The sequence below is a fragment of the Benincasa hispida genome, chromosome 10, assembly GCF_009727055.1.
Source record: "Benincasa hispida cultivar B227 chromosome 10, ASM972705v1, whole genome shotgun sequence".
In the NCBI taxonomy this organism is placed as follows: Eukaryota; Viridiplantae; Streptophyta; class Magnoliopsida; order Cucurbitales; family Cucurbitaceae; genus Benincasa; species Benincasa hispida.
In genome coordinates, this window is record NC_052358.1 from 2,331,699 (window position 1) to 2,403,787 (window position 72,089).

The following is a 72,089-nucleotide window of genomic DNA, read 5'->3' on the forward strand; positions in this document are numbered from 1 at the left end:
AAAAAATCAATTTCATTTACAAAAACAACACTAGATACCCCAACTCAACTCAACTCTACCCTCAAATACAGACAATAATTACCAACTCAACTCAACTTTGCACACCAAACACAGACAATGTAATTCTCTAAATAATTTAACTCTCCAGATAATAATTACCAACTCAACTCAACTTTGCACACCAAACACAGACAATGTAATTCTCTAAATAATTTAACTCTCCAGATAATAATTACCAACTCAACTCAACTTTGCACACCAAACACAGACAATGTAATTCTCTAAATAATTTAACTCTCCAGATAATAATTACCAACTCAACTCAATTCAACTCTCTACTTTTATCGCATGTCAAACGCCCCCTAATAAAGAATATTACAACTCAATAAGCTTTTATGATCTGACATTTTCATTTAACCGTGTGAAGGCTTTTATAAGTTGTATTGGTAGGCAGATAAAAAAACGAACTTCTATTTTGTTAATAATGAAGAAGAACAATGGGAAAATAGAAAGAAAAAAAGGGGGGAAAATCAATTAGTCAATATATTTTATTATTATTTTTGTTGATGTCAAAAAATAGATCAACCGTATATTTGTATTTTGAAAAAAAAAAAGGTCCAAGTGCCTTGTAAGACAGAGAAAATTGGCATTGACATGGTGTCAAGCCACACACACTCCAACACTCAAGTCAGACTTGGGTTTTTGAGTTACTTGACAGTAGAGAATAGTAAGAGATTTTCGATGTACCTTTAACCAATGACTTTAAGGTCATTTGTATAAGCTAGTAATGCGTAACTTACACTCGAGCTCATGACTATCCCTCTTAAATTTTTGAAGTTATTGAGCCATTACTCGTAGGCCGGTTACACTATCATACACTATGCTTAAATGTATCGCTCATTCAACTCCTCAACATTGCCTTTATGGACCATTCGTTAAGATTCTAGACGGTTTGACGGTTTCAAACTCAGTTACTTTGAGGTCCTCCTTGAGTCCTCTGACGTCTTTCATGGGTCCTGCAAAAGGTCATTCATGGGCTCTCCAAGGTCTTCCATGAGACTGTTAAGTCCTCTGTAGATCCTGTAGAAGTCTTTCATGTGATTTCTAGATTTTCCATGTTACTACTAGGACCTCCATGGTACCACTATGTGAAGGAACACTGAAGTTCTATTGCGGAAGCAGGGATCATCCTAATTTTTAATTTTTCACATAATCAAGAATTTTACAGAGCTAAAATATGATTATGCATTAACACAAAAATTTATAGCATGTTTGAGAAGGGAAAAAATAGAATTAGGGTTAGAGAAGACTTACCCTTGAAGAAACTAATTTCTTCACGAAATCCCCTCTCCAAAAACGATAATCCAAGGAGGGCACCACCATTAGTGAGATCTATGTATTATCTATAGGGTCTGAGAATCATAGGAGGTGTGGGCTCTATGATTTTGGAAGAGGGAGAGAGATTGGGAGGAGAAGAGAAGTCTTTAGGAAATTACAGAGAGATCGTAAAAATCACAGAAAAATGCCTGTCTCTTTTACTATTCTTCTGTGAAGAAGAATATCTCTAAAAAAAACTCCCCCATTCTCCACAATCAACCAAGAGAAAATTAAGGGGAGGGAAGTTATTTCCCTTCCTTTAAAATTAAAATTAAACTTAAATTATATATATATATAACTTGTAGTTTTAATTATCTCGTTAATACATGGTATTTAATATTAATCTCATTTATATTGAATTTAATTATATGAATCCAATTCACATAATTAATATTTGAATCATATTCAGATATTTATTTCCTCTCAAATAAACTTTATATTATTTATCAAATACATTATATTAATTACATCATATACAATTAAGTTAAATTAATTATATTACATATAATTAATTCTCTCATTTAATTTGAACAATTCAAATTAATCCAAAATTGATTCTCATGAATCCCTATTGAGCCATAGAGGGGACCTTATGAACTTGTAGCTAGAAGCTTCAATGCTACTTGAATAATTAATTAAACTCCTTTAATTAAATTATTCAACATCCATTAACTATCGGTCACTCCATTAAAGACCGACAGATGCACTCTTCGCACTATAGATATATTTCTGTGTCCATTGGATATAACTAGTCAACAATGTGATGACCCTTCACAAATTGCTCGTAGGTACAGTTGGGCCAAAATTGCTATCTTGTCTCTATAGTTATATCTAACTCCTTAAGTACCACTGATCCCTCTAATGAACAATAAGTCATAGTCCAACTATGATCAAACCTCTCTCGGTCTAAGAGAGAGTGTGACACCACATTATTTAAGCCCTAGAATCAGCCCTTAAGGAAATAATTTATCTACTTTCCAAAACGTTAGGGAATAAGTGAATTCCGTCTTTTGTATCTATGTTCGCAGCTCCTCAATCAGAGAAATCCCCAAAATGGTAGGCTTATTGAGTCAGCGATCTGGCAACTCTTACCCATACAAATCAAAGGACCGCCTTCATAGGCAGGAGTTCACAACTCACTCAAGATTCAGGTCATGTCACCCATGGTCATCCTGGTGAAATGTAAGTCTCTATTATCAATGGTATTATATAAAGAGACTAATCATTTCTTGGTCCGATTTTATACAAACTTCTTTGTATAGAATATCCCTACTGATATGTCTCTACATGAATGATCAAGATAAGATCATTTATAGCACTTTACAGCAATTGTAACATCTACAAAATGGGTTGTATTCGTAATGTCACCAGGATAAGGTATTCAGCCTTATCCATCTACTATAGACCATTTAGGTTATCACTTAAACATGATCCACATGTATGTCTCTACATACATGTTTAAGTTACAGATGATAACCTTGGATGTTAGTTTATTGGGTTTGTGGGTTATTGCTACTAAATATCGAATAAAATATCCCATATTTTATTGAATAAATAAAATTGTTGGTACATTACAATTACAAACTATATGACCTACGAGATTTAGGACATTAGACCCAATACTAGGTACTACTATTACATGGGTCATACTAAAGTCTTTAAAGGTACTCGATGTGATTCATAGGTCCTCTATGGATCCTATTGAGATTTTCCATGAACCCTCCAAGGTCCTCTATGGGTCTTATTAAGACTTTCCAAGGTCCCCATGGGTTATATTGGAGATCTCCCATGAATCCTCTGAGCTACCACTAACCCCACTCATGGCACCTGTTAGCTACCTTTAAGTTCTTTCATGGGTCATTGAGCTACCACTAAGCTCTCTCATGGCTCCTCCGAGCTACCTCTAAGTTCTCAATGGGTTCTCTGAACAACCACTAGACTCTCTCATGAGTCATTTGAGCTATCATCAGACTACTTTGTGGGTCCTCTAAGTTATCTATAAGCTCCCCATAGGTTCTTTTAACTACCTCTAGACTCCCTTATGGGTCATTTGTGAAGGAACTCTAACTAGAGAGAACCGTGAGCGAAAGCAAGATTGACCAAAATTCCATTTTTGATTGAATGTAAGTTTTACAATTAAACAAGAACAAGATATGCATTTACATAAATTATAGCATGCTTTAAATAAAGAAAAACTTAGGGGTTCAGAAACGCTTACCTTTTAAGAATAATTTCTTCAAGAATCCCTCGAACAAAACACGAACAGATCTCCTTCTCTACGTAGAGCTCCTTCTTCAAAAGGGACACCACCACTTGAGAACTCTCTGTATTCTCTTGAGACAAAGGATTCAAGTAAGAGTTATGAGCTTTGCTTGAATCTTTGGAAGAAGGAAGGGAAATGGAGAGGAAAAGAGGGAGGAGAAGAACTTTTCTTCTCTGTAAATTTGTTTCCAGTGAGAACTCTTCTCAGAGATAATTACGGAAGAAGATGAATCTCCAACCACATCAATTTTTCACAACGCACGTAAATTAACTGAGAGAATGGAGGAGGGAGTTGTAACTCCTTCGCTTTTAAAATATAATAACTACTTTATTATATATATACATTGTATGTTATATTAAATATAACATATAACATATAGTTTTATATTGCATCAAATACAACATAACCTATAGATTTTATTTTCTCTCAACAATACATGACATTTAATCTAAATCATATTTATATTAAATTCACTTAATGAATCTCATCCATATAATTGATATTTGGATCATATCCAAATATTTAATTCCTCTCAATATAAATTATTTTTATATTAAATTTAATTACATGAATCTCATTCATATAATTAGTATTTAAATCATATTCAAATTCCTCTCATATTACCTTAAATTATAATGTATCAAATACATTATATTAATTATATCTCATATATAATTAATTTAATTATATCATATATAGTTAATTTAATTATATCATATATAATTAATTCTCTCAATTAATTTGAACACTTCAAATTAATCAAAAAATAATTCTCAATTAAATCCTTGTTGAGCTACAGATGAGACCTTATGAACCTGTAGATTGAAGCTCTAACGGTACTCAGATAATTAATTAAACTCTTTAATTAAATTACCCAACATCCATTAACTGTCAGTCACTCCACTAAAAACTGATAACTGCACTCTTTACACTACAGATAAATTTATGTGTCAATTGGAAATAACCAATCAACAGTGCGATGACCCTTCACAAATTACTCGTAAGCACAACTGGACCAAAACTACAGTTTTGCCCCTGTAGTTACATCTAACTCCTTAAGTACCACTGATTCCTCTAATGAACAGTAAGTCATAGTCTAACTATGACCAAGTCCCTCTCGAGCCAGGAGAGAGTATGGCCACTATGTTCAAGACCTAAATCAGCTCTTAAGGGAGCAATTTATCTACTTACCCTTGCATCAGGGAAAGAGTGAATTTTTTCTTGTATAAATGTGTTATGAGCTCCCCAGTCAGATGAGTCCCCAAAATGGTAGACTTTTGAGTTGACAATCTGGCCACTTTCATCCATACAAATCAAAGGATCGCCTTCATGAGCAGGATTTCACAACTCACTCAGGATTCAGGTCATGTCACTTATGGTCTTCCTAGTGAAATGTAAGTCTATATTATTAACGGCGTTATATAAAAAGACTAATTATTTTGTGGTCTGGTCTTATACAAACTCTTTATATAGGATATTCCAACTCACATGTCTTCATATAAATGATCGAGATCAAATCATCTGTAGCATTTTACAATACTTGTAATACATACAAAGCAGGTTGTATCCGTAGTGTCACCAAGATAAGGTACTGTAAGAGTGTATTAAGATGCAGCGGAAGTAACAAGGATCAATAAGCATTCAATTTCATTAATTTTGGCAGAAACTAAAGCATGTTCATCTAAAATTAAAGGGTTTGTAGTCATACCTTTGTAGAACTCTTAAAGATCTCGATTAGCAGTAGTTGTCTTCTCTAAAGAATACCGTGAACCACCTTAAGATCCTTTTATTGATTATCCTCTTGGAGCTTTAGAACGAGTTGTGGGACTCAAGAACAGCTTGAAGCAACAGAAAACCAAAGGGAAGCTCACTGCACCAGCACACTCAAAGAACTTTTCTTCAGCCCAAAATTTTCTCTAAAATTTCTATTGATTTGCATGCCTCAAATTCACTCCAATCTTCTTTATTTATTGCAGATGAACATGCAAAGCAGAATGCTGCATGACTTGCAGCTCATGCTTGGAGTAAATGAAGATGAGGAAATGGGGTTTGTGTGAGCATGAAGAATATGGGTAATGGAAAATTTTAATTTTCCATTTTATGCATGAATTTCAACTTTCGATGGAAAAATATCAAAACCGATTTTAAAATTCAATTTTGATTTTAAAACTGAAAACATTATTAATTTTCTAATAAAATTAATAAATAATCATTTAAATAAGTATTTAAATAATTCTAATTAATTTAATATCAAATATTAAATTAATTTTTGCATAAATCCATCTTCATATATTTAAATCATATTTAAATATAAATTCTCCTATTCTGTTTAATTTTAATTTGAACATTTCAAATTAACTTCTCAAGCTACTCTAAACCTTATCTATTTAGAGCTAGTAGAGGGACCTCGCGGACCTACAGATCATGGGCTTCAACCATTCGAGATTAATTGGCTAAACTCATTAGACTAATTTAACCCTCATTCGTTAACTAATGGGTCACTCCACTATAGCCCATAGTTGAACTCACATCAGATATATTATGTCTACTTTATATAACCATAATCAGTAAGTCGATCCTTTACAGGTTGTTCGTAATCACAACTGGGTCAAGATAACCGTTTTACCCCTGTGAATACATCTCGTTCCTTAAGTTCCCACTGACCCTCTAATGAACAATTCTTATTCATAACAACTATGAATCAAGTTCTTTCTCTATCATGAGAAGGCGGGGCCCCGATTGTTCAAGACCTGGAATCAATACTTAAGAGAACAACCTATCTGCTAACCCTAAATCGGGTAGGAGTGAATTCCATCTTGCAAGGCTATGTCCCCAGCTATTCATCCGATCTTATCTCCAAAATGGGAGGCTTATTGAGCAGTGCTATTAGACTACTCTCATCGTTTACAAATCAAAGGATAATCCCAAACAAACAGGAGTTCATAGCTAGCTTAGGATTAAAATCGAGTTAACCTTTAAGGAACTCTAAATAATAGAGCCTATGAGTAGACGCGGATCTTTCTGATTTCATTGTGATAGAATTACCACACATACATTCTAACATATAGATATGCATTGTAAACACTAATTACCGACATGCTTTAACAAATAAAATACAAAAGACCGAGAGACTTACCATTTGAAGACAACTTTTAATCGAACTCGGTTCAAAGAAAGCGAACTTCTCACGCTCCTTATCGTCCAACAAACAGTCGTCTAACAGCACCACGGTCGTCTACACGATCAGCAGCGTAAACAGCAATCGAGGACGACACCACCACTCGAAGCCCTCAGTATTCTCGGAGTGAGAATCCAAAGGGTAGACTTTGATGGAATTGGTAGAGAGAAAAAGGAAAATCGATCGTGTAGAATGAACAAGCAAGTGGGAGAAAGGGATGACTATTATATAGTCGGGTGCTTGTCGTTTAGATCGGGGTACGATCGTGTAGGTTTGGCTAAGCGGTCGTCTATCAAATGGTAAGCCATCATTTAGTTCTGCTCGGCGTGCTAAGCGAACGTGTAGTAAACTTAATCAATCGTTTAGAAATCGCGGGCAATCGTTTAGTACACGGTTGTACGATCATTTAGGAAGACGGACGCGTATAGGCTCTCAACGCTAGGCGGATATGCTTTCACACTACGAACGATTTTTCTGATGCGTGTGTCTATAAAATGAAAACTATTTTCATTTTTATTCTTCAGTTACAAGAACTGAATCGAACTTCCCACTTTCGCACGAATCCGGAGAAAAACTCGGCCAATTATCACATAACCACCTAATTAATTAATTAATATAATCATATTATATTCTTAACCTATAGTTTAATATCATATATCAACTATAGTGTTTTCTCCTCTACTTGATATAAATCATATTTATATCTAATTTTCTCCAAAATAATGTATCTCATACATTTAGTCAATTATATCATATATAATTAATCAGTTCAATTATATCATATATAACCAAACACCCTCCCTCTTGTCAATTTGAACATTTCAAACTGACCCAAAAATTGATTCTCCACTTTATCCAAGCTACAAAGGGGATCTTATGGACTTATGGCTCGAAGCTCCAATGGTACGTGAATAGCTGGCTAAACTCTTTAGCCACGAGATCCACCATCCATTAACTGCCAGACATTCCACTAAAGACCGACATCTGAACTCTTTTTACTACAAATATATTTTTGTGTCCATCAGATATAACCAATCATGAGTACAATGACCTTTCACAGATGCTCGTAAGTACAGTTGGGCCAAATTACCGTTTTGCCCCTGTAGTTACATCTCACTTTTTAAGTACCACCGATCCCTCTAATAAACAATACAACATAGTCCAACTATGTGAAAATACCTCTTGGGCCAAGAGAAGGTGTGTAGCGCCACATCGTTCAAGCCCTAGAATCAAACCTTAAGAGAGCTATTTATCTACTTACCCTGCTTCGAGGAAGGAATGAATTCCATCTTGTGTAGCTGAGTTCCCAGCTCCCAAATCAAACAAATCCCCGAAGTAGTAGGTTTGAGTCGGCGGCCTGGCCACTCGCACCCATGCAAATCAAAGGACCGGCCTCAATGGCAGGAGTTCCCAACTCACTCAGGATTGAGGTCATGTTACCTACGTTCATCCTAATGAAGTGAAGTCTCTGTCATAAACAGTGTTATATAACGAAACGTTAACACTTCGTGGTGATGTCTTATATAAACTCTTTGTATAGGACGCCCCCGCTTGTATGTCCCCTACACGAATGGTCAGGATCAGAACATCTGTGACAAGTTACAATACTTGCAATTATTCCACAAAGCGGGCCGCATCCGTAGTGTTATGAGGATAAGGTTTCCCTCTTATATCCATGTACTACAGACCATTTTGGTTATCACTTAAGACATGATCCACTTGTATGTCACCACATACATGCTTAAGTTACATACAGATAACTAGGTATTTTAAGTTTATTGGTTTGTGGTAAAGCAAATAAAACATTCAACTGAGCAAAATCAAGAAGTGAAGTAAAATATCATATATTATACATCACAAGTGTTTGTACAAACTGTTTACAAACTACAGAAAACAAGACTTTAGGGCATCAATCCCAACAAACTTAGGTTATGTAATAAATAAAATAGTTAGTTTTAATAGTAAATAGTCGTTATAAAGAAAAGTGACTATTTTCGTGGTCCAGTCTATTTGCAAACTTATTGCACAGGATGCCTCCACTCACATGTCTCAACATGAGCGATTTGTGGATCACATCGTTTCTAGCACTTTACAACACTTTGTAACAACTACAAGGTAGGCCGTATCCAATAGTGTTACCAGGATGAGATACCCAACTTCATCCCTATACTTATTAAACCATTTAGGCTATATACTGTTAACTTGATCCTGTTTATGTCATTACATACAATTACAGTATTCAGACTATAGTCATGGATATGTTTATTGATTTTCATAATAGAATGCAAAATCAACAATTTCTTATTATTGATAAATAGAATGTTTAACACGAATTGCGAGTTCTAGGACATTCCCAACAATCTCCCATTTGGACTAAAACTCCAATAAGAACAAATATATGCAATATAATGTTGAGAAACATAAAGGGAAAATACAATAAACTAAGGCATCTCTAATACCATAGATATTCTCCTACTTGCCCTAGATTACACTACTCGGAGTCCCAGTCCAACTAGGTGGCCCTCGAACACTTTAGCCGAGAGGACATTTATGAATGGATTAGCAAGGTTGTCTTTAGAGGCAATCTTTGTGACGATCATATCTCCTCTGCGCACTATCTCCCGGATGAGATGGTACTTTCTTTCAATGTATTTTCCTAGTTTGTGACTCCTAGGTTCTTTTGAGTTGGCAACAACACCACTATTGTCACAATACAGTATGATAGATAGGTGCATATCTAGAACTACTTTCAAATCAACCAAGAATTTGTGTAGCTATACTGCTTCTTTAGCAGCTTTACATGCAACCACGTATTCTGCTTCCATTGTGGAGTCAGTGATACAACTTTGCTTAATGCTTCTCTAAACTATAACTCCTCTGTTAAGAGTGAAAACTGATCCTGAAGTAGATTTCCTAGAATCTACGTCAGTTTGGAAATCAGAATCAATGTATCCTGTAAGGATCAAATCCTCAGGTCCATACACAAACATATAGTGAACGTTCTCCTTAGATACTTGAGGATGTTTTTTATAGCAGTCCAATCACTGTGTCCTGGATTGGATTAGAACCTGCTGACGATTCCAATTGCATAGCATATGTCAGGGCATGCACACAACATGGCATACATTAAACTCCCAACTGCAGATACGTAGGGAATTCTTGTCATTTCCTCAACGTCTTGAGATGTTTTAGGACACTGTTCCTTCGATAAATGAATTCTATGCCTAAAAGGTAACATACCTTTCTTGAAATTTTTCATATTATATCTTGACAACATCTTGTCAATATAAGATGTCTGAGATAATGCTAATGTTATATTCTTTCGGTTCTGAAAGATTTGTATTCCTAGAACATACTAAGCATCACCCAAATCTTTCATTGGAACTGTGTTGCTAACCATCTCTTTACGTCAGGAAGGAAACTTGTCTCATTCCCAACGAGCAAGATATCATCATCATAAAGAACTAAGAATGCTACAGTTTTGTTGACTATCTTCTTGTATACACAAAGTTCGTCAACATTCTGTTCAAAGCAATAAGATTTGATCGCAGTGTCAAATCTTATATTCTAGGATCTGGATGCTTGTTTCAATCCATAAATGGATCGATTAAGCTTACAGACTTTCTGTTCCTGCCTTTTTCGAAGAACCCTTCTGGTTGAGACATAAAAATACTTTCATCAAGATAGCCATTCAAAAAAGTTGTCTTGACATCCTTTTGTCATATCTCATAGTCATAATATGTGGCAATGGAAAATAGTATTCTTATCGATTTTATCATGGCAATAGAAGAAAAATTTCTTCATAATCAACTCTTTCTCTTTGGGTAAAACCTTTTGTCATGAGTCTGGCTTTATAGGTCTGTACCTTGCTAATTTGGTCTTGTTTTCTCTTGTAGATCCATTTGCAACTTATAGGTGTAACCCCATGTGGTTGATCTATAAGCTCCTAGACAGAGTTGAAGTACATAGACTTCATTTCATCATCCATGGCTTTTATCCACTGTTCCCTATCAACATCTTCCATTGACTTCTTAAAGGTTAATGGATCCTCTAAGCCATCATCTTGTATGATGTTTTGAGTTTCTATTAAACCCATATAGTGTTCAGGTTGTTGAATAACCCCCCCACTACGTCGAAGCATCCTCAATTCTTGGGATGGATGTGACAGGACAACAATTGTTGTTGATGGTCCAGCTTGATCGACTACTTTTGTTGATGTTTTTGTAGCATTTTTAGTCAGTTCTTTCAATATTAGTTTACTGCGAGGTAGATGATTTTTTATATGATCATTTTCCAAGAATGTAGCGTTTGTCGATACAAATATCTCATCTTCTTGGGGATCATAAAACAATCCTCCTTTTGTTTCTTTGGGGTATCCTACAAATAGGCATAATTTCGAACGTGTTTCCAATTTCTTAGGATTATATACCAACACGTGTGTTGGACAACTCCAGATACGAAAATGACATAAACTAGTTTTGCGTCCTTTCCATAATTCACATGGTGTTTCTGAAACACTTTTTGAAGGAACAATGTTTAAAATAAATACTGCAGTCTGTACTGCATGCCCTGAAAAGAATTGAGGTAACTAAGCATAACTCATCATAGACCGAACCATGTCTAACAAGGTTCGACTTCTCCTTTTTGTAACACCGTTTTGTTATGGTGTTCCAGGTGCTGTGAGTTAGGATTGAATTCCATGATCTACTAGATAGCTCTAGAACTACAAAACCATATACTCACCACCTCCATATAACTCATCATAGACCGAACCATGTCCAACAGTGTTTTAATTATTTTACTTAACAGATTTTCAGTCTTAGCTTTAAATTCTTTGAACTTTTCAAGAGTTTCAGACTTATGACTGATTAAGTAAATGTAGCCATATCTAGAGTAATCATAAATAAAACTGACAAAGTACTAATAACCTTCTCGAGCTTTAACATTCATCGGACCACATAAGTCTGAATGTATAAGTTCGAGAGGCTCTTTGGCATACAGACCTATGTTAGAAAAAGATCTTTTAGTCATTTTTTCCTCAAGACATCATTCACATGGAGGTAAAGAACTATCGTCTAACTGATTTAGATGACCATTTTTTTATCAACCACTCAATTCTGTTGAGATTAATGTGACCAAGTATGAGGTGCGAAAGATAGGCGTTAGGAGAAATTTTCCGCTTCTTATTATGAGTCTCAGCCGTTTTAAACATCTCTATATTTAAAATGGCTTTCACTTCTGTTGGTTTTAATATGTACAAATTATTTTCAAGTCTTGCAGAACACATATGAACACCTCTTGAATAAACAAACACTTCATTACATTCAAAAGATACACTGTACATATTTTCTAGCAGACAGGAAATGGAGATTAGATTTCTTTTCATCTTAGGTACATAGAATACACTCTTAAGTAAGATAAAAGAATCTTCAAAAAACAACTTTACATCTCCCACTGCTTCAGCTAAAATGACTTCACCCGTTCCCACCTTAAAAGTCATCTCAAGTTCAGAAAGTCTTCTCCAAGAACTAGTTTCCTATAGAAAAATGCAAACATGATTAGCGACACCTGAATCCAATATCCAGGTGAGGTGAGAATTTTCCACTATACATGTTTCAATAACTAGTAAATCAGATTGACCTTGTTTTGCCTTTTCTGCTTTTTTCCCAGCCAAATATTTTGAGCAATTTCCTTTCCAATGCCCAACTTCTCCACAATGGAAACATTTTCCTTTGGGAGTTTTGTTTTTTTTTTTCTTTGCAGTGGCTTTCTTTTTCCCTTTTCCTTTCTTCTTCATTTGTACGGTTTTGTCTTTAGAAGAAGAAGAACCAGACTTCTTATCATCAGTGGGTTTTGTTCCTGATGTAAACCCCTTATAAAACTTCTTAGGTTTTGAAATAATGTTTATTTTTCCTTCAGTTTCATCGTTGATTGATACTCCTTCAACAGTGTCGTCAAATTATAAGTGATTTTGTTCAAACGTTTGTTCTGAACGACAGATAACTATCCGAGAGAGATTCCAGTATCATGCTCACTTGTCTCGTCTCATCTATCATCGCCCCATGAGCCTCCGCAACATTAAAATGAACCAGCATATCGAGAACGTGTTCTCTTACGTTGGTTCTAACTTTCATGCACGTAATATAGACATACTTGATGGCTTCATGTCTAACAGAAGATGACAGTTGCCCGAACATCTCCTGTAATGATGTCATTATCTCATGGGCGGTGGGCATGACCTCATGCTTCTTGTTGAGTACATCCGATATACTCGCTAAGATATAGGCTCGAACTTTCTCATTTGCTCTCACCCACCCATCATAGACATCCTGAACATTTCGGGTGGCTGTTGAACTGGGAACTGGAGGACATTACTCCATCAACACAAACTTCAGATTGTCTACAACTAATATCGTATTGATGTTTGACTTCCAATTCGAATATCCCTTTCCATTAAATTTATCATAAGCAAACAATTGTATGATTGAGTTCGATATTACTGAAACATTTTAAACAAACTCTATTAAATATGCATCTAAATCCATTTTTAGCAAAAACAATAAAGTACCTAATAAATCTTTATTTATTTGCAACAATACTTTAGTGATTTAGAACAAGCTACCGAGGGGCAGTCAAGAATTCCTTCACAAAAGCAAGATAGTTTTTTACCAAATACTATCTCCAGAATAACTCATATTCTGATAGTTCTTTTGGTTATCGTTTTCGGTTAAGATCTTTACTAATAATTAGTAATCTTGTAAGTATGACCCGCCATTTTCAGATCTTATAGAATGGTATGAATATGCCTTCGAAATAGAAGACAATACCCAAGACGGAACTATAAGACCCTATTCATTTTACTGAAGCCTGGGTTGTTCTAAATCCTATGTTACAACCCTCCGAGGGGATCGTTACGGTTAAAGCTTGTGCCGCCTAAAAACGACAGCAGGTGCAATATAAGAATCTCACGGTTCAAACTAATGGAGGAGGCCGTAGGACAATATTGACACATTTCCTTCACCCACTTACTATGAACTACCTCCCTCATTCACTTTGTTATTGACCCATGCAAACACTTTCCGAATGGAGCAGTCGCGATAAAAGCGACACGAAGCCGAGCATGGATCTCACAGTGTGAACTCTTGAGTACGTGAGAGCTAATAACTATATATCAAATATATTGTTAATCTCCCACTAAAGTGTTCTAAATGTTTGGGTATTTTACTTAGGTGTATCGGCTAATTTAAACAACCTAAGTCTAAGTGGTTTATCCAAGTATAATGCTTATAATTGGATTTAACCTACAATGTCTAGGTGATAAACCATTTTATTACCTCACATCGCTCACGCAAGCTCATAAAATCAGTTAACAACGCTCAATCTTTCAGTTATAATCCCCAGGTAGGAGATGTTCCGTAAACCATCAACTTAAGTACCCCCAACCTTAGACAGGTTTATGAACCGATATAAGTTTTAACCAAATTTATAAGGTAACAATCTATTTTAGCGTTTAAAACTAGTTGTTAACCTGAGTGAGCATGCAACTGTTCTTTGTTATGGATTTTAAACTTCTAACCCAATTTTATAACGACTTATAAAATTTTAGACATGCTAAACATCCACAATATTCAACAAAGGCATTCAATATTTAATATAACCATTATATTAAATATAACCGTAACATGCATACTATATATTATAACATTTATAACATACTTTCAATGCATGTAACATGCTTCCTACGGTAGGGTTTTAAATCTACATGGCATATTGTATGCACATACATGAATTATTTAATTATTACATACATCACATGCATAAACAATTAATACTAACTGATATGGTTTTAGTTTTGGCATAAACAAGCAAACAGAAGCCTAACTATTACAAACAACTTCAAAACCATCTTTGAACCGCTCGAACCGCTCCAAACCGAACCAAGCATCTTGAACCGGACTGGATGAGTCTACACTAAACCAACAAAGTCTGAACCAGACCAGCCAAAAATCCTTTGAGGCTGAATCGGATTGGACCTCGAGAAAATCGATTTAACCGACTGCTCTCTATCTAACCTCAAAATCTTGCTAAGGTTGTTCGTGTAACACTGAAGGCTATCGTCTAACACCATCGCCTTGAGTGTCGAGGCTACACAATCACTTAGTACCATCGCATAGAATGTCATCGTGTAGTTTCGCTCGCGCCGCAGCTACACGATTGTATAGTGCCATCGTATAGCACTCCTAATGCATCGTTTAGTTCCCACGCAAAGTTATACGATCGCGTAGTGTTATCGTATAGCATTTCGACACATCGTTTAGCTCCCGCAGGTACACGATTGTCTAGCGTCCAACATTACAACGACCAACAATCATAGCTATACGATTGTCTAGCTTTTCTTCACATCGTGTAACACCTGGAACTAGACGATCGTTTAGCAACTGAACCTCAAAGACGATTTTGAGCAGAAGCTAAAAAACTGGAACAACAACTCGGCCTTCTTCACTTGTTTGTTAAATTACATATTAATTTCAACTCTAATGACTCTAAATAAATTATAGACTCTTGATAACATATATAAGCTCATGAAATAAGAGCCAATTACAAATTTAATTGAGAAATTAAAAAGAAATAAAATGTCAAATCTCAAAAAACTATATTAGTGCATCAGTTTCATATATCTCATGAAAAACACTCACTACACCAAAATTAAACTGAATTGAATGCTTATATGATGCTCTGATACCAATTGTAAGAGTGTGTTAACATGTAGCGAAAGTAACAAGGATCAATAAGTATTCAAATTCATTAATTTTGACAGAAACTAAAGCATGCTCATCTAAAATAAGAGGGTTTGTAGTCATACTTTTGTAGAACTCTTCAAGATCTCGATCAGCAGCAGTTGTCTTCTCCAGAGAACACCGTGAACCACCTTAAAGTATTCTCCACTATCCTCTTGGAGTTTTAGAATGAGTTGTGGGTCTCAAGAACAACTTGAAGCAACAGAAAACCAGAGGGAAGCTCACTACACTAGCACACTCGAAAAACTCCTTTTTAGCCTGAAATTTTCTCTAAAATTTCAACTGATTTGCATGCCTCAAATTCACTCAAATCTTCTTTATTTATTGCAGGTGAACATGCAAAAAAGAATGTTGCATGACTTACAGCTCATGCTTGGAGTAAATGAAGATGAGAAAATGGAGTTTGTGTGAGCATGAAGAAGATGGGTAATGGAAAAACTTAATTTTCTATTTTTTGCATGAATTTTAACTTTCCAATTTTTCTAATATCAAAACAGATTTCAAAATTCAATTTTGATTTTAAAACTGAAAACATTATTAAATAATCATTTAAATAATTCTAATTAATTTAATATCAAATATTAAATTAATTTTTGCACAAATTCATCTTTATATATTTAAATATAAATTCTCATATTCCATTTAATTTTAATTTGAACATTTCAAAATAACTTCTCAAGCTACTCTAAAGCTTATCCATTCATGAGCTAGTAGGGAGACCTCGCGTACCTAAAGATCATGGGCTTCAACGATCCGAGATTAATCGGGTAAACTCATTAGACCAATCTAACCCCCATTTGTTAACTAATGGGTCACTCCACTATAGTCCATAGTTGAACTCCCCTCATTGTAGATATAATATGTCCACTTTATATAACCATAATCAGTAAGTCGATCATTCACAGGTTGTTTTTAATCACAGCTGGGTCAAGATAACCGTTTTACCCCTGTGAATACATCTTGTTCCTTAAGTTTCCACTGACCTTTTAATGAACAATTATGATTCATAACAACTATGAATCAAGTCCTTTCTCTATCATGAGAAGGCGAGGCCCCAATTGTTCAAGACCTGGAATAAGAACTTAAGAGAACAATCTATCTGCTAACCCTAAATCGGGTAGGAGTGAATTCCATCTTGCAAGGCTATGTTCCCAGTTATTCATCTGGTCTTATCCCCAAAACGGGAGGTTTATTGAGCAGTGTTGTTGGACTACTCTCACCACTTGCAGATCAAAGGATAATCCCGAACAAACAGGAGTTCATAGCTAGCTCGGGATTAAGATCGAGTAAACCTAGGTTATATAATAAATGAAATAGTCCGTTTTAACAATAAACGGTCGTTATAAAGAAAAGTGACTATTTTCGTGATCCAGTCTATATGCGAACTCATTGCACAGGCTGCCCCCACTCACATGTCTCAACATGAGCGATTTGTGAATCATATCGTTTGTAGAACTTTACAACTCTTTGTAACAACTATAAAGTGGGTCGCATCCAATAGTGTTACCAGGATGAGATACCCAATTTCATCCCTATACTTATTAAACCATTTAGGCTATATACTGTTTACTTGATCTTGTTTATGTCACTACATAAAGTTATAGTATTAGGACTATAACCATGGATATGTTTATTGGATTTTCATAATAGAATGCAAAAACAACAATTTATTATTATTGATAAATAGAGGTATATGAATGAATTGAGATCACATCTGAATGAGATGGATCCTGAAGACATGAAAGTATTATTGAGAAAGACTTAAAAGAAGTAAAAGTTACCATCTATACCAATAAGGTCCACTTTCCTTTTCAGTGGCTCAATTATAGAAATTCCAAAGTTAAGTTGTAATGACCCGAGTTTAGGAGGAGTACGTGAATGAACCGATATCACATCTGAATGAGAGGGATCCTGAGGACATGAAAGTATGGTTAAGAAATGCTTAAAAGAATTAAAAGTTACTCCCTATACTAATAAGGTGCACCTTCCTTTTCGGTGGCTCAATCATAGGAACTCCAAAGTTAAGCGTACTTAGCTTGGAGCAATCCTATGTTGAATAATCCAAATTGTTCGGGTTGTCATGTCATTTGAATACTCCAGATTTTTTTCTCTCTAGACTCTCAATTTTGACCTATCTTAATCAATCTATCGGTAACAATTTTTATAGTTTTAATCATTTAAGTTGGGATTAATATTGGAGTTGATTCTTATTTGGTAGGATACAAATAATTTTTTTTTTTTTTTTTTGCAACTTATTTTTAAAGTATATTCATAAATAACTCATTACATTGAATTTAATTCCACTAAAAGCAAAAATGTTTAGTAAGCTATATATATAAACACAACAATGTAAAGTTAGCGAAATAATTCAGAACTAAATTTTTTTTTTCCTTTTAAGTATAAATTTATTTATTCACTAAAAATTCAAACAAATATCATTTTTTACGGTATATAAATATCAATATTAAACTACAAATGCGATGGTGACTGCAGAAGGATGGGATTCGACTATTCGAATTATTGGCACGTGAATAAAGAAATTGCATTCACATTTTATAATATAAAATTGGAAAGCTCCATAAATTAAGAATAGATGATTTGTTATTTTTGTCTTCTATATCTTATTTTAAATAAATAAATAAAGAAAGAAAAATCGTATATTCTTCCTTCTCGAAGCAGAGTGATTTTGCACTATTTTAGTGGTAAAAACATTTAAATATTTACATGCCAGCGTTTGGGAAACATTAATAAATTTTCTATAAAATTATTATTATTATTATTTTAAAGCGGCAAGATCAGATTAGAATCGATAAATCCAATTAAATTAAGCTAAAAGAAATATTTATGAAAAATTAAACTATTAACTAATAATTGTATCAATCTAAATCTCGAATTTTTTTTTAGTATATCAATTTTTACCATTTATTATACTTCATTTAGATACCAATCCAACATTTAAAAAAGTTTACATATATATAATAATAGATCTAAATTGAGTACTTTATAAGTTGAATTATCAAATTAGTACTTAAATTTACAAGTTTATGTTTATTAAGTCACTAAATATTCATTAAATTTATAATTTTGTATTTAATATGTATTTCTGACTTTATAAATCAATTATATTCTTAAACTTTCAATTTTATATTTAATAAGTTCCTTAATTTTCAATTCAACGATAATGGATCATTGGCATATTTAACATTTTTAATATTAAAATTATTAGACACGAAATTGAAAATTTATTAAACCAATTAGACCATAAATTCACAATTTAGTATTTAATAGATTAGTTAATTTTTAAAATTCATGAATGTATCCTATACAATATATTCATAGCATTTATTGAAATAACATTGATAATTTTTATGATGACGGTCAATTATTTACATTTACTACATACAAGTTTTAGGGCACAAAATCCAGCACTAACAACTTTTTATAACAAAGTGCTGAAAAATAGATTAGAGAAAAACTAACAAAAAGACCTATTCTTAAGTTGCTTTAACAGATATGGAAGAAATTTTTTTTCCAATTATAACATATTATAATTCATTAAAGCCCCGTTCAGTAATTATTTCGGTCTCGTTTAGTAATCATTTGGTTTTTTTATTTTTTTTCTAAAATTAAGTCTATAGGCACTACTTCTACCTCAAAATTCATTTTTTTGTTATCTATCTTTTACCAATAATTTAAAAAATCAAGCCAAATTTTTGTTTTTGTTTTTTGAATTTAGCTAAGATTAACCATCGTACATAAGAAAGATGCAAATCATTGTAAGAAATGAGAAAGAAATAGACTTTAATTTCAAAAACAAAAAATAAAAAATGAAATGGTTACCAAATGAGACCTTCATTTTTTGTTTTTGGTTTTTCAAAGTTAAGTCTATTTTTCTCAATTTCTTAAAATGTTGCATCTTTCATAAGGACAAAAGTTGAATTCCTAGTTAAATTTCAAAAATAAAAACAAGTTTTTTAAAACTATTTTTTTTAGTTTTCAAATTTTAGCTTGTTTAGAAAATATTGGTAAAAAATAGATAATAAAATATGAAATTTAGAGGTGAAATGAATGTTTATAGACTTAATTAAAAACAAAAAAAAAAAAAAAAAAACAAAAAATGAAATGACTACGAGGCCATTTTTCTTGTTTACATTTGTGATTTTGATGCATGGTAAAGATTATTGATGTTTGTTAGAAATGACTATTATTATAAAATAAAATTATGTTTGTTTTTCCATATTACAAGTTTCAAAAATGTTGATCGTACAAGTAAAATTTATCCTCGTTTCAAACATGTCAAATTCACAAGCTAATCCAAGCTCCATACAATCCAACAACCATATATATATAATTAACAAATAAGGTTTAGGATAGGGGAAATGAAAAAACATCTTAACGGTAATAGTTGTTACAAACTACAATCACATTACTAAACTTCCAATTTCATCAATCACATTCGTAACTTATAAACTTTTACGACTATTAAACAAAAAATTGTTTCATATTGAAAAAATTTAAGAAAGTGATGAGCTTCATGCACTATAAAAGGAGTCTGTACATTTGATTTCAAATTGTGTCGATTAGAAATAAAGCTTGAGCATGCTATTTATAGTCAAAATTTCTTGTGTAATTTCTAGTCTGACAGTGAAAAAATGGTGTAAGTAGTACAAAAGTTTTGTAAGAGTGTTATTATAATTCAGAGTGAGGAGAGAATTGTTTTGTGATTGTAATAATCTTTCATATGATGATTTTTCTTTTTGGGAAAACCGTGGTTTTTCTCCGAATTGAGAGTTTTCTTCTTAAATTCTTGTGTTTCATATTTTTGTTTTTTTTTTTAATTTCTTTTTTATTTTTCTGTTCATTTATGCCATAGGAGTGAAAGATTCTTTTTTTTCCAACAAATTTGATTGTAACAATCTTGTAGTATGAGGATTTAATTAAAACAATCCTTATAGTTTAGAATTAACTTTTGCATGTTGTCATAATTAAGCGTTCAATTGCAATAAGATTGTTTAAAAAGGTGATTTGATCAATTGAAAGTTTCAAAAGTGTGTTCCAATCACTTCTATCAGTTTAATTTAATCTTTTTAGTTAAAGAATAATATTTGTGTAAATTCTATGCATCCTTTTTCATCATGAATAAAAAACATAAATATATTTAAATAAAAAAAGAAAAAAGAAATTTTTTTACCACGTGACACCTTGAGATTGAACAATTAACTAGGTAGCACAGAGAAAAAATGCAATATGAAATGCATCTAAAGAATTTACCGTCTTAAACAATGTTCAAAGAGCATTTTAAGTTTCATTTGGAAATTTTTAGATTTTTTTTTAATTATTATTATTTTACCCCATTTTTGGATGGGTTTCACCTTCTCTAACGGTGTATTTTATTATTTATCAAATTCTGAAAAAACAAAACAAAAATCAATTTTAAAGACTATTTTTTAAATTTTCGAATCATTATAAAAAACACTCATACAACCGTAGGTAATGAAAAAATAATAGTAGTGTTTACCAACTTCATTTCTAAATAAAAAATCAAATAATAATTAAATCTGACTTTAATTTTTTTATTTCGTGTATAATAAATATCTAAATTTATGAATTTGTGATATTTTAGTGTTATCATTATTGTTACCATTACTATTTGACCCTAAAGTTAATGGTAATAGTAAATGTAACAATAAATGTGACCGATTCATATTTTTCATAGTAACAATATATGTAATGATAACGATAATGGTAACAGTAAAGGAAATGAATCCTACTAATTGTCAACAACAATTAGATTAAACATCATTTGTTCTTCAATCAAATTACGCGCTTGATTACAGATTTGAAGATGGGCCCCACACTTTATTATGATTACAAAACACAAGTAAACAACAACAAATGTAATAGATGAAAATCTACTTTTCAGATTATCATTGATGAATTACATTTAACCTGAGGTAAACATAGCCTCAATTCCACCAATTTCAATAATGTTCACGATTGAAGTTTACATATCTATTAAAAAACTTCATTTTTTCTCTCTCTCTTGTACATTTAAAAATTTTTATCTTCATAATTTTATACCTCAACTACTTATTCCTTAATTTCAATATATTAATTCTAAACTTCATAACTCAAGGAACCATCTCCAACCCTTACTTAATATCGGTGCAATGGTTTGTCGTCACAATTTCTATTGTTAATGCTAAGAAGAAAAGGAAAAAGAAAAAATGTGGGGTCCACGGCAGCACTAACTTGCCCTGTCGCCGCTTGGGATCCAATTGCTCGGAGCACCGACAGACAGCTAAGAAATCTAGACTATGAGTCACGCGCCTACGGAGCGCGTTGAATAGGTAATCTCACGCGCATATGTCGGTTATCCCGTGCATTCTAAATTCATAATAATTTTTTCGTTCCTTTTTCTTTTCGTGTGGTTGTGGCCGTTCATTTCCAATGCGTTGCCAACTCTTTTTCGTCACAAATCCCTTTTTCTAATATCTTAAATTCTCAATTTTCTCCTACTAAAAATAATAATAATAAATTACCTTATTAAAAACAAAACAAAACAAAACAAACAAGAAAGCAAAATAAATAAATAAATAACGATAATAATAAAAAATAAAAAATACAAATTCTGTATCTATAGTTTGAAAAAAATAAATAAAATTTAACTTATATGGTTTAAAATTTATAATTCATCTATTTGGTTTGATAAAAATCTTAATAACTATTTATGCGAGGTTATCAAATTACAAAGATAAAATTGAAATTTCTAAATTCATAGAGGTTAAATTTTAAATTTCTCTAAATTATAAAGGCTTCACTAATAATTAGTTTAAATACTACTTTGATTTTTATACTTTTTATTTTTTTCATTTTGGTCTCTATTTTAAATTATGGTTTATGTTGGTCTCTATATTTTAAAAATGTTCAGTTTGATCATTGTACTTTCAACTTTAGTTTATTTTGGTCATTAAACTTTAAAAAAGTAACCATTTTTATCCTTTAAAAATGAAAATGAAATGACCAAAATGACAAATTTTTTAAAATATAGTAATCAAAATGAATCAAAATTAAAAGAACAATGACCAAAATGAACTAAAATTGAAAGTATAAAAACTAAAATGAACAATTTAAAAATATAAAGACTAAAATGAACTAAAACTAAAGTAGTATTTAACCTTTATAATTTAATAAAAAGATTGCAAAAGATGAGTTACAGAAGTGATTGGAACACACTTTTGAAACTTTCAATTGATCAAATCACCTTTTTAAACAATTTTAAATTGAACACTTAATTATGACAACATGCAAAAGCTAATTCTAAACTATAAGGATTGTTTTAATTAAATCCTCATGCTACAAGATTGTTACAATCAAATTTGTTGGGAAAAAAAAAATCTTTCACTCCTATGGCATAAATGAACAGAAAAATTAAAAAAAAAAAATAAAAAAAACAACAACAAAAATAGGAAACACAAGAATTTATGAAGAAAACTCCCAATTCGGAGAAAAACCACGGTTTTCCCAAAAAAAAATCATCATATGAAAAATTATTATAATCACAAAACAATTCTCTCCTCACTCTCAATTATAAGAACACTCTTACAAAACTTTTGTACTACTCAAACCATTTTTTCACTGTCAGACTAGAAAATATACAAGAAATTTTGACTATAATTAGCATGCTCAAGCTTTATTTCTAATTGACACAATTTGAAATCAAATGTACAGACTCCTTTTATAGTGCATGAAGCTTATCACTTTCTTAATTTTTTTCGATATGAAACAACTTTTTGTTTAATAGTCGTAAAAGTTTATAAGTTACGAATGTGATTGATGAAATTGAAAGTTTAGCATTGTGATTGTAGTTTGTAACAACTATTACCGTTAAGATGTTTTTTTTTTGTTTTTTCATTTTCCCTATCCTAAACCTTATTTGTTCATTATATATATGGTTGTTGGATTGTATGGAGCTTGGGTTAGCTTGTGAATTTGACATGTTTGAAACGAAGGTAAGTTTTACTTGTACGATTAACATTTTTGAAACTTGTAATATGGAAAAACAAACATAATTTTATTTTATAATAATAGTCATTTCTAACAAACATCAATAATCTTTACCATGCATCAAAATCACAAATGTAAACAAGAAAAATGGCCTAGTAGTCATTTCATTTTTTGTTTTTGTTTTTTTAAATTAAGCCTAAAATATTCATTCTACCTCTAAATTTCATGTTTTATTATCTATTTTTTATCAATATTTTCTAAACAAGCTAAAATTTGAAAACAAAAAAAAAATAGTTTTAAAAAACTTGTTTTTATTTTTGAAATTTAGCTAAGAATTCAACTCTTGTCCTTATGAAAGATGCAACATTTTAAGAAATTGAGAAAAATAGACTTAACTTTGAAAAACCAAAAATAGAAAATGAAGGTCCCGTTTGGTAACCATTTCATTTTTCATTTTTTTGTTTTTGAAAATTAAAGTTTATTTCTTCCTCATTTCTTACAATGATTTGCATCTTTCTTATATACGATGGTTAATCTTAGCTAAATTCAAAAAACAAAAACAAAAATTTGGCTTGATTTTTTAAACCATTGGTAAAAGGTAGATAACAAAGAAAGAAATTTTGAGGTGGAAGTAGTGCTTATAGACTTAATTTTAGAAAAAAAAAATAAAAAACCAAATGATTACTAAACGAGACCAAAATAATTACTGCACGGGGCGTTAATGAATTATAATATGTTATAATTGGAACAATTTTTTCTTCCATATCTGTTAAAACAACTTAAGACTAGGTATTTTTGTTAGTTTTTCTCTAATCTATTCTTCAACACTTTGTGATAAAAAGTTGTTAGTGCTAGATTTTGTGCCCTAAAACTTGTATATAGTAAATGTAAATAATTGACCGTCATCAATAAAGAGTTATCGATGTTATTTCAATAAATGTTATTGATTATGTTGTATTCTATTTTGTCTTATAACCTTAGATTCAATAAACTAACATCCTAGACTGTCTAATGAGTCTTGAACTGTATGTGGAGACATACAGAGATCAATGTTCAAGATACAACCTAAAGAGTCTATAGTACAGGGATAAGACTAGGTACCTTATCCTTGTGACATTGTGGAGGTGACCCACTTTGTATTTGATATAAACACAATAATCTAATGCATTTGTGTAGATGACATGCGAGTGGGGTATCCTATGCAATGAGTTTTCATAAGACTGAACTGCAAAATAGTAACCACTAGATGTAACATCCTTAACTAGTAAGGTTTCTATTTCAATAGGATGACTTAGACAACTTAGTCTTAATCTCGAGTGTATTATGAACTTCTGCTACAAGAGATTGTCCTTTGATTTGTATGGGTGAGAATGGCCAATTTTTCGACTCAATAAACCTACCATTGTGGGGAAAAGACCGAGTGGGGTACTGGAAATACAATAATACAAGATGGATTTCACTCATTCCTGACTTTAGGATAAGTAGATGAGTGTTCCTTTAAGTAGTGTCTCTGGACTTAAACAAAGGGCCCTACTCTCTCACTGGCCCAAGAGGGGTTTCTGTTTAATGGTTGGACCATAAATAGGTTTAAACAGGTTGTTCATTAGAGGAGAACTAGTACTTAAGGCTATAGAGATAACCCAATGGTTGGTAATTTGACCTAGCTGGTGTTACAAATACTCGTGAAGGACTAACTTGTTGTCATTGGTCTATATCCATGGACACAAAAATATATCTGCAGGGAGAAGAGTGCAGTTGTGAGTCTTTAGTGGAGTGTACCCATAGTTAATGAATATTTATTAATTTGGTTAATGAGTTTAGCTAATTAATTTCATATCATTGAAGCTTTTGATTTGTAGGTCCATGAGTTCCTTCCTAGCTCGTAAAGGGAATTGAGGTAATTATGTCTTGAATTGAATATGAAATGTTCAAACTCACTTAGGGAAATAATATAATATATAATGATACATTATAATATAAAATTTGTATTTCATTTAGACTTTATAATATGAATTTAATTTTGGATATAGTTCAAAATAATTTATGGGAGAATTAAATATTTGAAGAAGTTCAAATATTAATTAAATGTGAATTGGATTCATATTAAAACTATAGGTTAAAATTGATGTGTATTTGATGCACATAAAAACTATAGGTTATGAGAAAAAATAGACTGATAATTATTTCATTGGAGAGTTAACTAATTATTTAATTTAATTTAATTTAATTAATTGAATTAAAACTATAGGTTATGTGGGAGATGTTTCATTTAATATGATTTAAATGAAATAATTAATTAAATTAGATTTAATTAATGATTATTTAATTAATTTAATTAACTAATCAGATAACTTTCACGTAGGCGAGTTATCTGAAATGTGGTTGATCCCACGTTGCTCTATCTCTGTTGATCAAAAGTACTGTTTTTTATCATAAGAAAAGATAGTTTACACAGAAGAGTTATGCAGTGTTTTTTTTCCCTTCATATTCTCCGTCTCCAATCTTTATTAGTTTTTCCTGGTTCCCACAAACCAAAACCCTCAAATCTCAGAGAATAAGATTGTAGCCTTGTGGTAGAATTCAATCCAATTGGCGAATTGACAAATTCAATCAAGGTTTCTACAAAGTAAGTATTGTTAACCTTTTCTCTATAGTTTTATTTTATAAAACATGCTTAGCCTATGATCTACTTTTAAAGTAGGCTGAATTTTGTTTTGGTCTCTGTATTATTTCTGAATTGTCCAATGTATGGACATTTTAGAAATCTCATATTAATAACGAGTTTTGGTTATGTGATTTCTGCTGCGTTTAAGGCTTTTACTCCTATAGTTAGGTGGTTAGCATATTTTATGTGATATTTTGTTAGTCTCTCTCATATAAACTTTTGGGTATTTGAACCCTTTGTGATTATACAGAAAGTGTAGATTTACAGTAAGCATTTTTCATTCATTTGCTCTGAATTATTTTAACTTGATCCTTGATTTTTAAGTTGGTATCAGAGCATCAGGCTATCCAAAACCATGTCAAAAAATTCTGCCTCCACTCAAACACAAAATACCCTGCTGGCAGTGGAACAACATCCACAACTTCTACTCCCATTCTGGCATTTGAACAATGGGTGACTATAGATCAGGCTCTCCTTGGGTGGTTGTTTGGATCAATGATATCGATCATTACATCCGAAGTTGTTGGACTCTCAACATCAAGAGAAGTTTGACAAGCTCTATATGGTCTATTTGGTGCAACAAGCAGGGTACACATCAACTAACTGAGAGCAATTCTTCAAACCACAAGAAAGAGAAATATGGGAATGGCAGAATACTTGTCTCTGATGAAACAGACAAGTGAAAACATGAAGTTGGTTGGCTCACTAGTATCTCTTGACAATCTGATCTCTTATGCTATAATAGGTCTTGATGTTAAGTACCTTTCCATTACTTGTACTATTGAAGGTAAAGCCATTTTATCATGGCTAGATTTCTATTCATCTCTAACCACATTTGAGAGTAATCTGATTCGTCTCAATGTTGTGAGTACTACTAATGTTGTCTTTGTAGATGGTCGTGTTAATGTTGTCTACAATAACCATGGAAATGCTCCTCGAGATGGTCAAAATAGATCATCAACCAACAATAATTCTAGCAGTTTAAATCAACCGAATAGAAGGAATGGTAACTATCAAGGTAATTATAATTCCAAGCCTATTTGTCAAATTTATGGAATAGGCATATGACACATATTTGTTATCGCTGGAAAGTGGAAGAGTTTAATAATTCAAGAGGACATGGTGGCCAAGGTTCCTCCAATGCATCAACCTTTGTTGCTACCCCAGAAATTTTAAATGACTCAAATTGGTTAGCTGACAGTGGAGCTACAGACCACATTACTAAAAATGCGGGTAATTTGAATTCACAAATTAAATATTGTGGTACTGAATCTTTATTTGTTGGCGATGGAACAGAACTAAACATTTACAGTGTTGGTGATTCAACTATATATTCTAAAAGCTCTAATCAGATGCCCATCACCTTGAAAAAAGTGTTGCATGTTCCCAATATTAAATGAAATCTGATTAGTATTGCCAAATTGACTATGGACAATAATGCATTTGTTGAATTTCACTCGAATTGTTGAAGGACAAGGAGATAAAGAAGGTGATGCTACAAGGAACACTTAAGAATGGGCTCTACCAAATTACCTTTCCAACTCTGTCCACTACAAAAAGGCCTAATGTTCTTAGTTCTAGGAATAAATTTGAAAGCTATGTTACCTCTTCCATTAACAAGTCCACGTCTAGTTTTGCAAAAAATAATGTGTCTAATGAAACATGGCACTAGCGATTAGGCCATGCTTCAAACTGGGTCTTTCTTATGTTTTTTGTAGTTGTAATTTGAAATTTTCAAATAAAATAACTCATTTTTGCATTGCATGCCAATATGGAAAATCCCACACCTTGCCCATTCCTTCCTCAAATTCTTATACTACAAAACTACTTGAGTTTGTGCATTGTGACCTTTGGGGCCTACTCCTGTGTGCTCCACCAATGGTTATCGTTACTATATAAGTTTTGTTGACAATTTTAATCGCTTCACACACATTTTTCCTCTTAAGCTCAAAAGTCAGGCCCTGTCCATGTTCATTCAATATAAAACTCTAGTAAAAAGCAAATTTGAAACCAAATTTAAAATTCTTCAAAGTGATTGGGGAGGGGAATGTCGATCCTTTTCTTTCTATTTAAAAGGCAAGGGTATTGAATTTCTTCATTCTTGTCCTCACAGAAGTCACCAAAATAGTATTGTTGAACGTAAACATCGACATATCTTTGAGATAGGTCTTACACTTCTTGCTCAAGCCTTCATGCCTTTACGTTTCTTGTGGGATTTTTTTGTCTCTGCTGTCTTTATTATTAATAGGTTACCAACTCCAGTCCTTGATAACATTTCACCTTGGAAAAAGGTTTTTATAAAAAACTAAATTACTCATTTTTTAAAGTATTTGGGTGTGCTTGCTTTCCATGTCTTCATCCCAACCAAAAACATAAATTTCAATTTCATAGTTCACAGTGTATTTTTCTTGGTTATAGTGAAACCCACAAAGGTTATAAATACCAAAGCTCAAATGGTCGTCTCTACATATCTCGTAGTGTGATTTTTAATGAAGTTGTTTTTCCCTTTAAAAATGGTTTTCTCACCTCTACTAAAAATCTAACTCCTTGTCCTGTTTCAACTGTTGGGTTTTATGTCCTAAAACTCGCAGTTTGTAAAATGATAAACATTTTTTATAATCAATATACTTATTATTGATTTCATAAATTGTATAAAAGTCTAAATCCAATAAACTAAGACCCATGACTATTATATGAGTACTTGAACTTTATGTAGAGACATAAGAGTGGATTAAGTTCGAGTAAATAGTCAAAATGATCTGTGGTACATGAATAAGGTTGGGTACCTTATTCTGGTAACACCATGGGATGCGGCCTACACTATAGTTGTTACAAAGAGTTGTAAAGTGCTACATACGATGTGATCCTAATTCGTACATGTTATGACATGAGGAGTGAGGACGTCCTATGCAATGAGTTTGCATAAGATCAAGACCAAGAAATAAGCCACTCTTACTTTATAACATTGTTTACTATTTAAGACTGACTATTTCACCTAGATGACCTAGGTTACTCGATCTTAATCCTGGGCTAACTATGAACTCTTGTTTATTCGGGATTGCCCTTAGATTTACATAGGTGAGGGCTCAACAGCACCGGCTCAATAAGACTCCCATTTCAGGGTAAGACCGGATAGATAGCTGGGGATATAGGGTGCAAGACGGAGTTCACGCCTACCCGATTTAGGGATAGGAGAAAGGTTGTTCTCTCAAGTACTGAATTCAAGTCTTGAACGAGGGGCCCCACCCTCTCACTGGGCTGAGAGAGTTTGGTTTAGTGATTGGATCACAAACCTGTTGTTCATTAGAGGATCAGTAGGGACTTGAGGAATAAGACGTAATCTCGGGGGTAAAACAGATAATTGACCTAGCCGTTATTACAAACAACCTGTTAAGGGTCGATTTGCTGATCATAGTTAAATTATGTGGACATAATATATCTACAGTGAAGGGAGTGCAACTATGAGTTTTAGTAGAGTGACCCATTAATTAACGAATGAGGATTAATTTGGTCTAATGAGTTTAGCCAGTTAATCTCGGATCGTTGGAGCCCATGATCTGTAGGTCCACGAGGTCCGCGAGGTCCCCCTACTAGCTCGGACTAGCTCTAGCGTGATAAGTTAATTTGAATCGTTCAAATTAGAATTAAGGAAATTAGTAATTATATGAGATATAATTACATGTTTAATTTGAGAATTAAACGGAATAGGAGAATTTATACATTTAAATATGATTTAAATATATAACGACGGATATGTGTTTAAATTAATTTAATATTTGATATTAAATTAATTAAGTTTTATTTAAATAATTAATTTATGAAATTAATTAAAATTTTCATTTTCTAAAATCAAAATTTGATTTTATGATAAAATTGAAAAGAAGAAAGAAAAAACAAAACACTTAAATGGAAAATGTTGATTTTCCATTATCCATTTCTTCACTAGCTCACACAAGAATACATTCACTTTGCCTTGTCTTCTCCAAGCATGAGCTGCAACTCATGTAAGTCTCTCTTTTGCATATTGATCTGCAATATAATGAAGAGATTGGAGTGATAATTGGGCATGCAATCTATAGAGAATTTGAGAGAAAAGTTCAGTTTGAGGAAAGAGTTCTTCAACAAGATTACTGTCGTGAGCATTTCTCCTACATCCCTTGATTCAAGTTTGTTTTGAGTCCCACAACTCAATCTAGAGCACCAAGAGAATAGTGGAGAAGATCTTGAGGTGGTCTGCAACAAGATTTGGAGAAGATAGCAACTGGAGAAGAAGCTTTGAAGAAGTTCTTCAAGAGGTATGTCTTGAAACTCACTTGTTTTTCTGCAAGAGCATGCTTTATATTTTGCCAAAATTAGTAAATTTGAGTGCTTAAATGATTCTTGTGCTTCCGTTGTTGCTGATACAATGCTACATCAACAAGCTCCTCAAACTTTCCCGATCCATTACCCATTAATATCACTAGTCCAGTAGGACAAAATTTTCCCATGAACCCACCACAATTGCCCAACACTCTTCCCTTAATTTGCAATCAAACGTGTCCTCCTATAAAAAGTCCACTGCCTTGCGATAACCCACTGCCACACGTAAACTCTAATAACACATTTGCCTCACCAAATTACCAACCGCCTGGATTCACTTCCACAAATGTGCTCGCTTCCGCCATTTCTCCTCAAACCACCCATTTAAGTCCTTGCAGCATCTCCTCCGACGTCTTCTTTACCCGAACAAGCGAAAAATTCAGTTTCTGGTGAGGCAGATGATGGTGTTTACCTGGATAATGACACTTCTGATGTGTTCGAGTCTGCTCAATTCGATGCTCTTAACAATATTTTTCTTGTTTCAGAATTGATGTTTGTACATCTGATGCAAACTCGATCCAAAAGTGGTATTGTTAAACCTAATCCTAAGTATACTTTCTTTGCCGTTACTGATCGTTGTTTGATTCAAAATGTGAAGGAAATCAAACTCGAGATTTCCATCAGCAGCGGAATATAGATCATTCTAAATTATAATCATGAATGAACAATTACAAATTACAGTCGAAAACAAAACAAACAGTTATGCAATTAATATAGAAATTACAACATGATAACTACAAATGAACAAGGTGAAAGTTACAAACATTTGTAGACTCGTCTCCATGCTCCTTGCTCATGAACGCTCGAACATAGCAACCTTGAACGCTCGAACAACACGACCGCTCTACAGCACGAACACCGCGTACTCGTCCTCTACAATCGCCTTGGTCACGAACTCCTCAGCAACACGAATGGCCTCCACAGAACCTCGACGGTGTCGAGTTGAGTATGACACCACCAAAAAAGTTACCTTGGTATTCTCGATGTGAGAATCCAGAGGGTGGACTCTATTCGAACTTGGTATCAGACACGAAGGAGGAATGAACAATTGTGTACACGATTGGGCTAGTGGGAAAAGACAGAAACCTATCGCATAGGTCGATGCCCAATCGTTTAGCTAAAGCTAAGCGATTGTCTAGAAAAAAGCTAAGCGATCATTTAGCTCAGTGTCTGTCGCCTACAAAACACTACACGATCGTTTACTAAAACACGCCGTCGCTTAGTAAATCGGTATTTACTTGACAAGCGTCCGTGAGTTTCTTTTTGCGAGAGAAAACTCAAAAACAACTTTTTCCTTTTATAAAAACGTACTAAAATTAGGAAAACAATTTTTCTTTTTAACTCACGGTTACCATAAATCACCAATAACCACCCACTCAATTAGTTATTAAAGAAAAAGAATTAATTATCTAATAATTAATATTATTATAAATATAAATGATAACCAACTTATCATACTATATTTATAACTTATAGTTTTAATATTTCATCTCATGAAACATATAAACCATAGTTCTTTTTCTATTCCATGGTACTTAATGTAAATCTCATTTACATCAATCTTCCACTAGATGTATCTCATACATCATACCGATTATATCATATATAATGAAAATACCTCTTGTCAATTTGAACATTTCAAATCAACACCAATAACTGATCCTCAATTGAATCCATTGAGCTACCAAGGGGACCTTATGGACCTGTAGCTCGAAGCTCCAACAGTATGTGAATAACTGACTAAACTCTTTAGTCACGGAATCCACCATCCGTTAACTGTCAGGCACTCCACTAAAGACAAATGTGGTTTAATTCGAAAATTATTTGAAAGAAAATAAATATTTGAGTATAATTCGAAAATTCAAGATAAATGTGGTTTATATTAAAAGTCATTAGTGAGAGAGAATTGAAACTATAGGTTATATTATATTTGATATAATATAAAAACCACAGATTGTGTTATACTTGATATAACATATAGTTGTAACTCCCTCCTAAAATTGATTTTAAAAATAAAATTAATTTATTACTTTTAATAAATCAATTAATATATATATATATAACAAAACCTTTCTGTAAAATTCTTTCATTCCTCATTTTTTTTCTCTCACCTCCCATCTCTCTCGTTTTCCTCTCGTCTAAAATAGCCAAAGCCCACAAACTCATGGGTTCTCAACCTAGAGAATACAAAGGTTTTTTTTACCGGTGGTGCCCAATTGGAGCTCGTACTGTTTGTGACCGTTCTTGGAGGGGAATTACGTGAAGATTAGACTTCAAAGATAAGGGTTATGAACCCATGTTATTCTTCTGATTTTTTTGTTATAAGCATACTGTAATCTTCTGAATTAAGTGCATAATTGTATGTTCTTCCACCTTCCACTGTAAATTCTGAGTTCTGTGAAAATTGGAAAATTGAGACAATTTGTTTCTGCTCAAGGACCTTTAACAGGGTTCCATCATTAAGCGTGTCTTGCGATATCTTAAGAGTACTCTTCACTTCATTTTACATAATCCAAAGTCAAATTCCTCATCATTAGTAGCTTACACAAATGCGGACTGGGCATGCAGTCCTGACGGTCGCAAATCCATTTATGCCCATTGTGTTTTTCTTGGTGATGCCCTGGTTGCTTGGTCGTCGAAGAAACAACATATTGTTGCTCGTTCTAGTACTAAGTTCGAATACTGATCCTTAGCTCAAACTATTGCTGAAATCAGTTGGTTATAATCCTTGTTATGAGAAATTAGCTTATGATCTCCTAAATTGCCTATTATTTGGTATGATAATGTTAGTACTTTCTATTTGGCTGCTAATCTTGTTTTTCATGCTCAGAGTAAGCATGTCGAGTTAGATGTTCATTTTGTAAGCGATAAAGTCCTTGACAAACAACTCGATATTCGGTATGTACCTTCTCTTCATCAACTTGCTAATGGTCTGATAAAGCCACTGTCTGAAACTCGTTTTTATGTACTTCGATCAAACTTGGTGTGATCCTATCACCCCTATGTTTGCGGGGATGTTAAAGCAACTTAAGAATATGTCTTTTTGTTAGCTTCTCTCTAATCTATTCTTCAGCACTTTGTTATAAAAAGTTGTTAGATGGTTAGCATATTTTATGTGATATTTTGTGTCTCTCTCATGTAAACTTTTGGGTATTTAAACCCTTTGTGATTATACAGAAAGTGTAGAACAGTAAGCTTTTCTCATTCATTTGCTCTGAATTATTTAACTTGATCCTTGATTTCTAAGTATATCTGAAAACCATATAAAAGAGGAAAAGTCCCCTCCCAACATACCTCTCTGCAACCATGGTTTAAAATTTCTATCGAAATCTCGAAATTTTGATGGGAAAATCTTCATTTTTTCCCAATTTTGACAAAATTTATCGATAATTTCGAGAATATTCCAACTTCCCCCATTTCGACGAAATTTCAAGATGAGAAAATTTCAAGAAATTTTGACGTTTCGAGAAAATTTTGATTTTTTTAAATTAATTATGTTGGCCCAATTCAAGTTTTTCCATTTCGTGTCCTGATTACACACAATTCTATAGTTTCACACACCAATATCATTTTGACAAATGATTAAACATTTTTATGTGCTATGTTTTCTAAATTCCAACTTTTCTCCGTTTTTAACTTTATTTTCGATCCAAAACTTTCATTTCTAAAAAAATTGAATTTGAAATAATCATAAAGCATAATCTATACTTATTTTCAACCTCATTCAAACTTTTTTCATTAAATTTTTACATCATTTCACCTCGAATCGATGTGTATTCTTTTTTCTTTTACCATCCAAAACTTTCATAATTTTCATATCATTTCACCTCAAAATATTCCTATACTTTATATTATTTTGTAACTATTTGTTCATTTTTTTTTTAAATTTATGCTCTTGCATGAACATTTACACATACATTTACAATAGATATCTAAATGTTTTCATACTTTATAGAAATTGTGATTAGAAATGGTCAATTATAGTCCAATTAAGCCACAATAAGAGTTTCATTAGTTAATTATAACAATTTCTATTGATTTCCATCAATTTCCACAATCTTTTTTTTCAAAATTTCCATAGACATCGATATTTCCATAAAATTAGGATATCAATATTTTCATCGACGATTTGTGACCATTTGATTTCTCTAAACTTCATAGTCCCTGAACATTCAATTTCATGCTTTTAATATCTCTTTTAATTTTTTTTTTAAAGTAATTGCTCAATGTTTAATGGAATCCTAAACTCCAAATTTGTGAATTCTTTATATATATATATAAAAATCAAAAGCTCAATAACTAAATTTGAAGTGTTAGAAGTTTAGAGTCTAAATAGACCAAAATTTAACCAAACTAATTGTTGGTAGCTACAAACCTAACCTAACTTAGACATGGAGAAAAGACGATTGAAATGTACTAAACTTTTGTCCAATAACCAAGATACTAATTACTATTTTAAAGGTTAATTGTTTGATCACTACTCCCCATTATTATTATAAAACGAGGGTTGTAATTAATAACAATTGTTGTAAAAATAGTGATCACTAAGAATACAACCAACCAACAGTATATAGGTTAATAAATGAATATCATAATTAATAATATCTAAGCTAATTAGTGATATATTAGGGGAAACCTATGAGTATCAAACAATATCCTTAGTCCTCACAAATAAAATTTTAAAAAATGAATACCATTCTCGACGTAAAGATGATTCATGTGACATTGAATATTCACCCTTAAATGGCTTGTAATTTTAAATAATAATAATAATAGTAATTATTATTATTTAAATTATTTAAATTTTCAAATGATGGCATATTTGGGCCCGTTGTCCCATTGGTGTGTGGGTATTGTAATTGAGCTTCATATGAGAAGCCCAGAACCATAAGAATCTTCCAATCCGTCATCATCGACTTTAGCAACCTGGGGCTGCAAATACTTAGATATCCTAAGTTCTCTTTCTTCTTTATTTATTTTTTTATTTTTTTAAAAAATTTAAAACATGGATATTTTTAGTAGATAGAAGGAAAATAAACTTTTTTTTTTTATATATATAGTTCTTCGCAATTAACCCCTATTTTGGAAACTTTTTTTTTTTAAATTGAGTAAAAAAATGTTATCAAATAAGTATGTTTCTCATAATAAGAAAGGAAAAAGAAGAATGACCCCTAGAGACTACAATTACTTGGATAAATTACATTCTCAAAAAAAAAAAATAATAATAATAACATGATCAATTAGTTGAATTATAATGGTCTCGCTTGGATACAATTTGATTTTTTTATTTTTAGTTTTTTAAAATTAAACCTATAGACACTATTTTCACTCCCAATTTTATTCATTTGTTATCTTATTTTTGCCAATGAATTAAAAAATCAAACAAAATTTTGAAAACTAAAAAAAAGTATTTTTAAAAAAGTATTTTTATTTTTAAAATTTAACTAAGAATTCAACAATTGTATACAAACCATTATAAAAAAATGGAGAGAAAATAAAAAACAAGAAACAAACAAAAAAAATGAAATAGTTACCCAACATAGCTGATATTTGTAGATTATTTTAGTTTGATCTAAATATATATCTATTTGTTTTTATAGTACTTTAGTAAAAAAAAAAAAAAAAAAAAAAAAAATCAGTCTCCACTTATTTTTCAATAATTTTATTACATAAATACTATAAAAAATAAACCAAAAATGATTTTAAATGAAAAAAATCAATATGCACGTAATGAGTTGAGAGTATTCAATTAAAACAACAATAGGATACTCAATTACACATTAATGTACTTAAAAATAAAATCTACCAAACATTAAAAAATATATAATGAGTCAAATATATATATATATATATATATATATATAACTTAACTATCATAACATTATCAAAGTGAATTTAACTTCGTGATAATTGGCATGACATTTCATTTTAGAGGTGAGAGGTTCGATCTCTCATCTCTATAATGATTGTACAAGAAATATAATATAATAACTTTTGTATGACCTTGAGAACATGATTGAATTTTTTTAAAAAATATATGGACAGATTACAAAAATCACTCATGAAATATGGTGGTAGTTGCAATTACACTATCAAATTTTCAATTGTAGAAACTAAATCTACAAATAATAAAACTTGAATACTCATACTTATTCAAACGTTACAGTTTATATAATTATATTAATTAATACTCATACTTATGCAAATATTACAGTTTATATAATTATATTAATTAATTTTAACATTCATATAATTTTAAAGGTTGAATATTGAAATTAAAAATTTAAGGATTTAATTGTAATGGTGACTAATAACTCAAGGTGATGTTTATAATTTATCAACAAAATATATACGTAGATGTAAGGATAGTAGGTACAAAATATTTATGGGTAAATTACAGAATGTCAGGAGAGTACGCATCCCAAAAAGGAATAAATCACAGCAGAGAAAAAAGAAAAAGCACACATAACTTTATATCTTTTAACGCCCACAGTGCCCAAGTGTGATATTTCTAGTCAAATCGTGTGCGCTCAGTTTTTTTTTTTTTTTTCTTCTTTCCTCCAAAACGCATGCTTTAATAATTTAACCATGTTTATCAGATATAATATGAATAATATTTAGATTTATTTTAAAATAGAAAAAAAAAATACTTAAAACACCTATTTTGAATATAAGAAATTCAAATAAAACATAATTGTATTCCATATTTTAGTATATGTATTTGATAGCATATTTAGAAATTAAATTCTAATTAAAATATTTTTTCAAAATATATTTAATTACTCACTACATATTAATTAATTTATGGATTTGTTTTATATTAATTTTTTTGTATAATTATTATTTTGTATTATCATATAATATACAATATGTAATATATTACATATTTTAATTTAACAAAATAACTGAGTTTATAACATGAAATAACATATTTATTATTGTTTTTTTTTGTCATTTTTAATACCATTAAAATCTTGAATTCAAAAATTGGATACACTGGAATCATGCAAATTTTAGTATTAGATTGTCAAGCAACACATATTTACTAAACTAACTGAATTTAAAAATATAAAACAAAATTTTAGTTGTCTATCAAAGAAGTCCTAAATACATCTAAGACAATATTTATATTAATACATCTTACCATATTATCAAATCATAATTTTTTATATGATAAAATTCTTCCACTTTTTTTTTTTTTTTGTCAAAAAAATATTTCATTTCATTCTCATGTGTAGGATGAGAATGATAGAGATTACCTAAATATTGCTTTTTCAAAATATACAAATCTCGGCATTTCAATCAAACCACACAAAATAAATTTAAAATATTTTAATTTCTAATACTACAAAAAGTACTATACTTCTTTTATTCATATTAGATATTTGTTTCCATAATATTGAAAAATTGTGAGAAACAACCCTCAAATGTTTCCATCCTTCACAATTGGTATTCTTTTCAAAAATTGAAATAGTTTTTCTCGATCCATCCCGATTGTGATCGATCACCAAGATTTGAATAAAAAATCAATTTTTTTTTATCTTATATCTAAACTATTATTTCTTTTTGGATCATCTAATATCTATTTGAAAAATCCATTTGGATGATTGATAAATCCATTTGGAAATTGAAATTGGGTGTAAGATTTTAAGAATTAGGTAGGATAAGATTTGAAAAATTATGTACGATATAAGATTTAGAAAGATAACATAATATTTTAAAAATTATTTCACCAAAGAAGTCTAAAATGATTCATAAATCCATTTGAAAATTGAATCTGGGCTAAGATTTTAAAAATTAGGTAGGATATGATTTGAAAAATTATGTAAGATATAAAATTTAGAAAGATTATATAATATTATGAAAATTATTTCATAAAAAAAGTCTATAATATTCGATAGTTTGGATACAAGATGGAAAGATAATTTTTTTATTTAAATTTTGATAGTCGATCTTCACCGAGATGAACCAACAAAAACTATTTCAATCTTTGTGAAGATAAAATTATTTAAGGGTTATTTTCGATAATTTTTCCTAAATATTAATAGATGTTACATTAATGTAATTCTAATCTTAAAAAGATGCATATTCACAAATTGTAATTCGCAGTTAAAACAGATCGCATTTATTATGTGACCAATTATAATTATTCAGAATGAGGTGTAAGCATCTCATTCAATATTATTTTTTTATTTTTTTTTTATTTTTTTAGCTTTACGTTTAGCAAAAAAAGGAAAAAAGTAATTTAGTTCCCTTTTCAATACATTTAATTTAACATCAAACAGAGTAATGTATGAAGGGAAAAGAGTGTTACTCACAAGTTGTAATTTGGAAAGGATGACACATGATGAAGCGCCCATGCAGAAACAGAGCCAAGTGTCATTTTGATAAAACAAAATGTGTTTCTTTGGATTCTCCATTCCCATTTCCTCATCAATTTGCAGAAACCATTTCTCCTTTTTTCTTTCTCCTTATGGGTTTAAGAACAGAGAAGCCTCTTCTTTTTCTCTTTCCATTTCACATCCCCTGTTTTTTTCTTACTGCACTGCACACCTTCAGCCACCCATGGCCACCAGGCCATTTACTCTCTCTTCTCCTTTTCATTTCACCACGTGTATTGTCTTCTTGACAGCTCCTTCAAGTCTTCTAAACCTTTTTTCTGTTTTAAAAGCCCCCATAATTCATGGGTTCTCCTCATTTTTCTTTAATTTTCTTGATTTCAACTTCTTCACTCCTTAATCCATGGCCTCTGTTCTTCGTCTCCGCAAATTGTACTTCGTCAACCCTGTTAAGAGTTCTTCTATGGGGGTCCAACCCATTGAAGCGCATAAATCAGAGGATAAACATAATGTCATTGTCGCATATGTGAAGAAATTGATGCAAAAGAAGCAAGACGAGGACAAGAAGAAGAAAGGAAACAAGAACATCATTAAGAGGCAATCAAGAGAATGGAAGTGCTTAGATAACTGCTGTTGGATTATTGGATACATCTGTACATTTTGGTGGCTGATGTTTTTCCTCTACCATTATTTGCCTCTTACACTACCTGGCTTTCCGGCGATTGATTCTCCGGGAGCTGTTCTAAAGCGAGAAGGGATATCAGGTCTTCACCCAGTCGTTTTAGTGCCTGGAATTGTCACCGGTGGGCTAGAGCTCTGGGACGGCAAGCCCTGCGCCGAGGGGCTCTTTCGAAAGCGTCTGTGGGGTGGGAGTTTCACTGAAACATTGAAAAGGTTAGCTAATTTCAGATCAATTTTACAATTTGAAGCTTTTTATTTGATTCTGGAAGTACCCATTTGAAAACTTGAATTCAAATTTTCAGACCATTATGCTGGTTGGAGCATCTGTCTCTGGACAATGAAACAGGGCTTGACCCACCAGGCATTCGAGTCCGGCCAGTCGAAGGCCTTGTGGCCGCTGATTATTTCGCCCAAGGCTACTTCGTTTGGGCTGTTCTCATTGAAAATCTGGCTAAAATTGGTTATGATGGAAAGAACTTACACATGGCTGCATATGATTGGAGGATCGCCTTCCAAAATACAGAGGTATGTGACCAGATACCCTCTTCTTCTTCTTGCAATCAAATATATCATTCATCACTTCATTGGATTTTCCATAATTTGAGTTGAGAAATCACGCAGGTTAGAGACAGAGCCCTGAGCAGATTGAAGAGTAAAATAGAGGTAATGTATGAAACAAATGGGGGGAATAAAGTGGTGGTGGTGCCTCATTCAATGGGGGTTCTGTACTACCTGCACTTCATGAAGTGGGTGGAAGCGCCGCCACCGATGGGCGGAGGCGGCGGCCATGGGTGGTGTGCCAAGCATATTAAAGCAATCATGAATATTGGTTCTACATTTTTGGGAACTCCAAAGGCAGTCAGTAAAATTCTTTCAGCTGAAGACAGACACGTTGCTTTGCTCAGGTTCTCTTCTCTCCTTTACTCTTAACAAGTTTGTGACTATTATTTTTAGAGTATTTTATTTGTATTTAATGAACAAATTTTGTCGTTATTGTAATTTGTTATTATTTTCTATTTCTCATTCTGATTTTGTTTTTTCACAGGTGTTTTGACAAATTCTTTTAATCTTCATTTCTCATTTTTCATCTTTAATAACGATGGTTTAAAGTGTTTTGGATAAAATATTTTAGTTTTAGAATTTATTGATAACCTTCATTTCAAATTTCATCAACTTTTCTGAACTAGAATTTTCGAGATCGAATTTATTATTGAAATAGATGAGATGGATTTATTTTTGTATTTATTTCTTAAGGTGAAAAGAACTAAGAAATATAATACTTTAATAATTGTGTCAAAATCTTGACTCAAAAGTGTAGGATTTCTCAGGCTTTGTGAATTATTAGAGAAAGGCATTTATAATTTAACTATCAAATATTTATTGAAGATTCACAGAAAAAAATGTTAAGCAAATGAAGAAGAGATTAACCTGCAAATGACAGAACTAAGTCTTCTTATAGAGATTCAAGGAGAAATAATGAACTTGGTTTTCTTGGCATTTTACAGAGCTATGACCCCTGGTTTTCTTAAATCTGAAATTCTTGGCTTTCAAACCTTAGAACATATGTTGCGGGTTTCCCGAACCTGGGATTCGACCGCCTCGTTGTTACCGAAAGGTGGTGAGACCATCTGGGGTGACTTAGATTGGTCTCCTGAAGATGTTCAGAATTGTGATTTGAAGAAAGTAGATACACATTCTTTTAGAAACGAAAACGATTCCAAAGACAGTGAAAGAAAGAAAGTTTTTCAAGAAAATGAGCCAGTGCACTATGGAAGAATAATCTCTTTTAGCAAAGAAGCAGCAACACGACCTTCTTCAGAGCTCTCCACACTAAATTCAGAGGTAATTTCTTGGCTACTTTTTGTGCATTGGAACTAAATATTTTGATGGGGCAAATGATGAAACTTAGCACTGCTGAATTATTAGATACTATTTTTGTTGATAGGTGAACTTAGGTATTCAAAGTGGGACATTTTTCTCTCTGTCTTAGGATAGTATTCACTAATGAATGGATCTTGAATAGGAACTTAAGAATTCAGGTAGCTCCAATGATTCAAGCTTCTCTTGTAGCGACGTATGGACTGAATATGATGAGATGAGTAGGGAAAGTATTCGAAAGGTCTCCGAGAATAAAGCTTACACAGTGAAAACTGTTTTTGATCTACTCCGAGTTGTGGCTCCAAAAATGATGCAGCGGATGGATGGTCATTTCTCTCATGGGATTGCTGAAGATCTTGATGATCCTACATATGCTCATTATAAGTACTGGTCAAATCCACTTGAGACAAAGTAAGTACCTGTGCAGATTTTTAGAATTATCTGATTTTCTTTAGAAGATAATCAGTACTGAATGCGATAAACTCTTGGCATATGAGCTGATAATCCAATATCTAACATCAGGAACATGGTTTTGGAGGTATTATTTGCTAATTTCAAATGCAATCAAACAACTTCCCTCAATCCCTGTCCCCAAGATCAACTTTCCATTTCATTACTTGTGTCTTCAAAGTTCATGAAACTAAGTACATTTTGCAAAATCCGTCTCAGGCTACCAGATGCCCCAGATATGGAGATATATTGCTTATACGGAGTGGGAATCCCCACAGAAAGATCATATATCTATGACTCATCTTATGATAAGTGCAAAAGCATTCCATTCAGGATTGATCTCTCAATCGAGGGAAAAGGGAGTGGCTGTCTGAGAAGCGGGATGTATTTTGTCGATGGTGACGACTCTGTACCGGTAGTGAGCTCCGGTTTCATGTGTGCGAAAGGGTGGCGAAACAAAACACGATTCAATCCATCAGGCAGCCCTACATACGTAAGAGAATACAGGCACAAGGCTCCTGCTAGTCTGCTAGAAGGAAGAGGAGTTGAAAGTAGTGCTCACGTTGATATAATGGGAAATGTTAATCTTATTGAAGATATCTTACGGGTTGCGGCTGGAGCCACTGGAGCAGAGATTGGTGGTGATAAGATTTACTCAGATATATTAACACTATCAGAGAGAATAAATCTTAAGCTGTGATTCGGTTTGAGAGCTCAAGAGATGAAGGAAATGAGATACTGAGGGAAATTAGCTGGCTTCTAAAGCAGGAGAGCATAAAAAAATGTAGTATAAAATAGAGGAAAATAATTCATACTCTTGGCAATGGAGTTTGTTCCCACGGTCTCTTTCATGTGGATGCTATTGTGATGTTTGAGGTTAACTTTCCAAACCTGACAACTCTCCTTCCAATATATCCATTTTATTGTTCTCTACGGATAATCTTTTGAAACATACCTTGCCACAGTGTAACCTAGGAGTTACGAGTATGATATTGTCCATTTTTCTTTTGAAAATTAATCTGTGCGATCATATAATCAACTTATATGGACAAAATCTCATTTATTTTTAATGTCACATAGGAAAGAAGAATTTATGATTTTAAAATGTAGCAGGGTTCATTAATGCATGTATAAATTAACAAAGGACGCTCCATAGTCCATTGTTCTCTTCTATAGCAACCTGTACGTTAGGTGGGTATATATACGATGCGTATATATATATATATATATACACACATTTGTTTCTCTCTCCATAGCCCAATTCGAATTTTCCTATTAACTATGGTGTGGCCATTGGCAATATTACATCTTATTCATTAAGGACTTCAAATGTAAATTTCAGGAAATTAAAAAGGAAAAGCAGTCTAAATGCAAAGCTTGTTTTCATAATAATTAAACGATGAGATGGCGTTATGAGAATACCTGCTGGCTAGGGACAGTTGAAAAAACATTATAAATATGATAAAATTCAGATAGTTAGTAATAAACTATTATCAATAAGAGTCTATCAACAAGAAGTCTATCATTGATAGAGTTTGTTATATTTGTAATTTTTTATATTTTTAAATGTTATACGCTTTAATTTATCTAATATTTTACATTTGAGAGATATTTTAGAAGTTTCAAAGCTTGATTTGGTAAGCTCTATTTGGTATAATCACATACACAAAAATATATATTTACTATAGACAAGTATGATAAAAATATAGAGGAGAAACTTATTTTGTATAACCAAAGCTCGATTTCATGGGCTCTAATGAGTAAAACTAAAAGTAAAAAAAATAAAATCTTCCACATCGGTGCTAGCCTAAGAGAACAAGAAACCACAGAAATCTCAAGACAAATGAGCATAGGGCCGCAGCACTTACTAATAGAGAAAATACCCCTACTTACTGGTTAAAAAACATCACTTGCCATATTTCTTGTTACTTCTGATGCACGTAAGAAAACTTACACTTCAAGCCTTCTCCTGCAAGACGTTCAAGAAGGAGAACTAATAAAAAAATATTAATAATAAGGCAGCTTCTCGTTCCATGTTTTGTTTTTATATATATATATATACATACCTGAACAGAGTAGTAATAGAGTAGCAGTTGAAAAGTAAATAAGGGTACACGATACGAAATCCAAAGGTCAAACATGAAATTTTGGGCATGCATTTATATAATTGCATTTTCACATGTCCTCAAGTGAATTTAAACTGGCTATTCATTTTGAATGGGTCAATGGAATGGCTGTGAAAACAAGAAGCCGGGGCTGATAAAATGTCACACTTATTTATTACGTTCGAGACTTAAATTTGGCTTTTGTTACGTTCGAGACTTAAATTTGGCTGAAACCAACTCATCAAACATTTTGCGGAGGTGAAAATTTGGGAAATTCTCTCTCTTTTAAATATGGATTATACAATCTGATGCATGTTAGATGGGGGTTCAGTATCAGCTAAATCTTGTGAGGCCTAATGAACATAATTAATACATATCAAGCTGTAAATGATCAGATTTCTTGAACATATGAACTTTTGAAACCAATTATTTCACCCATCCTCACTTGCAAATCTCCCTTTAAAACTGCCTGTTCTCAGCTTTCATTTTTCAAACAAACGCATTTGGTGTGGATTATGGATACCATTTGTTTATCCATTTTCTTTCTCCTTGCTCCTGTGATCACTTTGGCAAATGGTCAGCCCCTGGTTCCTGCATTGTTCACATTTGGGGATTCTGTCCTCGATGTGGGGATCAATAATCATCTCAAAACCGTCATTAAAGCAGACTTCCTCCCTTATGGAAGAGATTTTATAACTCACAAGCCTACAGGAAGGTTCTGCAATGGGAAACTTGCCTCAGATTTCACTGGTACTTTGTACTTTAGACACTCATTTCACTTGCTTATGAAGATATATAATCAATAAATGATCTGATTTTCTCTTGTTGCCTTCTGAATAGCTGAGTACCTAGGATTTACATCTTACCCACAACCTTACCTCAGTGGAGGAAAGAATCTCCTGATTGGAGCAAGCTTTGCCTCAGCTGCTTCTGGATACCTTGACACAACAGCAGAGTTATATGTAATAAATCAAAAACTTGAATTTGTCTATCTTGGGCACTGCCCTAAAATAACATGTTTTGGCTTGTGGTATTGTAGAATGCACTTTCCCTAACTCAGCAGCTGGAATACTACAAGGAGTATCAGAACAAAGTAGCCGAGATTGCTGGGAAATCCAATGCTTCATCTATTATATCGGGTGCAATTTACCTTGTTAGTGCTGGGAGCAATGACTTTCTGCAAAATTATTACATCAATCCTCTACTTTACAAGAAATATACTGCTAATCAGTTCGGCAACATTATCATCACCTCCTACATAAATTTCATTCAGGTCTGGTTCTCCATCAATTCCTAAATTGATTCAATTTAAAAAAAAAAAAGTGTATATATATACGTTTATGAATATTGTATAATCAAAACATATGATTTCAGAATCTATATGCAATGGGAGCACGGAGGATTGGAGTAACAACATTGCCACCGCTTGGATGTCTTCCAGCAGCCATAACGGTTTTTGGATCCGACAGCAATGAGTGTGTGGCTAAGCTAAACAATGATGCAGTTTCGTTCAATAGCAAGCTCAATGCCACATCTCAGAGCTTACGAACCAAGCTTTCTGGCCTCAATCTGGTTGTCTTGGACAGTTACAAACCTCTCTATGACCTTATCACAAAGCCAGCTGAAAATGGTATGCCATTGAGATTAGTTATGGGTAAATAAAATGGCATGCATCTACTCCAACCTAGGATGTTCAGTACAGGTTAACAGCTCATATAATATCTTGAATAAAGTAGAATGTAAACTAAATGTCAGAAAATCTTTCACATGGAAGCACAAGGGATTGAAAAATCCACATTGATGGTTTAAAACCTGAACATCAGAACCCACGATGTGTCACTAACCATACATAAAATTATGTAGGTTTCTTTGAGTCAAGGAAGGCCTGCTGTGGCACAGGCTTGCTTGAAACATCAATCCTATGCAACACTGAATCAGTAGGGACATGTGCTAATGCATCTGAATACGTGTTCTGGGATGGATTCCACCCATCAGAAGCTGCAAACAAGTTCTTAGCAAGTAATCTGCTAGCCAGTGGCATCTCTCTCATCTCATAAGTCGTACACCTGGGTGTTCCAAAGTAGTTTCCTGTTATAGGGATTTACTTATTGTGTGGTTGTATGCTGCGCTTTATTGTTTTCTTCTGCAGACAAATAAAGGCTGAAAGGGATAACAAGCACAGAGTGTGCTATCTCTTACTATTCTTCATCTATTAAAGTTGTGCAACAGACTGCTGATGATAGACCCTTGAAACTTGCTTTTCTGACACCACAATTTTCCGTAAAATTTAGAAGGGAAAATAAGCACTCCTTTATGCGTACTTATGTAAAAGCAACTTGAGAGCAAAAGCTAATGTTGTTATACAAGAGGGCACAGACACCAGAAATTATGCATCAAACTGAAAATGAGACGTAACTCAATTATGAAAAAAGCAATTTAGTAATAGCCCTAACCAGACAACATACCTAAATTTAGATAGATAATGAAAAATGCTCAAAAAGATGAGTGAGAAGGAACCGGTGAAGTAAGCAGGCAATTATTTGAGCACCATGTGCCAATGTGGTGGGCATTGAATAATATGTGATTTTAGGTATAACCAATCACAGTACAAAACCGTTGTAGTCCTAAACCCATCTCCAAACCACTTATAAGACAAGTAGTACATAACCAAACAATTGGCAGGATTTTGGAAGTTGTTGGGACTCCGAGGAGTCTTAGACCAATAAATTATCATCCAACAACAGGCTTGACCTGGTTGCACATTACCACCACTAACTACGCATCCATTCAGTAAATATTTGTATGGTTAAATTACAAATTTGCTCCCTATGCTTTAGAAAAAGTTAGAATTTAGACCCATAGTTTTAAAAGTTAGAATTTAGTTCTTACAGTTTGATAAAACCTCTATAAATAATCCCTATGGTTTGATAAAACCCTCATAAATAGTTCATGAGAGTTTTCGAATTATAAACCATAGGAATTAAAATCTAAATTTCTTCAAACCATGGGGACCAAATTTGCAGAACCTATTTGTATTGACTTTCCTTCGGTTGATAATGATTCAAAATGAGATCCTGGCCTCTGTGTGCTGAATGGAGAGGCTGAAACCAAAGAAACAAAAGGCACTGACTCAGTATAAAATCTGCAGAGATTAGCGAAAATATTCATGATTGAAATTCTGCAGCAAAGATCAATTACCATTTAAGTGAACGTACTAAAGTGGCTAAGAGCAACACTATGGGCTATGAAGAGTGTATTTCCGTCTCTACTAATTCCCTAGCCATCCGAGTTAGGAAAACAAAAAACATAGCACTTAATCAGAAATTACAGAATAAGAGAAGAATTCATAACGAACATATTGATATAGATCTTACTCAGAATGTTTACAGCAACAGTTCAACAATCTATTGATGTCTACATCTTCAACATGATATGCGTCTCTTACATCCGTCCCTTCATCCTTAGAAGCAGTCCAATGACTTAAAATAGAAATTATCCTTCTTAACTAAGAGACGAGTAAAGGATAACACAAAGTTCATTCATGCAAATCATCCATCAAAAATTGAAAATGAATTGCCTGGATCGACTAATAAATAGGTCAAAATACCATTTTTACTCCTATACTTTAGTTATCCAATTTTAGTCTCTTTGCTTTCAATAAATCTTAAATTTAGTCTATGTACGTTTAGTGGATCTTAAATTTAGTTCTTTAAAGTTTATTTTTATCAAAATTGATTATACAATAATAACTTTCATGCAAGAAAAACCAGGTAAATATACTTTCAAAATCCTTTTTTTTTTTTTTTGAAAAAAATCAATAATAAACTAATTGAATAGACTAAATTTAAGATATATTGAAAGTACAAGAACTAACAAAGACCAAAATGATATTTTAACCCAAATAATAATAGGAAAGTCAAACAAACTCAATGAACAGGATACAGATATACATCTAGAGTTTGATTCTGTGCCGGCAGAGGTCATTCCATCCTCTTCTTTACAAGATTCAGTCATATGGTGGTCTAGAAGATCATCCTCGATGAGATCAGTCTTACTCACTAGTAATGACACATATTCAAACAGCCTTGATCTGCTCATTGAATTTTCTTGAACATGGACCAATATCCTCGCGCTGATGCTCCAAAGAGCATCACGTGCCTCTGAGTCGTTCCCAACAAAAGAGAATATATCAAGTAGACCTTGTAGAAAAGCCAAATCTGGATAGATCAAAAGTATCACACTTGAAATCCACATAAGGTGATTGGCAAACGAAAATCAAACTCATAGTTGCCACCAGAAACTTGGCAATAAGAAACAGAACGAACTTAACTTACCTTGAGACAAGTCAAAGGCAAAATCAGGCACATCTGACAGAATATTTGCAATCAAAACCACAGAACTGATACAAGAACTGGGGACCTATGGAAAGAAATATGTCCATTTCAAAGATGGAAGGTTTCCTTGATCTTGCAAGAAAAACATATTTGTAGCACCCCAGGAGTGAAGCACAGAATATAGAAGTAGTTTAAAATATGCAATAAATAACAGCTGAAGAAAGGAAACTTCAGCATCTTCTAGCAACAAATTGAACGATAGGAAAGGTGGTAGATCATACACGACATGCAGCACAAGTCCACTTTTGAGCAACACAACTTTTTGGGACGAAATAATGGACACATTTAACAAGTTATGCATGGTTCCACATTGACAAGTAAATTAAATAACCCTGAGATCATAATAAATAAAAGAATATATGGAGATGTTAACACTTCCAAGTATAAATACACCCATATTATTACTATAAGGTCTCAACATGGCCCTACTCTTACTTCAGGTACCTGAACTGTACCTCAAATGCATCTGGCAATTTGACTAGGTCACAAACAAGCTCAAAAAGCTCTTTATTTGAACAAATTTCCTGAGAATGCTCTTCAAGTCCAGAGAGTGCTTCAGCTGTCCGAAGAATCACGTCCAAAATTGAATGCCTGAAATTGAATTTTGAGACTGATGGACTCATAAGAAGCTACATTGATCATCATTTCTTACTCATAGTATCTACAATACAAGCATCATAAACAACATGTCATAAAACGCAGGCTGGAGCTCTCATGGCTATGAAATATACAAAATTCTACATGCTCGTTAGAGAGCTTCTTTCTATTGTGTACTTGACTTTTTCCTCCTTTTCCTTCTTTTTTTGGCGACCCAGTATTTCTAGACCAGCTTAAATTCACCTCAACAAAATAACCCAGAACCTACAAAATTGCTCTTCCACTAAATTCATTGATTATTGGTCGATGCACACAAGATACATAACATTTTCTTTCTTCATACAATAATACATTGGGTGGTGAAGGCTCTCTAACATGGGATCAATTGACTACAAAACATCTTAACGATACTTAGGATGCTAAAGAGGTATGACTAATCTGCATGATCATACATATTTTCTCAACTAAGATAGGGAAAGAAAAGTACACGTTCATCCGAACCCAGTCAAGTTTAATACTAATATTGACATCAATATGTCTTGAAACCAACAAAGAAATACAAGAAATGAAGTGTTTTTTTTGTAAAAAATAAAAACTTGTAACATTGAAAGGCATGAAGATTACAACATGTCAATTACAAAACTTTGGCAATCCTGTATGCAACATGTAATTGTTAAGTACTTTGCACATTGGAGAACTACACCCCTAAGGCCTAAAGCCAGCTACTGGGGTGTGAGAGCCAAGCCACTTAGTACCACATTGGTCATCCCATTCTAACCAATGTGGGACAAAGGTGTCCCATACTACCTTGGTTCCCAACAATACCCCATCCCCGGAAAGCCAATGTCCTAGCGGCTACTCCGCGGTACTTCACTTGGTCACATCCGGTCAGAACCCTACAACCGGCTTTGATACCATTGTTAGGTACTTTAGCACTTTGGAGAACCATACCCCAAGAGCCAGCAATTGGGGTGGGAGAGCCAAGCCACTTAAGTACCACATTGGTCATTCCATTCTAACCAATGTGAGACAAAGATATCCCATACTACCTTGGTTCCCAACAGTAATCCTATAACTAATACCTATAGTATAGGCAAAGGAGATTCATACCTTTCAGGTGATCTTTCATTTGTTAATATTTTCATCTCAAGAGAAAAAAGGTTGAACAAAACACTCGACAAACCCAGCTTCATCAAACATGGGAGAAGAATATGAACAACTTCTTGCTGACTTTCAATAATGGTTGATAATAGCCCAACACTCTGATGGAGAAAGAAACTATTTAAGCCATCAGACAAGCTAAGAATTTGTCTTCGCAATTACATTATGCTACAATTTACAGTGACCTTTTATGTTCTTTGCTTCGACGTGATACAGATTTTGATACCTTTTCTATAAGTTGTGGATTTAAGGTATTCTCAGAAATCCATAGAAGACGAGAAAGAACATGCTCAGAATTCAAAGCCTCAGCCCATATGACACATTCGCTACTTTGAAGACCCGCATTTAACAACCTGTAAACCATAATAACCATAACAAAAAAATGTATATTACAAAACAAGTAGAAGGATTGAAGAAAATTGTCACTACATCTGATATCAATCAAAGGCCATAAAAACTGAAGAAGGCATACCAATTAATGGCGAATATGGGAAACAAAAACTGTCGTAATGAGTCTTAAAACATATAATGGCAGGTATGAATGCCAACCTCACCAAATGAAATATTGGGAAAACAAAGTTGCATAAAATTTGAAATTGGACATTATATAAGTTGATTAGAAAGGCATACTTTTGTATGATACCTGCAAACTTCACATAAACATTGAGCATCATCTAGAAACAGCTGGTTCACAATGGTTGTAATCAATCCACTCTTGGTGACTATATGTTTCATGGGAACTTCATGGCAGGCCAGGTTTCCAATAATTCCAAGGCTAATTTCCTGCAGAAAGTAATTAATTGAACATGGATTTGAAGCAGTACTCAACTTATAAGTGATACCCTCAAAATGCCAAAGCCACAAATGTTTATCCATCTCTTTGCAATAATATAAAAGATAATGATGCAATTTCTAACACATGGTGGAAAAGGATTATTTAAATTATATGTCACACTGTCACATACCATAACACGCACAGATTGTGAGACCATAAGGTTTGCAGAAAGAACTTCAAGGACAAAGTTCTGAACCTGGGAAACATGTAAACATAAATATCAAATAAATGAAACGGGTACTAATAGGAAGTGGCAATAAAATTCATAATGACACTATTGCTAGAGTACCCAAAATATTATTGTCACCGGTTCCATTTGAAAAGCATTATGCCATGGGTAAGTCGAGGCTACAATAAATTTAGAGGGTATCAGCAAGGGGAGAAGGAGCACAATAACGAGAGTTGGCAAGGTCAATAATGATGACTAAGGTGCTAGTAAGAACACGTTTTAGAATTTAGTCATCCCACTTCTTCTCTTAACAAGACAACTGGGGAGAACAGAGTGTGTGGGTGTGGGTAGGAAGGAAACTTAAGTACCATAAGTTCTGCATGAGATTTACTCGCAGAAAGATCCCACAGAATGCAACCGTACTCTTCCCAGACCTTTTCTTCTGAGGATGAAAGAAGTTGCTCCGATTTAGTACATGCACCTTCATCCTCGCCGTTTTTATCAGCAAGTTTATCAGAACCATCAGCAATTTCAATGCCCAGGCATTTACTCACTGATCCTGAAAAACTTAAGACTTGGTCGCCAGATAAATAGGCATCACCTTCATCCATGTAGGTTATTGAGGTGTCACGGTCGCCATCTCCATTTCCGTAAGAACTGCCCAGGTTACTTGCGTTTTGTGGCAGAAGTTTCCGTATTAGAGAGATAATATAGCTAGGATCAACCGTCGTTGAGATATCAAATAACTGCAAAGTGATGTCGATAAGAATTTCAATCCACTGCAATACCAATTTAGCTATCTCAATAACAAGACCTGTATATTAACAACCTAACTTATCACCATCGTCATGCAAATTCACCGCATAATACTATTCCGTGAAGTCGAATATCAAAGAAAATCCAGGTTAGCATAGCTGAATGAACAAATGCAGAAACCAGCTCGAGTTTCAAGGGAAATTTCAGAGCAATAACTGAACCAATAGAAAACTAATTAAATGTTAAACAAGCTCGGGATTTGAATAGAAACCTCATCACATGGAGCGGAAGGATGATGAGCAGGTCCATTACCGTCTTCTACAGGTTCAAGGTCCGCTTCCAATTCCGCTTCTATAGGGTCTGAATCTGAGCCCACCTCCATAGCAAGGTTTGAAAGTTCAAGAACACGATTAGCTTTCAGACTCGCAGTCGTCTTCAACCTTGGCTTCCCTCCAAAATTTTCCACAGAGAAGTGTCGTATTAGTAAACTAAGACTGAAGATTCCCCAGCTACGCACTCTCTCCGGCACTCGACCATTTTCATCAATCGGGCCTGGTATCTTTAGCAATTTGGCCCGCCCGATTATCATTAACCTTTTTTTATTTTTTACTTTGCTTAAAAAAATATTTGATTTAACTTCTGTTAAAGTAACAATTTAGTGACAAATTTAGTCCCTCTAATTTCAATTTTGTTACAATTTCATCAACTTTGATATATAAAAGTTTAGTATTTATACTCCCAAATTTGTAACAATTTAATCATTAAAACCCATTTGATAACCATTTTGTTTTTTTATTTTTGTTTTTTAAAATTAAGCCTAACATTTTAATTTCCTACTTTATTATCTATTTTTTACCAATGGTTTAAAAAACTAAACCAAATTTTGAAAACTAGAAAAAGTATTTAGGGATTTATGGTTATTTTGCAGGTTATCGAAGGTTGAAGGCTCGACAATGGAGCTTGTCGAGTGTAAATGTTTGTCGAGTGTTCAACATTCAACCTCTTTAAGTCGAAAGTTCAACACTCAACAAAGCCAATCTGCCAAGAGTTCCTGCCTTCCCTATGCCACTGGCTTCTCTGCATGGTTAAGTCTTCTCGCTGAGCACTACATGCAGATCAAAAGTTGTACAACATGCTGACCATAACTTTATGGTCAGCTTTCTCGTGGGTAAGTGTTCAACACTCGACCTTTATCTTTTTAAACCCCTTCCAAAATCCCATTTTACCTCACAAACATTTTACTCCTCTTCTTCGTGAATTAGAAACCCTTTCCTCCCATTTTACCTCACTGTTCCCTCTTCTTCGTTCCATCAGAAACCATTTCCTCCCATCTTTTACTTTCCATTTACATCTCACATTATTCTGTTTCATACAAATTGTCTCCATACTTCTCATCACAAATTATACTGGTTTGTTAATTTACTCTACTAGATTTCTATTTTTTAAGAATAATTATAAATTTTTTTTTTGTTCTTATATTATTTTTTTTTATAGTTTTTATCGTTGTTCGGGAAACAATGATTAAAAAAGAGGTATATGTTTGATCGACTAAATTATTTTATATATATATAAGTTATAGATTCTAATATTTATTTTATCTTTTGTAGTTGTTGCCGGATAATAAATAACAAAAAAGAAAAAAAAAAGTGAACGTTGTCACTTTGAAGGAAAAAAAGATCTACGGTCGAATTTGTGAATTGAACTTTAATTTTTATTTATTAGTAGTTTTTTTTTTTGTTTTTAATGTTTGTTTATGCTAAATCTATCATTTTTATTCCTTATATTGACGTTAATAAATTTTTAATATTAGTTATATATTTATATTACACTGAATTTAATAATATTTTAGGTATATCATGTTTACATTAGTTTACCATGTTAATGTTATTTTTTTTAATATTGTTTTTTAATTGAAGATCAATAAGTAATTTTGTTTATTTGTCATTTGTTATATGATATTTGTATTGTCTTTTAGTTAACAAGTTTAGTATTTTGTTTGTTTTAAATAAAAAAAAAAGTTAATATTTTATTGTTTGTTTTTATTTAACTACGATGATTATAGTTTAAAAGGTTTAGTTTATTGTTATGTTTAAAACGTTGATGTTTGTAGTTTAAAAATTTTAGTAATATTAGTTTAATATAAAATTATTGTGATTTTTTAAATATATTTCTTATGATATTTGATTCTTTTTGTATTAAATTTGAAAAAAATATTTTTAAAAAGTTTAGTTTATTGTTATGCTTAAAAAGTTAATGTTTATAGTTTAAAAACATTAGTATTTTTAGTTTAATACAAAATTATTGGGATTTTTCTAATATATTTCTTATAATATTTAATTCTTTTAATATTAACTTTGAAAAAATAGTTTAAAAAGTTTAGTTTATTGTTATGTTTAAAAAGTTGATGTTTATAATTTAAAAATTTTAGTGTTATTAGTTTAATACAAAATTATTGTTGTTTTTTTAAATATATTTCTTATGATATTTGATTATTTTAGTAAATTTGAAAAAATAGTTTTAAAAAGTTTGGTTTATTGTTATGTTTAAAAAATTGATGTTTACAGTTTAAAAACTTTAGTATATTTTTAGTTTAAGACAAAATTATTGTGATTTTTTAAATATATTTCTTATGATATTTGATTCTTTTAGTATTAACTTTGAAAAAAAGTTTAAAAAGTTTAGTTTATTATTATGTTTAAAAAGTTGATATTTATAGTTTAAAAACTTTAACATTATTAGTTTAATACAAAATTACTGTGATTTTTTAAAATATATTTCTTATGATATTTGATTCTTTTAGTATTAAATTTGAAAAAATAGTTTAAAAAGGTTTTGTTTATTGTTATATTTAAAAAGTTGATGTTTATAGTTTAAAAACTTTAATATTTTTAGTTTAATACAAAATTATTGTGATTTTTTTAATATATTTCTTATGATATTTGATCTTTTTTAATATTAACTTTGAAAAAATAATTTAAAAAGTTTAGTTCAGTTTAGTATTAACTTTATTGTAATTTTAGTATTAAATTTGAAAAAATAGCAAAACTTTAGTATTAATTTCGAAAAAATAGTTTAAAAAGTTTAGTTTAGTTTAATACCTTATCGTGATTTTTTAATATATTTCTTATGATATTTGATTTTTTTTTATCATTTTTTGTTTTTGTTTAAGTTTGATAATTAGTAAAACAATTAGTAATGTATTGTTTGTTTTTTTTGTCTTTTTTTGTCTTTTTTTTTAATAGAAAATGACAGACAAATGTTTGGGATTCATGTTGCTTACAAATGGTAAAACTTCCTATGGTCATCCCATGAAATGAAGTCTCTGTCATGAATGGTGTTATATAACGAGACGTTAACACTTCGTGGTCAGGTTTTATACAAACTCTTTGTATAGGATGCCCCCGCTCGCATGTCCCCAACATGAATGATCAGGATCAGACTATCTGTGACAAGTCACAACACTTGTGACCATTCCACAAAGCAGACCGCATCCGTAGCGTTACCAAGGTTTCCCTCTTATATCCATATACTACATATCATTTTGGTTATCATTCAAGACATGATCCATTTGTATGTCACCACATATATGCTTGAGTCACATACAGATAACCAGGGATTTTATGTTTATTAGTTTGTGGTAAAGCAAATAAAACAAGTAAATGAGCAAAAATACAAGATATGAAGTAAATATCATATATTAACAACACAAGCGTTCGTACAAACTGTTTACAAACTACAGGACAACGAGACTTTAGGGCATCAACTCCAACAATCTCCCACTTGTCCTAAAGCGAAGTGGGGTGTACAAAAACTTAGTATAAAATAATAAACTAGGGCATAAAAGCCCAGTACAAGAAAATCTCCCACTTGCCCTAGTCCAGCCGCGGGCGATCCTGTAGACCCATGTTCCGTAGGTGACCCTCAAACACTATAGTTGTGAGAGCCTTCGTAAACGGGTCAGCAACATTAAAATGACCTGGGTTTGACTGATCTATCTCATCTCCTCAACCTCTTGAGGTGTCTTAGAACATATTTCCTTAGACAAAAAGATTCAATGCCTAAACAGCAATAGGCCCCTCCTGGAGTCCTACACCGAGTACTTGAGCAACCACTTTTCAATGTATGATGCATGAGACAGTCCTAGCACTTTGTTCTAACAATCCTGAAAGATCTGTATACCTAGAACAAACTGAGCCTCTCCTAAATCTATCATTTGGAATTGGGTCGCTAGCTAGTTCTGAATTGCAGTCAGTAGACCTACATCATTCTCAATGAGAAGGATATCACCTACATACAACACTAAGAAAACTACTGAAGCGTTGATGATCTTCGTGTAAACACAAGGTGCATCAACATCGCCATTCCGGTCAACATCCTCCATTTCATTCTTATAAGACAACGGATCCTCTACGTCGCCATCTACTACTATAGCAAGGATTTCTGTGAAACCCAGATAACGAACGGGTGGGTTCGCAACCCTCCCACTACGTCGAGGTTCTCTCAACTCTTGAGGTGGAACTGACTTACTGAATGAACTCCCATCAACAACTCTTGTTGATGTAGCAAGCTCTTCAACAACTCTTGTTGAAGTTTCAGTAGTTTCATTGGAAAGCTTATGCAACACGACTTCACTTCGTGGACTGTGCTCCCTTATATGATCCTCCTCTAGGAAAGTAGCATTTGTTGAAACAAACACCCTATTTTTTGTCAGATCATAAAAATAACCCCCTCGTGTACCTTTGGATAGCCTACAAAGAGGCATAACCTCGACCGTGGTTCCAACTTCTTGGGATTAGCCTCAAGCACATGTGCACGGCAACCCCAAATGCGGAAGTGACGTAAACTAGATTTATGCCCGTTCCACAACTCCAGAGGTGTTCTTGCAATACTCTTGGAGGGAACACAGTTGAGTATGTATACCGCAGTCTCCACTGCGAAACTCCAAAACGAGTCCAGTAAGGAAGCGTAACTCATCATCGAGCGAACCATATCTAAGAAGGTCCTATTTCTCCTTTCCGCTACACCATTCTGCTGAGGTGTACCCGAAGCTGAGAGTTGGAAAACGATTCCATGTTCTATTAAATAGTCTTGGAATGTTGAGTCCAAAAACTCTCCACCTCGATTCGATCGAAGTATTTTAATCCGTCTATCCAATACATTTTCAACTTCAGCCTTGAATTCTTTGAACTTTTCAAAAGATTTAGACTTTCGTTGCATAAGATAAACATACTCGTACCTGGAGTAGTCATCAGTAAAACTGATAAAATACTCATAGCTACCTCGGGCTCGCACATTCATAGGACCACAAAGGTTAGAATGTACTAACTCAAGAGGCTCCTTGACTCTATAACCTTTTCCAGTAAAAGGTCGTTTAGTCATCTTACCTTCAAGGCAAGATTCGCACACGGGTAAAGAATTTTATTATAATCACTTAGAAGTCCATTCTTCACCAATCTCTCAATCCTATTGAGATTGATGTGCCCTAAACGAAATGCCAAAGTTGGACATTTTCTTTTGGAGAAATTCGTCGACGATTTGATTGAGTTACGACAGTTCTGAACAATTCAGTATTATGGAGGGAATTAATGGCTAACGGCTTTAGCACATATAAATTTGATTCCAGATTTACTGTGCAAATAAAAACACCATATTTATGAATAAACGTTTTATTCACATTAAAAAAGATAGTTATTTACATTGCAATAAATACTTTACAGAAATGAGGTTCCTCTTTAGTTCGAGAACAATATACACATCATGTAAAATAGGAAACCTATTCTATAAAGTTAATTGGAGTCCTCCCACTGCCACAGCTAAGACGACGTGTCCGATGCCTACTCGCATCTCATCTTACTAGCCTCCAGCTATCGCCAAGATCTAATCCCCTGAAAAGAAGAACAAACATGATTAGTGGCGCCCGAATCAATTATCCAGGTAGAATGATCATTCTCCACTAAACAAGTTTCAAGCACAAGTAAATCGCATTTACCTTTATCTGCCTTGACCTTAACCTTGGCTGCTTTCTTCTCTTTCAGTTACCGAGGACAGTTCCTCTTCCAGTGTCCATCTTGGTTGCAGTGGAAACACTTTTCTTTAGCAACATGTGGATGCCTCCTTGGGGCGACAGGCGGTGGGTTAGCAGGTACCTTCCCTGTTCCCTTACCACCCTTCTTCTTCTTTCCCTTTGCAGAGTTAGAAACAGAAGGTGCAGACTTCGTTCCTGAGGTCGAACCTCTATGGAACGTCCTGGAGGATGAAGCAACATTTGCCTCACCCTTCTATCTCTCCTTACTTTTCAGTAAAGATTGGTATGTCTGCAACTCGTTGGGGAGAGTTGTAAGGTTATATTTCACTTTGTTAAGAATCACATTGCTAACAAAGTGCAAGAAGCTCTCCGACAAAGAATGCAGGATCATGCTAACCTGGCTGCCTTCATCGATGGTAGACCCATTCAACTCCGCCACATTAAAGTGGACCATCATGTTAAGCACATGTTCACGAACAGAGGTGCCTTCTTCTATTTTGGAGTTGAATATGTATTTAAGAGCCTCATGCATAAGCTGTTCAGACGGTTATCCAAACATCCCCAGTAGGGACTCCATGATTTCACGCGCTGAGACCATAAGCTCATGTTTCTTGGCCAAGACTTCAGAAAGACTTGCCAAGATGTAGGCTCGGGCCTTCTCATTTTTCCTTGTCCATCGCTCGTATGTCTCCCAAACACTTTGAGCGGCATTTGAAGCTGGAATAGGAGGAAACCTCTGTGAGAGCAAATATGAGATCCTCGATGATTAGGATTGTCGTGATCATGTGTTTCTATGTTGCGAAATTATTACCAGTAAGTTTTTCGGTGCTTAGTAATGCTAACTGACTGTTGCCATTTTGAAAATGTTGCTGAAAATACGAACAAGACTTTATTAGAATTTTGCTAAACCACTTTTAAACCAATCAATTTTGCAAAATAGTTTCAAGTACCCTAAGTTATAGACTTCTATTTTTCAATGATACCCCAGTGAGGCAGGACAAACGCCACCGGTGGGGTGATCGATTACCCCATTCGCTGAGATGAGACATTCTCAACCATTAGAAAGAACCAACTCTTGGAACTGAACCTAACAACCACCATTTTTTGGTCCAGAATCGTTAACCTTTAACTATTCTGTGTAAATGTAACCCCTTGCTTTCGGTGCCAGAGTCTCACCCTAATGAGTCCACCGTAGGGAAGAAGCAGATTAGGACAAGAGACAAAGTTACCTTATCCTCTTATAGGAGATTAAATAAAGAAAGGCACAAAATTGCCATCCTTTAGGGGGACACTCCCAATGTGCCTCGAGGCGATGCGCAGTAACTTTATTCAACCTAACGAAGGAGATCGAGGGATATGTTGTCGCACTTCCTGCTCCCACTTACTATGAACACTCTCTCTATCCACCTTGATATTGACCTACCCAAACACCATCCGTTGGGGGGACACGCCAAAGGTGCCACGAGGCCGAGGATAGATCTCACGGTGTGGACTATTTAGAAGAAACATGAAAGGTTTAAGTGAAGCATCTTATGCTCTAAGTACCTCCCACTAAATGTTCTACCTAGGGGTTCATTTACCTAGACAATTCGTTTACTGATTTTAGTCTAAGTCGTCTTTTTAAACTCTGCTCATAAACAACGTTTGTCTATGAAATATGAACAAGTTCAAGTAGTCACATTTAAACACTTTAACGGACTGTCCTTAACTTGCATGCATGCATCAAATTTATCTAATTCACCTTTCCAGGTAAGTTTCCAGGTAGGGGTGTTACGTTTTCGTCAACTTAAATACCCCAACCTAGACATAACCCGCCTTAGACAAAAGGTCCCTTATAGATAGATTTGCTACACTTTAACATTTTATTAGCCAATTTAATCCTATAAAACTGATTAAAAGATTAAAGCCTTAGGGTTGCTAATCGTATTAGAACCGTGATCTTAGATCTATGTGATCCAAGTTTTAAACACTTTAAAACCATGAATTAAACCTAAGTGAGCATGTATGTCTTTCTTATTTCTTTTAGTTATAATTTCTCTTTAACTTTTAAAAAGAAACAACTAAAACCATTGCGCACAATGAGACGTTTATAACATTTATAAAATAAACTATATGTCATGCTTCATGCAATATCTAGTCATTACTATGTATAACTTTTATATAATACGTAACAACCACACAAACATGCTATCATTTACCCTTATACTATAACAGTTGTAATATAAAGATGATGCATGTTAATGCTTTTTATGCATGCATATATATAACTCTTATATTATATGATGTATGATCATGCTCTTACATAATTAAAATCATGCTTCTCTAAATTATAACAATTACAATAAAGAGATGATGCATGACCATTGCATAACCTAAGGTGGGATTTACTATATGTGCATACCATATGACATATAAAAAACATACATCGCATGTAATAAATAAAGGATTAATGGACCGGGATGAGCCTATACAAAAATCGGAATGAAAAAACCCTATCTATTACATTTTTCATCGAGCAAACCGGTTCACAGGCAAACCGGGTCTTGAACCGCCAGGAGGTCTTCATCGTGTAGCAAACTCTAGTAGGTAGACGACCGTTCAGTGTGCACTAGACGATAGAAGCATAAGTAAACAATCGCGTAGACAACGACGAGGCTTTAAAGCCTGATCATTTATGTGATCGTGTAGCGCGACGCCAAGTAAACGATTTACCGTGCGATACTAAGTGATCGTTAGTCAATTACTAAGCGATGAAGCTTGCTGACCTAAACGATCGTCTAGTGCGTGCACTTTTAACGATACGCGAGCTTCTCATCTTTTAACCGATGCGTAGTTAATCAGGGAAACGATTTACTTGCGATGCTAAAGCGATCGTTTAGTCAGTTACTAAAGCATTGAAGTTGCTGGCCTAAACGATCGTCTAGCGCGACCGTGCGTTAAGCGATCCGCGAGCATTTCATCGTCTACACGACGCGATACTCAGCGATCGCATACCCGAGCATCAAAATGATACGATCAACTCTTGATCACATACCCCATCGTTTAAGCGATGCATTCAACAGCGATCGCGTACTCCTTCATCTTTACGATGCGATCAACAACGATCGCGTAGCACATGTTCTGTACGATGCGGTCAACCCTAGATCGCCTCCTTCTTCAAAGAACCGCAACACTTACCTAGAACTTCGACGAACGACTCAAAACTTTAAACAAACTTTGAATATAGACTCGATAACGATTATTAATGCCCAAAAACGCAGAAGCCTTTACGAACAATCGCAAATGTAAAAGGATTTAAATCAAACTGACGCTAATCATCCTAAAAACATCCATTAATCCGCACATCCACAGCAAAATTTAACTATTAAACCAGTGTAGAAATGCACCCACCATGAATGTAAATCTCATTTCGTTGCAACGAATGAAATCGGAGTATCAGAACCTGGCTCTGATACCAATTGAAGAACCTCATATCTAATAGTTTCATGAGCGCGTTCGGATCACTCTGATCTCACCGTGACCGAAATACATATTATACATTCAATACATACAGTTATGCAAACAACATAAATTATCGGCATGCTTTGAATAAGAAAATAACAAGGGAAAGAATTCCATACCAGTTGAAGACGTTCTTCACACTTTGGAACTCCAACGTAGCGGAAACCCTCCACGCGATCTACCAATGCCCAGTAGCAGTGTCAACAAAAGCAGCACAAACATCGTGGGGACGACACCACCACTAAAGAGCCCTGGGTATTCTCAGAGTGAAAACCCAAAGGGTGGTCTTTGGTGAATTTGGTAGAGAAATGAGGCACAAATCGTGTAGGTGATAAGCAAGTGGGAGGGAAAAAGTCACTATCGCATAGCAGAAATGCTTATCGTTTAGGAGGAGCTACACGATCATGTAGGATTTACTGCACGATCATTTAGGAAAAGGTATACGATCGTTTAGTAAAATCGGCATACTATACTATCATTTAGAGAAAGCTATGCGATCGTGTAGGAAACAATGTGCGCTCGTGCGAGGTAGACGATCGTTTAGATGGAGAGGAGCTATCGTATAGTCTCTCGAATCATTAAGTGATCGCTTAGAATTCTATTCAACGTGCGCTTCTCTTCTTTTCTTGAGGCGACGACTCAAAATGAAAAACAATGTCATTTTATTTCATCGGTTACAATAACCGACGGTTTCCAACTAACCCACATCCAAATGTGATTTTTGGCATAATTATCTTATAATTAACCAATTCAATTAATATAAATATAATCATATTTATATTTTACCCTATAGTTTGATATCACATATCTACTATAAGTATTTTCTCATCTACTTATTATAAATATATTTAATATCTATTCCTCCAAAATAATGTATCTTTCTACATTCAGCCAATTATATCATATATAATTAACCAATCTAATTATATCATATATAATCGAACTTCTTCTTGTCAATTTGAACATTTCAAATTAACCCAAATACTAGTTATCGACTTTATCCAAGCTACCCAGGGGACCTAATGGACCTGTAGCTCGAAAGCTCCAACGGTCCATGAATAGCTGACTAAACTCTTAGCCACGAGATCCACTATCCGTTAACTGTCAGACATTCCACTAAAGACAACAACTGAACTCTTCTTACCACAGAATATATTCTGTGTCCATCGGATATAACCAATCATGAGTACGATGACCCTTCACAGATGCCATAAGTACAGCTAGGACAAAATTATACCGTTATGTCCTCGTAGTTACATCTCACTCCTAAGTACCACTGATTTCTTTAATGAACAATACAACATAGTCCAACTATGTGTGAACACCATCTAGGCCAGAGAAGAGTGTGGCGCCAATCGTTCAAGGCCCGGCCGAATCAGCCCTTAAAGGAGCTATTTCTCTACTTACCCTTGCATTGGGGAAGGAGGGAATTCCATCTCGTGTAACTAAGTTCCCAGCTCCCAAATCAGACGAATCCTCAAAATGGTAGGTTCGAATCGGCGAATTGGCCACTCGTAACCCATACAAATTAAAGGGCCGCTCTCAATAGCAAGAGTTCCAACTCACTCAGGATTGAGGTCATATTTGAAGGAAATCGGAAACCAAGATGTTCCCAATGAGCAGCAGAACAAGACTATTCCAAATTACAATCATGAATCAACAAATTCATTAAAGTTGACTTCAAACAAAACGGTTATACAATTACAATGTAGAAATTACAGCATGTAAAATATCAAAGGAAAAAGAGTAAAACTTCTACGCATATAGGCAGAAGCGTTCTCCAAGCTCCGTTGTGTACACTGATCGCTTGAACAAACAACCAGAACGCTCAATCTACACGATCGTAACACCGCAGCAAACAGCATGAACATTGCACGAACACTTCGCGCTCGTCCCTCAATGATCTCTCGGGTCACGAACTCTTCTAGCAACACGAACGGCCTCCAGAAAACCTCGACGGTATTGAATTTGAGTTTGACACCAACAACAAGGTGACCTTTGTATTCTCGGTGTGAGAAATTCAGAGGGTGGCTCTGTTCGGACTTGGTATGAGGCTACGAACGGAGGAAACAACGATTGCATACATGATTGGACAAGTGGGAGAAGGCGGAGACCTATCGTATAGGTCGATGCCAATCGTTTAGATATAAAGCTATGCGATTGTCTAGCAAAAACTATGCAATCGTTTAGCTCAGGTCTATCACCTACAGACTTTACACGATCGTTTACCTTAGGCCAGTGATCATTTAGAAAAGCTATGCAATGTTTAGTAAGTACTGCACAATCATTTAGCTCGCACATGCACGATCATTTAGCTCACCCAGTCGTTTGTTTAGTAATCCGAATTTACTTGACGACTTACGTGAGTTTCTTTTCGCGGAGAGAAAACTCAAAATCCTTTTCAAGTCTTATACAAACTCTTTGTATAGGACACCCCCGCTCCAGATCTCCACATGAATGTTTGGAATTACCATCTGTAGTAGTTTAGAACTTGCAAACCTCTACAAAGAGTCGTATCTGCGTAGTGTACCAGGATCAGGTATCCCATTAATCTTATACTACAGACCATTTAGGTGATCACTTAAGGCATGTCCACTTGTATATCCATATACATGTTTAAGTTCACATAAATAACCATGGAGCTTTGTTTATTGGATATGAGTAAATGCCAGAATTAAATAACATTATTTTATTCATTAACAATGTGTATCTTTACAAAACAACGAGACTCTGGGAGAATTAGGACATAAATCCCAACAGTGTTAACTGATGGTCCATCATAAGTAAAGTGAAGTCTCTGTCATGAATGGTGTTATATAACGAGACGTTAACACTTCGTGGTCAGGTCTTATACAAACTCTTTGTATAGGATGCCCCCGCTCGCATGTCCCCAACACGAATGATCAGGATCAGACCATCTGTGACAAATCACAACACTTGTGACCATTCCACAAAGCAGGCCACATTCGTAGCGTTACCACGATAAGGTTTCCCTCCTATATCCATATACTACAGACCATTTTGGTTATCATTCAAGACATGATCCACTTGTGTGTCACCACATACATGCTTGAGTCACATACAGATAACCAGGGATTTTATGTTTATTAGTTTGTGGTAAAGCAAATAAAACAAGTAACTGAGCAAAAATATAAGATATGAAGTAAATATCATATATTAACAACACAAGCGTTTGTACAAATTGTTTACAAATTACAGGACACGAGACTTTAGGGCATCAACCCCAACAATTGTACCTATGGTCATCCTAGTGAAATGAATCTCTCTGTCATGAACGACGTTATATAACGAGACTAAACATTTCATGGTCCGGTCTTATACAAACTTTTTTGTATAGAGCATCTCTGCTCGTATGTCTAATACATGAATGATCAGGATTAGACCATTTGTAGTACATTACAATACTTGTAACATCTACAAAGTAGGCCACACTCGTAGTGTCACAAGATAAGGTTTTCCTCGTTTATCCATTTACTACAAACCATACTTGTATGTCATCACATACATGTTTAACTTACAACGATAACAGGAATCTTAGTTTATTGGTTTGTGGTTAATGAAACAAAATATCTCATATATCAAAACTGCAGTGAAGAAAATATCTCATATTATTACATCACATAATATTTGTTCATATACGTGAGAGCCTTCGTAAACGGGTCAGCAACATTGTGCTTCGAAGCTATCTTTGTGACAATCACGTCTCCTCGATGCACAGTTTCTATGATAAGATGGTATTTTCGCTCGATATGTTTACCGCACTTGTGACTCCTAAGCTCTCTGGAATTCGCCACAACACCAATATTATCACAATAAAGGGTGATGGACCGAGACATGTCTGGAATAACTTCTAGATCAGTCAGGAACTTCCTGAGCCAGACGACCTCCTTAGTAGCTTCACAAGCTGCTACATACTCGGCCTCCATAGTGAAGTTAGCGATACACCCCTGCTTAGTGCTTCGCCACACTACAACTTCTCCGTTAAGAGTGAACATTGATCCTGAAATGGATTTTCGAGAATCCTTATCTGTCTGGAAATCATAGTCTGTGTATCTAGTAAGGATCATATCCTTAGATCCATACACAAGCATGTAGTCCCTCATTCTCCGAAGATACTTAAGGATGTTCTTGACGGCAGTTCAGTGACCATGTCCTGGATTACCACAAACCAATAAACTAATATCCCTAGTTCTTGTTGTAACTTAAGCATGTATATGTAGACATACAAGTGGATCATGCCTCAAGTGATAACCAAAATGGTCTGTGGTATATGGATATAAGAGGAAAACCTTATCCTGGTGACACTACGGATGTGGCCCACTTTGTAGATAGTTACAAGTGTTGTGACGTGCTACAGATAGACTGATCCTGATCATTCATGTGGAGGCATGTGGGTGGGGTGTCCTATACAAAGGAGTTTGTATAAGACCGGACCACGAAGTGTTTAGTCTCGTTATATAACGTCGTTCATGATAGAGACTTCACTTCACTAGGATGATTATAGATAACATGATCTTAGTCCTGAGTGAGTTGGAAACTTCTGCCTTTTAGGGTGGTTCTTTGATTTGCATCGATGCGAGTGGCCAGATTGTCGACTCAAACCTACCACCTTTAGGATTCGTTTGATTGGGGAGCTGAGAACTCAGCTACACAAGATGAAATTCACTTCTTCCCCGAAGTTGGGATAAGTAGATAGATTGCTCCTTAAGGGCTGATTCTGGGCTTGAACAATGTGGCGCCACACACCTTCTCATGGCCCGAGAGGTGTCCACTCATAGTAGAACTATGAAGTATTGTTCATTAGAGGGATCAATGGTACTTAAAGAGTTAGATGTAACTACAGGGGAAAAACGGTAAATTGGCCCAGTTGTACTTACAAGCATCTGTGAAGGGTTATCGTACTGTTGACTGGTTATATTCGATGGACACAGAAATATATCTATGGTGAGAAGAGTGCAGCCGTCGGTTTTTAGTGGAGTGCCCGACAATTAATGGATGGTGGATCTCATGGCTAAAGAGNGCAGCCGTCGGTTTTTAGTGGAGTGCCCGACAATTAATGGATGGTGGATCTCATGGCTAAAGAGTTTAGTCAGCTATTCACGTGTCGTTGGAGCTTTAAGCTATAGGTGCATAAGGTCCCCTTGGTAGCTCAATGGATTCAAATTGAGAATTAGTTTTTGGGTCAGTTTGAACTATTCAAATTAACAAGAGGGAGTTTGATTATATATGATATGATTAAACTGGTTCAATTATATATGATATAATTGATATGATGTATGAGATATATTAATTGGAGGAATATGATATAAATATGATTTATATTAAGTAAAGGAGAAAAAGATTATGGTTTCAAACTATAGGTTATAAATATAATATGATAAGTTAGTTATTATATTTATTTATAATTAAAACAATTATGAGATAATTGTTAGTGGTTTCTCCTTAATCGTGCGTCATATTGGGAGGTTATATTAAGTTTTCATAACTGAAGGATAAAATGGTTATTGTTTTCATTTTGTATTCATCGCTTCATCTCAAGTACACTGCCAATCGTTTAGCTCACTAGAGCCTACACAACAGCTTCAAGTGTTTGTCTAAACGATTGTTACACGCACCATTATCTAAACGATCGTGTAGCATTTTACTAAATGATCGCGTGGCTAGCGATTTTCTCTAAACAATCGTGTAAACGATTAGACCTGTTTTACTAAATGATCGTGCACCTTTTTTAAACGATCAAGCATAAGTCTATACGATAGACACATTCCTCTCCCATCTGCTTGGTCGTTGAGTGCGATCGTTTTTTCCTTCTTCCTTCGACCAAATCCAATAGAGCCCACACCTCCTGGATTCTCACTTTGAGAATATCAAGGTCACTAAGTGGTGGTGTCCCAGTTGCTTCTTATTCATGGAGAAGACTGTTTGTGTGCTAAGTGACAACGAGAGATTTGGGTAGACGATTGCGGCGACAATGAGAGATTTGAGAAGATGATTGCAGTGACAGTAAGAGGTGTTGGTCCGTTCTTCACAAGAGTGAGAGAAAAACAGAAGAAGATTTCTTCGTTCCCTTTGTATTTATTTATGAAAGCATGCCGTAATTATTTCTGAAATGCATAACTAGTTTGCATGTTTGTGATGCTTGTAATTCTGTCACAATGTATTTGGAACGATCTTGCTTCCGCTTATAGATTCTCTTTAATAAGAGTTCCTTCAAGACTAATATCTACTGACTATCCCCACAGCATAGCAGATGTTAGGACGAGTACATAACATCGCGTACATCAAACTGCCAACGACAGATGCATTAGAGACCCGTCTCATTTCCTCAACCTCTTGAGGTGTCTTAGGACATTGCTCCTTAGACAATGTAACTCCATGATGAAAAGGCAAAAGACCCTCTTGGAGTTTTGCATCGAGTACTTGATCAACATCTTGTCAATGTATGATGCCTGAGATAGTGCTAGCATCTTATTCTTTCGATCTCGAAAGATCTGAATGCCAAGAACAAACTGAGCCTCTCCCAAATATTTCATTTGGAATTAGGTCGCTAGCCAGTTCTTAACTAAAGTTAGTAAACCTATATCATTTCCAACGAGTAGAATATCATCTACATATAACACTACGAATACTACTAAATTGTTGACGATTTTTTTGTAGACACAAGGCTCATTAATGTTTTGGTCAAAGCCATAAGATTTGATTGTAGTATCAAACCTTATGTTCCAAGATCAAGACGCCTGTTTCAATCCATAAATGTACCAATTCAGTTTGCAAACCTTTTGCTTTGACCTTGGGCTATAAATCCCTCGAGTTGAAAAGTTGAGGATGTATTTACATTCAAATAGACACTTTACAGAAATTAAGTTCCTTTTTAATTCGGGAACAACATATACATCATGTAAAATGATAAACCTATTTTGTAAAGTTAAGTGGAGGACTCCCACTACCATAGTTGAGATAACGTGCCCGGTGCCTACTCACATCGTCATCTCTCCAGCCTTAAGTTGTCACTAGGATCTAATCCCCTAAAAAGAAGAACAAACATGATTAATGGCCCTAGAGTCTATAATTCAGGCAGAATCATCATTTTCTACTAAACAAGTTTCCAGAACTAGTAAATCACATTTACCTTGTCTGCCCTTGGCCTTAGCCTTCTTCCTCTCCTTGAGTCAATGTGGGTAGTTCTTCTTCCAATGCCTATCCTAGTCAACTGGCACTAGTTGCCTACCCCGTTGTGTGGCAGGTTGTGGGTTAGTTGGTGCCTTTCCCTTTACTACCCTTATTCTTCTTCCACTTGTTAGTGTTGGAAAAAGAAGGTGCATACTTAGTTCCTGAAGTCAAACCTTTGTGGAACTTTTTAGATGATGAAGCAACATTTTCCTCACCAACTATCTTCTCCTCGCTTTTCAGCAAGGATTGGAACGTTTGCAACTCGTTGAGGAGAGTTGTAAGAGTGTAATCAACTTTGTTCATAACAGCGTTGCTTACGAAGTGCAGGAAGGTTTCTGGCAACGTTTGCAGAATAATGCTAACCTGGCTGCCCTCATCGATGCGGGTCCCGTTCATCTCCGTCATGTTAAAGTGGACCATCATGTTCAGAACTATTGAGATTGGTGTCCTAGTTCTCCCGGAGTCTCTTTGTTTGTAATGATACACATTGTTTGATGAATAAAATAAATGTTATTTCATTCTGGCATTTACTCATATCCAATAAACAAAGCTCCATGGTTATCTTATGTGAACTTAAACATGTATATGCGATATACAAGTGGAACATGCCTTAAGTGATAACCTAAATAGGTCTGTAGTATAAGAATTAAGGTGGGATACCTGATCCTGGTAACACTGCAGATACGACCCACTTTGTAGAGGTTTGCAAGTGTTGTAAACTACTACAGATGGTAAATTCTGACCATTCATGTAGAGACTGCGAGCGGGGGTGTCCTATACAAAGAGTTTGTATAAGATCAGACCACGAGATGACTAGACTCTGTATATAACGTCGTTGATACTAGAGACTTACATCTCACCTAAACGACCATAGGTGACACGACCTCAATCCTGAGTGTTTTGGGAACTCTTGCCTCTGAGGGTGGTTCTTTGATTAGTATGGGTCAGAGTGGCCAGAATGCCAACTCAACATACCTACCTTTTCGGGGACTTGTCTGATCTGGGAGCTGGGAACTCAATCCAAAAGATGGAATTTACTCCTTTCCCAAAGCAAGGATAAGTAGAGAGATTTTTCCCTTAAGGCCTGATTTCGGGGCTTGAACATAATGGCCACAACTTCTCTTTAGAAGAGATAACTCAGTCATAGTAGGACTATCACTTATGTTCATTAGAGAGATCAATGGTATTTAAGAAGTTAGATGTAACTATAGGGGCATAACGATTATTGGTCGAGCTGTACTTACGAGCGATCTGTGAAAGGTTGTCGCATTGCTGATTGGTTAAGATGGACACATAATATATCTCTGGTAAGGAGAGTTCAGCTGTCGGTCTTTAGTGGAATGCCTGGCAGTTAACGGATGGTGGATTCCCTGACTAAAGAGTTTAGTCAGTTATTCCCATACCATTGGAGCTTCGAGCTATAGGTTCATAAGGTTTTCTTGTTAGCTCAATGGATTCAGTTGAGGATCATTTCTTGGTGTTGATTTGAAATGTTCAAATTGATAAGAAAAATTCGATTATACATGATCTGATCGGTATGATGTATGAGATACATCTAGTGGAGGATTAATGTAAATGAGATTTACATTAAGTGCCATGAAATAGAAAAAGAGCTATAGTTTGTACATTTCATGAGATGAAATATTAAAACTATAGGTTATAAATATAGTATGATAAGTTGGTTATCATTTATATTTATAATAATATTAATTATTGAATAATTAAATCTTTGTCTCTAATAACCAATTGAGTGGGAGGTTATTGGTGGTTCCATGGTAACCGTGAGATAAAAGAAAAATGTTTTCCTAATTTTAGTAATGTTGAAGCTTGAGATTTTGTGAATTCTCTCTCGGAAAATAAACTCATGGAAGTTGTCAAGTAAATGGGATTTACTAAGTGACAACTTGACTAAGGTAAATGATCGTGTAGTGTTTATAGGCGACAGACACGCAGCTAAGCGATGAGCTAAACGATCGCTTAGCTTTTGCTAGATGATCGCTTAGTTTTTGTTAAACGATTAGGCATCAACCTATACGATAGGTTCAGCCTTCTCCCACTTGCGCAATCATTTACACGATTGTTGTTTCCTTCATCTTCTTCCTCAAACCAAGTCCACACAGAGCCCACCCTTTGGATTTTCACACCGAGAATACCAAGATAGTCTTCTTGGTGGTGTCATACTCAACTCAACGTCGTCGAGGTTCTGTGAAAACTGTTTATGCTGTTGGGGTATTCGTGATCGAGGCGATCGTTGAGTTCAAGTGTGTGGTATTCGTGTTGTGTAGTAGTAGTGTTGGACGAGTGTTCGAGGTTGCTGTGTTTGAGCGTTCGTGATCAAAGAGCTTGGTGATGAGTCTACAAATGTGTGTAGATTTCTTCTTGATCATTTGTATTTTCATGCTGTAATTTCTGTATTGAATGCATAACCATATGTTTTTGTTTATAAATGTAATTGTAAAGTTCATACATGATTGTAATTTGGAATGATCTTTCTGCTGCTCATGGAAATCTTCATGATCGATTTCCTTCAAGAACATGTTCTCGAATAGATGTACCCTCCTTTATTTGGGAGTTGAAGATGCTTTTGAGAGCCTCATGCTTGAGCTTCCCGGATGGTTGTCCAATCATTCCCTTCAGAGACTCCATGATCTCATGTGCAGTGACCATGGGCTCATGCTTTTTGGCCAAGATGTAGGCTCGGGCCTTCTCGTTCGCCCATATCCGTCGCTCATACGTGTCTCAAATGTTTCGAGCAGCAGTAGAAGCTGGAATAGGTGGACGCTCCTCCATAAGGACGAACCAAAGATCATCGAAGATTAAAATAGTGAGTATTGAGTTTTTTCAACTAGCGTAATTATCGCTAGTTAATTTGTCGGCGACTAATAATAATAACGTCATAGTTACCATATTTAAAAGTTGCTAAATCAAACATAAACAAACATATAAGTCTATGTATTACCACTTTTAACACCAATTTTAGGTTTTAGCAAAATAGTTTATTGTACCCTAAGGGAAAGACATCTATTTTGCAATGATGCCCTAGTGAGGCAGGACAAAAGTCACCGGTGGGATGATCAAGTGTCCCTTCACTGGGATGAGACATTCTCAACCATTAGACAGAAACAACTCTAGTAACTGAATCTAACAGTCACCATTTTTCAGTCCAGAATTGTTAACCTTTAACAATTTCGGTAAGTGTAACGCCTCATTTTAGGCCCTAGAGTCTTGCCTAATGCGCCCACCTTAGGAAAAAAAATAGATTAGGACAAGATAATAAAGCGACCTTATCCTATTGAGGAGATCAAATAAAGAGTTGTGCAAAAATGCCATCCTTTAGTGGGACACTCCCAGGGTGCTATG

The 72,089-nt window shown here is 34.0% G+C and overlaps 3 protein-coding genes across 5 annotated transcripts; 2 read left to right on the forward strand and 1 right to left on the reverse strand.

Annotated features, from left to right (window-relative positions):
* The first annotated feature begins 39,005 nt into the window (after positions 1-39,005).
* LOC120088742 (putative phospholipid:diacylglycerol acyltransferase 2) lies at positions 39,006-42,984 on the forward strand. Its single transcript, XM_039046176.1, has 6 exons — positions 39,006-39,880; positions 39,970-40,192; positions 40,289-40,572; positions 41,173-41,509; positions 41,691-41,956; positions 42,215-42,984. The coding sequence occupies exons 1-6, from the start codon at positions 39,390-39,392 to the stop codon at positions 42,693-42,695; spliced, it is 2,082 nt and encodes a 693-aa protein (XP_038902104.1). The 5' UTR covers positions 39,006-39,389; the 3' UTR covers positions 42,696-42,984.
* A 1,303-nt stretch (positions 42,985-44,287) lies between these two features.
* LOC120088330 (GDSL esterase/lipase At5g22810) lies at positions 44,288-46,468 on the forward strand. The gene is made up of 5 exons (XM_039045550.1): positions 44,288-44,850; positions 44,941-45,062; positions 45,140-45,373; positions 45,475-45,730; positions 45,964-46,468. Exons 1-5 carry the CDS (start codon positions 44,616-44,618, stop codon positions 46,155-46,157), a joined length of 1,041 nt encoding a protein of 346 aa, XP_038901478.1. The 5' UTR covers positions 44,288-44,615; the 3' UTR covers positions 46,158-46,468.
* A 251-nt stretch (positions 46,469-46,719) lies between these two features.
* On the reverse strand, positions 46,720-52,567 carry LOC120088329. 3 transcript variants are annotated; one of them, XM_039045548.1, is made up of 12 exons: positions 52,284-52,567; positions 51,625-52,002; positions 51,218-51,283; positions 50,896-51,035; positions 50,479-50,605; positions 50,202-50,353; positions 48,950-49,085; positions 48,435-48,519; positions 48,043-48,317; positions 47,475-47,605; positions 47,299-47,376; positions 46,720-47,201 (listed from the first exon to the last, which is right to left on the reverse strand). In XM_039045548.1, the coding sequence occupies exons 1-11, from the start codon at positions 52,392-52,394 to the stop codon at positions 47,343-47,345; spliced, it is 1,635 nt and encodes a 544-aa protein (XP_038901476.1). In that variant the 5' UTR covers positions 52,395-52,567; the 3' UTR covers positions 46,720-47,201; positions 47,299-47,342. The 3 variants fall into 3 exon arrangements, with proteins under 3 accessions (XP_038901476.1, XP_038901477.1, XP_038901475.1); XM_039045549.1 differs by having other exon boundaries at positions 51,691-52,035; XM_039045547.1 differs by having other exon boundaries at positions 51,625-52,035.
* Positions 52,568-72,089: the final 19,522 nt, after the last annotated feature.

Coding starts and splice junctions, on each gene's coding strand:
- LOC120088742 (XM_039046176.1), top strand. CDS start 39,390: ATGGCCTCTGTTCTTCGTCTCCGCAAATTGTACTTCGTCAACCCTGTT. Junction 40,193..40,288: donor TCGCCTTCCAAAATACAGAG/GTATGTGACCAG, acceptor GAAATCACGCAG/GTTAGAGACAGAGCCCTGAG. Junction 41,957..42,214: donor TCAAATCCACTTGAGACAAA/GTAAGTACCTGT, acceptor AATCCGTCTCAG/GCTACCAGATGCCCCAGATA.
- LOC120088330 (XM_039045550.1), top strand. CDS start 44,616: ATGGATACCATTTGTTTATCCATTTTCTTTCTCCTTGCTCCTGTGATC. Junction 45,063..45,139: donor ACACAACAGCAGAGTTATAT/GTAATAAATCAA, acceptor GTGGTATTGTAG/AATGCACTTTCCCTAACTCA. Junction 45,374..45,474: donor CCTACATAAATTTCATTCAG/GTCTGGTTCTCC, acceptor ATATGATTTCAG/AATCTATATGCAATGGGAGC.
- LOC120088329 (XM_039045547.1), bottom strand. CDS start 52,394: ATGGAGGTGGGCTCAGATTCAGACCCTATAGAAGCGGAATTGGAAGCG. Junction 52,036..52,283: donor CTTCCGCTCCATGTGATGAG/GTTTCTATTCAA, acceptor TTGGTATTGCAG/TGGATTGAAATTCTTATCGA. Junction 48,520..48,949: donor AATTGCCAGATGCATTTGAG/GTACAGTTCAGG, acceptor TTCTTTCCATAG/GTCCCCAGTTCTTGTATCAG.